The following is a 72,089-nucleotide window of genomic DNA, read 5'->3' as shown; positions in this document are numbered from 1 at the left end:
CCTGCAGCTCAGGTCATGATCCCAGGGTCCTGGGATCGAGCCCCGCATCAGCCTCCCTGCTCAGCGGGAAGCCTGCTTCTCCCTCTCCCTTTGCCTGCCACTCTGCCTACTTGTGCTCGCTCTCTATCAAATAAATAAATAAATAAAATCTTAAAAAAAGCAGAGTTTGTTGAACCCATAAAGCATTGTCTGAGAAAAATGAAATTGTTAAATTGCATCTCTCACAAAATACATGAGCAAATAAAATGTGCTCTCAGATTTTAATTATTCGTTCTACATATGACCTTAATGTAGGGTTCACTTTAAAAAAAAATGGTTGGACCTAAGTTTGAATGCTTTGGATAATATATCAAACTCAAGTCAATTATATAAAAAAGAAATCTACTGGTTGTAAAACCATTCAATTCTAAGTACTATGAATGCAACGTTTAAGGGTATAGCTTGAGGAGTCAGATTGATTGCATGGCCCTTTAAATCCTAAGTGTCCCAATTTGGCTAGTAATATTAGTTGTCTTGTTACTGTTTCCTTGTGTATAAATACCTGTTAGGTTTATTGTGAGGAATACAAGAGGTGGCATATATAAAGCACTCTGAACAGGGTCTAACACTTAGCCGTTATTATGAATTACAATAAAAACTCCATAGAGGCAGGGATTTTTTGTCTTATTTGTTCACTGATGTATTCCAAACACCTAGGAGAGTAAATATGTATGATAGAAGTTCAAGAAATATTTTGGAATAAATAAATGAATCTCCCAATTTAAAGAATAATTTTGTGTTAATCAGTTACATTTTTATGATAAAATATGGCTATTAATTAACATTATTAAATAATATCAGTGGACGGGGCGCCGGGGTGGCTCAGTCGTTAAGCGTCTGCCTTCGGCTCAGGTCATGATCCCAGGGTCCTGGGTTCGAGCCCCATATTGGGCTCCCTGCTCGGCAGGAGGCCTGCTTCTCCCTTTCTCCCTCTCCGAGCTTGTGTTCCCTCTCTCGCTGTGTCTCTCTCTGTCAAATAAATAAAATCTTTAAAAAATAAATAAATAAATAAATAAATAAATAAATAAATAAATAATATCAGTAGAGGCAGAAGAAATACAATCCATTTAAATACACAGAAATATGCAGAGGAAATGGAATTTGGATTCACTTATTTTTGTTTTTTAAGGATTTTATTTATTTATTTGAGAAAGAAGAGAGTGAGCGAGAGAGAAAGCACAAGCCAGGGGGAGAGGCAGAGGGAGAAGCAGACTCTCTGCTGGGCAGGGAGGCCAATGTGGAGCTTGATCCCAGGACCCTGGAATCATGACCTGAGCCAAAGGCAGACACTTAACCAACTGAGCCACCCAGGAGCCCCGGATTCACTTATTTTTTATTATTTTTTATTATTTTTATTTTTTAAAGATTTTATTTATTTGACAGAGAGAGAGACAGCGAGAGAGGGAACACAAGCAGGGGGAGGGGGAGAGGGAGAAGCAGGCTTCCTGTAGAGCAGGGAGCCCGACACAGGGCTTGATCCCAGGACCCTGGGATCATGACCTAAGCCGAAGGCAGATGCTTAACAACTAAGCCACCCAGGTGTCCCTCACTTATTTTTAAAAAGGACTCATAGATCTAGTTCAAAAATTAAGTATGTTTCCAAGAGTCACCTAAAGGGGAAATGTCACATGGAATAGTACAAGAAGAATTGGTGGGAAAATGTATAACAAGCAAGTCAAATGAAAATTAAAGTGATACAGTAATATTTATTAGACAAGATAAAATTTGAAGGGAAAACTATTAGTAGTGGCAAAAACTATTCCATACTGATAAAGAAAAATATTCATAAGAAAGTGTAACTAGTCATGAACTTTTAAGTATCTAATAACTTAGGTTTAAATATGTAAAGCAAAGTCTACAGATTAAGATGAGACTGTATCAAATACAGCCTTCCTGGCAAATTTTAACATACTCTTTGCAGAAACTGAGAATCATGAGAAACAAATTAGAAGTTTAACAGGATTTGGACAACATAGGTGAGTTTGATATAATATATCTCTTATGACTATTCCACAAATAGATAACACACATTCTTATCAAATACACATGAAATATTTCAGAAAACTGAACACCTTTTAGGCCATATAAGGAATATCAAAAATATCTTAAAAATAACTATATGTAGGCTACATTGATTGACTACAATGCAATAAAATAAGAAATCAAAAGTGCAATTATAGATAGATATTTCCTTCCCTTATGCTTAAAAACCTGACTCTTAAACTACTTGAAAATAGATGTATTCACATCTAGAAGCCAGAAAAGAAAAAGGAAAACAAAAAAAGGCAAAATAGAAGAAAATCTAAGAAAATATAAGTGGAAAAAGGGAAAAAAGCAGAAGTTAATAAAAAGCACAACAACAAATGCTCAAAAAAGAAAAATAATCTCCTTGAAAAGAATAATGCAATATTAAAGTACAGGCAAGATCAATCAAGAAAATAACATCAAAGGCACATGTAAATAATATTAGGAAAAAAATGGGGCAATAACTAAAAACAGAGTAGAGATTTTTAAAAAGCTGCAAGAGATTATGGTAAATAACTATAAATTGGAAACTTAGATGGAGAGGACCGTTTCACAAGTGTTAAGTTTCTAAGATTGAATCAAGAAGAAATAGAAACCAGAGTATATTAATAACAATCAAACAATCTATTAGGTATCATAATTGAAGTTTTAAGAACGTGTTTTGCCAGATTTTCAGAAAAGAGATAATCTCTCTCTAATTAAATTTTGTCTGATAGAAAATATAAACAAAGGTGAACAAAATACAAGGAGGTCATTGGTTCAGTGCTCTAAAGATAATTTTCGTTGTTCCTTTTTTTCTCTGATGTTCAGTGCTTCAAAGCTGTAGGAAAAAAGTAGCAACTAGAATATGTTAATAAAGTGACTCACCACCTGCGCTATGAATTCCGGAAGTAAGTCCCCATTATAAACCCTTGCTATGTGATCCAGATCTAAAGACGCAATCCTTCCATTCCATAATCTCCATCTTTCAGAATGAAGGAACTTGCCCTTTCCACAGGATTCTCTCTAAAAAAAGAAGGGTGCCTCACTCTGTAGAATCAGAAACCTGATACCAAAGGTCATTTCTCAAGCATGAATTCCTAATCTTAACCATAAGCTCCCTTCCCATATTTGATAAAGAAAATAGATGCCACCATCACTAATTAGTTGTGACCACCCACCGTTCAACTTCCAGTAGCATACATGAAAATATCCAAAAACATTCTCTATCCCTACTTCCTCAAAGGCTGATGCACGTCCAGGTTAATTGCATTACAATGCCCATTATGTTTATTCAACATCTCTAACGTCTTTCCTTCTTGTGAGCCTTTTCCTCACCCTCCACCAAGATTAAAAATAAAACAAACATCAAAACACTTGTATTAGTTTTCTATTGCTACATAACAAATTACTACAAATTCAGCAGCTTAAAATGAACACAAAAGACTAAAATCAAGCTGTTGGCCAGGACTGCTATCCCATCTGAGGCTCAGAGTTCTCTTCCAAGCATATTCAGGTTGTTGGCAACATCTAGTTCTTTAGGGTTGTAGGACTCAGGTTCATGTTTTCTTGCTGGCTGATGACTAGGGGCTGTTCCTAAAGTCTGACTCCAGTTCCTTGCTATGTGACCTCCCATAAATAGCTAACAAAATGGGTGTTGGGTTTCTTCCAGGCTATTTGGAGCATACCTCTCTGAGTTCCCCCTCTGAGATCAGCTACAGAAATTCTGCTTTCAAAAAGCTTACCTGGTTAGGTCAGACTCATCCAAAATAATCTCCCTTTTGCTGTATAAGATATCATAAACAAAAGAGTGACATATTGTATTGACAGATTCTCTTCATATTTAAATAAGAGAGAATTACACAGAGGGTGAGGCTCGCTGGGAGCTGTCTTGGAGTTTTACCTTCCATAACACCCAAATCAAATCCAAATAAACAAAAAAGTCTTTCTATCTCCCTCTCTTATTTCCCTTTACAACGAAATGTGAGCTAATACTTAGATTTACTGCTTTCTCTACTTTCTCACCTCTCATTCCAAAATTTATTTATTTATTTATTTTAAATATTTTATTTATTTACTTGAGAGGGTGAGGGCTAGCACAAGAGAGAACATGAAGGGGGGAGGGAAAGAAACAGAAGGAGAAGCAGACTCCCTGCTGAGCAGGGAGGGAGCCCGATGCAGGGCTCCTTCCCAGGACCCCAGGTTTATGACCTGAGCTGAAGGCAGACCCTTAACCAACTGAGCCACGCAGGTGCCCCAGAATAGATTTTCTTTTAAAACTATGCCAAACCCATATACACTGTTGTCCACTAGCCATCTTCATTCAGAACATCTCCCAAATGGCATGTCCCAATATGAACTCATTATATCTTCTCTCTTTCACTTCTTTTATTGTCCTAATATAACTAGTCGCCCAGTCAACTATCTGAGCTGAAGGCAGACACTTAACGACTGAGCCACCCAGGCGCCCCAGAGTAAACATGCTTATTAACACAACTTCTAAACCCCATTCTACTCCCCACCCAGATAAGTAATTTGAGAAAAAAAAATATTGATTTCAATTGTTCTTTTGTATTTTTCAGGTAAACCTTTATCATGGTAATATTCCTCCCCCCCCCCCCCCCCCCCCCGCCGGCCCTTGATGTTTTTCCCAAAACTCTATCCTCCCACCCCTAAGCCATATTTTGTTTCAAAATACTCTTTTACATGATCTTGTTCGATTTAGCAACGCTGCCCCTCCCGTGTTACTGCTCCACAGCCTTCCCCATGCCCAACCCCAATCCCTTTCCTTGATCTTGTAGCAATCATTATCATCCTGCTCACTATAATTAGATTGTTCTGTGAGAGGCAGTGATTAATCCTCAGGGAACCAGGTGTCTTCCTAAAGGTAGGATGGTGGCTCACTTGGGCAAATTTCCTCGAACTAAGAAGCAACATTAAAGGCTATCAGATATTTTGGATCTCAGTTCTGCCAGGTGTCTCCCAGACTCTAACACAGTGCTTTTTCAAGACTTAACCCTCATTAACTTTCAGACTTCCGGATATGGATATCTGTATCTTAAAATCATATATTGGCTAGAGTTTGGGAATTTTAAAGTTATTAAAAAGTTAACCCAACCTTGTTTGTGTACAACTGCAGCCCTCTCTTGGGAATGTCATTTACACAGTAGAAATAGTTTTTTGATAAGACAACTCTGGTTTGACAAACTACTAAACATTGCTGGATAATGTTTTAAAAACCCTTAGGCCACCAGCCGGCTTAAAATGGGTTTGTGTCTCATATCTTTGCTTTCAAAGTCCTGCAGTGACTTTATATATATTTTTCTGCTAATTTAGATATCATTGAGCTGGAGACTCCATAGTGAAAACCTTTAATAATCTTGAAGAAAAATACAGTTTGGTACACTAGAAAAGCCTTTTTCTCTTACTTTCTCTGCACATTAAATCTAAAAAATTAATCTCAACTGTTTACTAAAATCTCTAAATAGAAGATTGTTTTTGGCGTTTGCTTCTGGAATAAAAATGCAAAATGATCTGAAATACTTTAAAAGTATTCGATGTTTCAAACTGTTTCTAACACGACACAATTTAAACTTCAAAGAAATGGTGATTTATTCAATAAAACAAGTTGTATGGTTCTGAATGATGGCTCAAAGGACCTTTGCGGGCCCATGCTTTCCCTTAAATCATGGATGGTCTTATCTCAATTTGAGAGCTTGAATAATTTTTTTTTCCTTTTTGTAGCCTTAGTCGCTTCAGTTTGTGTATTGTATTTCTTAAGAGGTGACTAAAAGATTGTCTTTAAAAATTGTCAATATATCAACACTGATATGTGATATGTAGAATTGTCTATTGAAATGGAGATAATAACCATAGTTTTTCTGACAATCAGCACAGGTTTGAAAGAAATATTTGAAACAATTTTCTAAATGGAAACTTTAATCAGAAAGAAAAATAGTCTGTGAGAACACATACTTTTTCAAATATTAAAAAAATATTGTTTTACTATATATTGTAATGTGGCTCGAATGAATTTCTTAGATTACTAGATTTAAATGATAATTTTCTTCAAAAGCATCATCAAAATGATTTACCAAGCCTTTGCTTATGAAAGACACTGAAACTAGACAAAGTTAGTTAGAAAGATAATCCCTGAACACTAAAATTAAATCAATGATCCATATTGGGGTGCCTGGGTGACTCAGTCAGTTAAGTGTCCGACTCGATTTCAGCTCAGGTCATGATCTCAGGGTTGCGAGATTGAGCCCTGCATTGGGTTCGGCACTGAGCTTAGAGCCTGCTTAAGATTCTCTCTCCTTCTCTCTGCCCCTCCTCACTCAAGACCTCTCACTCTCTAAAAAAAAAAAAAAAAAAAAAAAAGAATTAATGATCCACAAAAAGTTCTCAGGCTGATATAAATAATCATTAAGATATATTGAGCACATACTATATGACAGGCACTGTTCTTTGTATTTATTTATTACTGTATACTATTATATATAAAAATCTCATTTTTCAGATGAGGAAATGAGGCACAGAGATGTGTGCCTTGTCTAAATCTATTGTCTAAAGTCATATCATTAGTAAATGAAACAGTTAGGATTCAGACTCAGAGTCCATGATCTTAACCATTATGGTATACAAACTTCATAGAAGCAAGTGACTTGATTGAACTCTGTTAATATTTTTAAGTTATTAGCTTTAAAGAGAACACCTAATATGGGTATATAAGGAGAAATAGAAACTGGCAGCAGAAAGCCAGAAAAGAGAAAGGGTAACTGTATTTTTTCTTGTTGAGGATTCACAAGAGTCTGGGAAAAAGTTATATTAGTATTTTAAAACCAAAAACTTATAAAACCATACGAAAACGTGCATTTATTTTAATTTGACAGTGATGTTTTGCCACCTATTTTAAATATAACCTTTATATTTCATTTATACCAAATTTATTATAGATGTATAATAAACTTGTAGATATATAAATATCTATATATATCTATTTCTATCAGGAAAACTTTTGATCTTTCTAAAATGAGTTATTTCATCCCTCTAAGGACACTTTTTAGGGGTGCCTGGGTGGCTCATTCGGTTAAGTGTCTGACTCTTGGTTTTGGCTCAGTTCATCATCTCATGGGTTGTGATTCGGAGCTGCACGGGGGCTCTGCACTCAGAGGGGAGTCTGCTTGAAGATCCTCTCCCTCTGCCCTTGACCCCATTTCCATGTTCTCTCTCTCTCTCTCTCTCTCTCTCTCTCTCTAAAATAAATAAATAAATCTTTAAAAAAAAGAACATTTAAAAAAATTATGTTAGCTACAAATGTATTGATCCAAAAGGGCACCTGCCTCCCAATATTTATAGCAGTAATGTCCACAATAGCTAAACTGTGGAAATAGCCAAGATGTCTATCAACAAATGAATGCATAAAGAAGATGTGGTTCATATATACAATGAAATATTACTCAGCCATCAGAAAGGATGAATGCTTACCATTTACATCGATGTGGTTGGAACTGGAGGGGATATTATGCTGAGTGAGATAAGTCAATCAGAGAAAGACAATTATCATACAGTTTCACTCATATGTGGAATATAAGAAACAGTGCAGAGGCTCATAGGGGAAGGGAGGGAAAACTGAATGAATGGGAAGTCATCAGAGAGGGAGGAAAATCCATGAGGGACTCGTAACTCTAGGAAACAAACTGAGGGTTGCTGGAGGGGAGATGGGTGGGGGGATGAGGTAATTGGGCGATGGGCATTAAGGAGGGCACGTGATGTGAGGAGCACTGGGTGTCATACGCAACTAATGAATTATCGAACACTACATCTGAAACTAATGATGTACTATATGTTGGCTAATTGAATTTAAATTTAAAAAAAATTGTTATTTTTCTATTATTTTGTGAACAACAACATCAAAGTCTTACAGGGCTTTAATGGAATAAAAATAAAATTAAGCTACTAGCCAGACAAAGGGCTTGCATAAATTAGGTCACTATCATGCAAAGAAGACCAGAAAGCAGTTTTTCCAAGAACAAAAACTTTCCTCTTTCCTATGGTATGACTCAGACTCTGAGCTATAAATAGAGACACATAGAGAGAGGTTGAGATTGCTGATAGTAACTGACAACTCTGCTGGCTATGAATATTGAACTAAACTAATAACCAATCGATTGGTAGCTTATAAGGCTTGCAAAATTCTTTTTAAATGACCTTCACGGGTTTTAGTTAAGTTTATTACTCAATTTGTGACAAGTCATTATAGTATTTCTGTGCATGTGTGTATACATATATGCAGGCAATTATTTTACAGCTATAGTATATGTATGTTCAATTTTAGTTGACCACAAATCACCTTTGGAGGTAGGAGGAACAGAAATAAGTGTGTGTTATATATATATTTATATATTATTTCTGTCATATGTATGTATATTATATATTATATAATATACATATATATAAAATAAGAGTTTTTAGGATACCAAGAATTATTCTTGGCTGGTAACAGATAACCCAGAGATATTTTATTGGTTCTCTCTATAATGGAATTACCCACTTACATGCTTTACTAATATTCATTTACCCCAATCCCATACATTTTTCTAGGACAGAAAAATTAGATTTATTAAGCACATTTTAATATATTTAATAATTCAAAAAGCATAATAAAATAACTTAAATATTTTACCATATGATAATTCTGGAATATTTTCCACAAAATCCATCTTCAAATATAAGTTAGACCTAAGGAACAATTAAATATGTGTTTTTTAATATGTACAATAGTAGAACCAATTGTTCATTTGCTCTAGAAATAAAAGCAACTCGAACATGGACAATTACAGCTGAAGAATCTTAGAAAATCTTTTATTTCCAGTCTTCTGGTTTTTTCACCTTTTACTTTTTGAGTTGGTAACAGAAGTGAATTGGTTGTCATGTCATTTCTGCCTTTTTTTTTTTTACTGAGAAATATTAAGAGGCAATGATATTTTTTTGTCAAAATGCTTTCTTGTCACTGTTTATGTATATGCAAATCATTCTACCAATTCTAGAATGACCCAGGATTCGATTTTGCCAAGTGATGAAGGACTGAAACAAACCCCAAATTTAACTTGTTCTCATTACCCTGGAATGGCCCTTCACCATTTACTCTTTTCTGAAATTTCCCTAGCCCCTTCCCCCAACAAAATACTAACAACTACTTTGTTGCAATTTTTTTTAAATCTAAAGCAAGTAATTTCAAAATGGTCTTTAAAAAATAGTGTTATTGTTATGGCGTTTTATTCTAGAGTAACTTTATTTATGTCTGCAAATTCAACTAATGATTCCTGCCCTAATGAGCCATTGACTGCAAAGATCCGTTTTCACCAGATGGGGATGTTGCATCAGGAAAGAGCATGCCTGTAGCATAAAACAAAGATTCTACTACAACTAAGAAGGTACAGAGGGCAAAACCATCTGTTTTCAAGGTTTGAACATGAAATTAATGCTTAAAAATATTTTGAAAATATTTAATTGTGGTGCTAATGTAGATGATTCACATTTCTTAGATAATCGCACGTTGCACTTGATTTATTATTTGTTTCTTTGTATCTTGTTAGCAAAAATGATTTTGTTATCAACTACCCTTTCTGCATCCAGGTAAAGATTTACAAAAATCTAAATAAACGATATTTTAAAGAGAAAGATGAAATGTGTTGGATTCTTTTTAAATCTCTTGAGATAGAACTGTAGGTCAGTCTTATGTTACCATTTCACATTTTGCTTGCATTCCAATTTATATTTCCTTGTTCTTAAAGAAAATACTGTATCCTTCGGGTCTTTATGTGGATAACTCTTCACAAATAGATTTAGTAAATATCGGTACATTTTTGTTTATATTACATTTTAACTACTATTTTTTATCACATTTTTAAAGAAAAATAAGTGTGGTTGACAAATATCAATGAAGTTGTATAACATGCGTTATTGTATGTGTCTGAGGTGAACGGTGAATATTTAGGGCTGTAGAAAAACAAGTTTTTCAGGAGAACTTCAGTTTGAGGAATTCTTTGAGGTGATTAGCTTAAAAATACCTGAGGATGAGAACATATGAATATATACATAAAAGGGCTTTTTTCCCCTACTAATTTTCTCCCTATATTGTTTCAAGTGAGCAGAAAATAAATGTATAGGATACAGAGTTCACTCAGAAATTATTTATTGGGCATAAATAAGCTATAAATATTATAACTTTATTATTTTGTGTTTCAAATCAGGGAATAAAGAAATCCTTCAAATCTAATGCCTTACTTTTCAGGTTGCTTTGTCACATTTCTACACCTATTGGGTCTAAGAAATAAAATAATAGCAATAAGATAATAATAAGAAGGAGGAGGAGGGAGGTTGGAGGAGAAGGAGAAGAAGAATTCTAAATCCTCCAATTCCACCTCCCATGTATCTGGGGCTGTTACTTCTAGGAATTTCAAAGAAACAGCTCCATGAACTTCCACAAGTCTGTCCACTATGGTTATCATACATTTTTCATCTTGTTGTGGTTCCTATTTATCCAATTCCATGGTCTGAAAACTGTCATCAACTTTTCCTGATGAAACTAGAAATGACCATGCAGAAGGATACATATTTTGTTCAGTCCCCCCCGATTTAAAATATTAATTAAATATTCTTTGAAAAATTACAAATCGGAAAATTCCACATTAAAAATATGTATGTTTAGGGGCGCCTGGGTGGTTCAGTCGTTAAGTGTCTGCCTTCGGCTCAGGTCATGATCCCGGGGTCCTGAGATCGAGCCCCGCGTGGGGCTCCGTGCTCCGCGGGAAGCCTGCTTCTCCCTCTCCCACTCCCCCTGCTTGTGTTCCCTCTCTCACTGTGTCTCTCTCTGTCAAATAAATAAAATCTTTAAAAAAAATATGTATATTTAGCATAATAGGTCCCAGCTCGCAGGAATAGCACCTACTTATGGTTGGTCTAAGGACACAATGAAATAATTATTAACAATAACAATAGCTAGTATGTATTGAGTGCCTACTGTGTGTCCAGCACTGACCATATATTACTGAATCTAATCAACATAAAGTATTTAGCACAGTGTGTAGCACAAAATCAGCATTGAAGAAATATTAGCCATTATTGTCATTCCTAATTTCCACAAATTCTATGTAAGGTATATATTATTATCCTTATTTCCTAGATGAGAAAATTGAAGCTAAGAACAAATAGCTGGCTCAACAAATATTGCCAATTTTTACTTTACAATGGCTAATCTTTGTAATTACCTCACAAGGTAGCTCTCATTCCCATTTTGCAAATAAAAACTCTGTGGTTCAAAGAAAGTAACTTGTAAGTTAAGACCCTGGATTTGAACCTGATTTTGGGTCTAAAGCTCCTACTGGCCCACCCCACTTCACCTCCTGGTTAAATTCCACCTGCTCTGTGTGCAGTCATTCACTCTGCCCTTTCTTGTTCATGAGTTATAGAGAAGTTCCTTTAGACAATGAGTAGTAGGGAGTATGCATGTGTTTTGGGTGGGAAGGGTTAGAGCAAGCTTACTATTAACACGGGTAGCACCCGATTTACGGCAATGTTCACAACGTCTTATTATGTGCCAACTACTGTCTAAGTTCTTCACATAAACTACCAACTTAATTTTTAAAATCGCCCTATGAAGTAAATATTGCTATTGCCCCATTTACAGAAAGAGGACACTGGCATTTCTCTGACTTAACTGGTCGGGTCGCCCAACTAGTAAGAGACGGAATCAGGACCCGAACCAAAGAGCATGCATTCAGTTACTCGGCGTTTATTGAACACCTCATTGGTGCACATTCCTCCATCCTAGAGTTTGAGGGGATTATAAAAATAGTTTATAGCCTAGAGTGGTTGGAATTCCAAGAGTACATATTATGGTTTTGTTTTGTTTTAAAATATATTAAAAGGGGGGACGACTGGGTGGTTGAGTCGGTTAAGCGTCTGCCTTGGGCTCAGGTCATGATCCCGGGGTCTTGGGATCGAGCCCCGCATCCGGCTTCCTGCTCAGCAGGGGAGCCTGCCTCTCCCTCTCCCTCTCCCTCTCCCTCTCCCCCTGCCTCTGCCCCTGCTCCTGTGCTCTCTTTCTTGCTCACTCTCTCAAATAAATAAATAAAATCTTAAAAAAAAATATTGGAAGGTATTATATGAAGGATCTTAGGGAGATTAACCTGGCGGTAAGTGGAAGAATGAGCGGAGCAAGGAGAGACTGGGGTGGGCGGTACCAAGCAGGAAGATGTTGCAGGGGTTCAGGAATATGCTAAGAAGGGTCTTGGGAGTAAAACCAAGGAGTGTTGGCACTACAGTTGTTTATACACGAAAAATTGATTCTCTTCAAAGCAGAAGGATATGTATATGTAGTGTCGACAGAAATTACTGCTTTGGAATACCTCTAAAGGTAAAAGCAGTCATTTTACAATCACATATAAGCAAAGGTACTTCTCATTTAATATACCACAAAACCACTTCCAAATGAGGAAATGATTTTCAAGTAACAACACAACAACATTTAGCTTATAAACATTTCTGACACACATGAACATTTAGTTCAAATCTCTTCATTCTACTTTCAACTTAATATTTGTGTATTGAGCATTTTCTCCGTGCCATGTACTAGGGTTTTCAATCATACAAAATTAAGTGTACCTGAAACAATCCCAGCCAATGAAAAAGATGGTTAAGAAGGAGAATATAGTTTCTTGAAATCCTTATCACACTTCCATTTTTTTCCCAGTTCAGAATGGGTACATTCTTACATTGCTCCTATCCTCTTGGAAATTATGTGTAATCATATTTCTGTGAAACAAACAGAGTATACATAAATGTTTCTTAAAGAAATCCTGTGGTGAATCCTTTGTTGTTAATTAATCACCTTTATTGTATCTGGCTGTCAATCTAGAATTTCATGCTCTATCAGGCTTCCTTAGAGTATCACCTATATTATTATTTGCTCCAACAATTTATTAATGAGCCCTCCTTTATTTGAAGGCAGAGACCAATACCAAAATTACAAAATTTTGTAAATTACAAAACTAGAAAAATTTGCAGGAAATAAGGTTTTTATTTTTCCTAATCCAGATGAAAAAATTTGAGCTATGTAGCATTTCAGTGTCAGTAATCATTAAGGTATTTTTAAAATATATTTTATCCCACAGGGAAGGTGCCAAATCTCATTTCTCAGTTGTTTTTCAATCAGTTTTACTTGGTGTGATACAGGAAACATAAAGCAATCTGAAAAAAAATACTTTGAGTTAAATTTGATTCACAGAATCTGATGCTTGTTTGAAAAATGCCTATTTTCTTTTATGTCTGTTTTGCTCCCAGTTGAAATGCTGAGGTAGAGATGAGCACAGATAGCTATAGATTTTTCTAACACAAAAACTGAAGAAGAGACTCAAATCAGGATCTTGTTATGAGGAGTTAAGAAAATCAGATTGTGCCAAGGCCCCAGATGTGTGTGTGTTTGTACACAATGAGGAAGCCACGTTCTTTGGTTACTCCCATGAGCTACCTGCTGTAGGGCGCGATCTAGTGATGAGTGCTTACTTAATTGTAATAAACCAGTCAGCTCTTTCTTGGATAGCAAATGAAAACCCAGAAAATTTTGCTATGTCACAGCTATTTAAAAATTTTAAAAAGGCTCTGATATTCATATTTTGCATATCAAACACTAGCCTTATGTAAAGCTCTGATCTCTAATGTTTGGGGATTTTAGTAGAATGGGCAAAATATGGACCAGCTAGAGAAAATTTTAATGATGTATAAATAAGATCAAAATATTGCATAACAGATTCTGATTGCCTGTCTCTTATTCCTTATTTTTATTTTTTTCATCCTGTTTTATAACACGTTAGAATATTAATAATAAATATATGTGAACATAAACTATTTATGCCATTGCTATGGCCAGAGGACTGGTTGATATTTAAATAAAGAAAAAAGAATCAGCAAATAAGATAACTGGTTTCCTGTTTACACAGATAATATAAAATTGAGTTATTCATTAATTAAAAGGCTTATAATTAATTGCAGTCATTATTAATTGGAATTAACTATAGTCTTTACATTCTCTGAAAGAATGACTTTCCACAAGCGTATCTGAACTTGAGATATTTTGCATTTTATATCAGGAATCTGAAGTATGATAATAAAAGTCTATTCATGTCTTCAATAAATATATGCCATCTCTCTTAAGCTAAAACATTTTTAGCCCTAACCATTTACAGATGTGATGAACATGCATTATTTGTACTGTTTTATTGATGTCATTTTTATTAAGACATCAATTATTATTAGAATCTTTAATTGATTTCTAGCCCAAATGTTACCACAATCACTATAGTGTTAGTGTAAGTGTGAAGTTACTTTTAGAACTTCAGAACTTTTAGGTTTGATGGGAGGTTGACTACTGAGATGAATTTCAGAGGGAGTAAGCTAGAGGACGAAGAGAGACTTTGCAGGGACTTTAAGGAAAATGACTTGGAATTAGCAACAGCAACCATGTCTTTGGGGAAATATTTCTTGTGGACAACATAGTGGACCCATTTGAAAACAACAAAGTTTGGTTGTTGATGAAAGGAGATGGGAAGGATTGTTAACATGACCTACTTCAAATAACTGAATGGGAGAGTGACAGAAAGAAAAGTGTGGGGGCCCCTGGGTGGCTCAGTCATTAAGCATCCCTTTTTGGCTCAGGTCATGATCTCTCTGTCCTGGGATCGAGCCCTGCATCGGGCTCCCTGCTCAGTGGGGAGCCTGCTTCTCCCTCTCCCACTCCCCCTGCTTGTGTTCCCTCTCTCACTGTCTCTCTCTCTGTCAAAAAATAAATAAAATTAAAAAAAGAAAAAAAAGAAAAGTATAATCCAGTGAAAGCTGGAAGACAGAAGGAAAATTTGGAGAAAAATTCTTTAAAAAAAGTTTTCTGAGTTCAACTTGCCATAGTTTTGTCTTCACAGCCTCTAATATAAATCTACTTACTGTACAAGAGTGCAACATCTACGGGAAAAGGATGTTAGTATTGCCAACAGAGTTAAGGTCAGTTCTATGGAGTGTGATAGCACCACAGTAGGAGTCAGGAGTGGGTCCCCAGCCTGAGTCTATGACCATGTGACTGCATGACTTGACAAAGGTCACTTAAACTCTAGAATTCAGTGTCTACCTTTGTTCAATGAATGTGGCGCATTAAACATTTCTAAGATTGGATGATATTCCAGGTTACAGACTTGATCACCAAATCGGGATTTAGTGGAAATTTTTAGAAACGTGGCAGAGAAGGTACTTTTACTTTTCTTAACTAGAATGAGACTTACCTCTACTCTTATCTTGCTGAGAACACCTAAGTGCTAGCTGAACTGACATGCAAGATAAGATTGTGTCACCATTCTGACTGGGACATCTTCAGGAGTGTCACTGACAATGCACCGATGATGCTCAACTTAGGAACAAGTACAGAGTTTTGACTTTTTACAGCAAGTCATGCAGTGCAGTTTGTCTCCCATATGGAGAGTGTATTATTAAAAGTATAGCTTTATTAGGGGAAGTGAGTTAAAGGACACTAACTTGGCAGAAAATATTGAGTGTTTGGGACACACTGTAAGTCTGAAAAAGGGGGTGGGTTAAGTTGTAGTCTTTTTTCATTTTTATTTCTTCTGCCAAATATATAAATATAAATGAGCAAGTGAGCAAGCACATAGTGAGAGCTACAAAAGATACTGTTACATTTTTTAATGAAGAATAAAGCAGAGTAACAGGAGTAGGTGTTAAGTCTGCTGTGTGAGCTACATTGAAATGGTATCAATGCAGAGAAATACAGAGGGTATCAGGATTGAGGTAATCATGGTCTGATTGCAATTGCCCCTTGAACAACGCAGGAGTTAGGGACGCCAACCCCCTTGTGCCCTTGAAAATCCACGTATGACTTTTGAATCCCTACAAGCTCAACTACTAATAATCTACTCTTGACCGGAAGCATTAGTGATAACATAAACAGTCAATTAACACATATTTTGTATGTTATATGTATTATACACTGTATTCTAACAATAAAGTAAGCTGAGGAAAGGAAATGTTATTAAGAAAATCATAAGAGAAAAGACATTTACGGTACTGTCCTGTATTGGTTGAAAAAAATCCATGTATAAGTGGACGCATCCAGTCTAAACCTATGTTGTTGAAGGGTCAACTGTACCAATCTTTAAATTAATAAGTGCTCATAGAAAGGCTGAGTTAACTCAAGGGAAGACAGTAAATGAGGGTCTTTGAATCAACAATAGTTTACATTTTGCTGTGATAGAACCATATCTCCCACCCACAATCTGAATTTCCCTCAGAATAAATCAAATCAAGCCCAGGTCATTGTATTATGCTGATAAGTCACAACATGATTACTGCTTATGAGTTCTGTAGCCCATTCACCTTATTGTTTACAAATATTGCAATATAGTCTTTCATGACACTCACTGGCCTTTGGGAACATAAGCTAACCACAATTTGATTTGATAAAGAGCAGGAAGTACAAGGGATTGTTACAACATGCCTGGAGCAGTGTTACTCACAGTATGCTGGCAGCATTACCATCTCCTGGGCACTTATTAGAAATGCAGATTCTTGGGCCTATCCAGACCTACTGAATTAGTAGTACTAGGGGTAAGAGCCAGCAGTCTGTGTATCTGTGTCTCAGCAAGTTCTTCAGGTGATTCTGATGGGTGTTAAAGTTTAAGAACCATGACTCAGTGGTTCTTCAATTTTGGCATTCATAAAAATTATCTGAGGAGCTTTTTAAAATTCACAGGGCAATGTAATCCCAATCAAGGTCCCAACAGAATTTTCTTTGTAAATTGATCAATTAATTTTAAAATTTATGTGGAAATTCAGAGAGCCAATAACAACTATGGCAAGCTTGAAAAAAAACTCCACAAACAAAGCTGTTTTTTTTTTTTTTTTTTTTTTTTTTTTTTACACTATAAGACATGGTAAAAGCTATAGTAATGAAGCCAGTGTGGTCAAGAGGCAAGAATAGACAAATCCAACAATAGAGAGAATCCAGAAATGGACCCACACAATGTGGTCATCTAATCTATGACAAAGTTGACACAAATAAAGCAGCAAAAAGTGTGTCCTTTCCAATAAATTGTGCTGGGTTAATGAATGTACATGTGGGAAAAAGGATTAATCTTTACTCTTACTTCATTCTAGGCACAAAAACCAATTTTAGCTGAATCACAAATACAAACATAAAAGAACAATAAGCTTTGAGATAAAAACAAGAAAATATTTCTATGAACTTGGTATGGGCAAAAATCTCAAAGAAATAACAATTCTGACTATAAGAGACTATAAAAAATTACTGCATTAAAATTAACTTCTTTCATCAAAACACTACTAAGAGAATAGAAAAGCAAGCTACATAGTAGAAGAGATTTGTAACACATAAAGCCAGCAAAAGACTTGTATCCAGACAGTTTAAGAACTCCCTCAAATTTGGGCACCTGAGCGGCTCAGTTGGTTGAGTGTCTGACTCTTGGTTTTGGCTCCAATCATGACCTCCCAGTCATGGGATCCAGCTCTGCGTTGGGCTCTGCACTCAGCACAGAGCTCAGAATCTGCTTCGGATTCTCTCTCCCTCTCCCTCCTACTCGTGTTCTCGCTCTCTCTCAAACAAATAAATAAAATCTCAAAAAAGAACTCCCTCAAATTAATATGCAAAAAGTAGACAACCTTTCAGAAAAATGGAAAAGAGACTTTTACAGGCACTTCACAAAAGTTCATGTCCAGTTGTATAGTAAATATATGAAAGAAAAGGTACTCAACTTTCTTAGACATCGGTGAAGTACAAATAAAACCACAGTGTGACACCACAATACACCTATTTCAAAATGGCCAAAATAAAAAAGACAGAAAATACCAAGAGTTGACAGATAAGAAACAGCTGGAACTCTCTTAAAATGCTATCAACTCTACTTCTTGGTATATGTCCAATAGAAATGAAAACATTTGGTCACCAGACATAGTCCAAAATTGTCATACAGCAATGTTTGTAATATCACCAAAGTAGAAATGAACCATCAGTAATATAATATAAATAAATTTTGGTATATTCACTCACTGTGATACCATACTGCATTGAGAAGGGGAAAAACCTCAGAGTGCCTTGGCAGCTCAGTCAGTTAGGTGTCTGCCTTTGGCTTACGTCATGATCCCGGGGTCCTGGGATCGAGCCCTGAGTCGGGATCCCTGCTCAGGGGGGGAGCTTCCTTCTCCCTCTCCCTCTGCCTGCTACGCCACCTCTTGTGTTCTCTCTCTCTCGTCCTCTCTTCCTCATGTGCGCTCACTCTCCCTCTCTCTCTCAAATAAACAAATAAATAAATCTTAAAAAAAAGAAGGGGAAAAGCCTACAATTGCACACAAAACATGAATGAATTTCACAAATACAGTGCCAAAAACTAATCCATGGGAATAGAAGTTGGTGGTGGGGATATGGGATAGTGGGAGGGTACAGAAGGAGGTCTTCTAGGGGAATCTACTAATATTCTGTTTTTGACTTGGATACTTGTTACATGAGGATGTTGAATTTGTAAGATTTAATGAGGAATACAATAATGATAGGTGCACTTTCCTGTTTGTGGGAGATACTTCAATTTTTAAAAGTTTCCAAACAACAACGACAAAAAAGATCAGAGCATAGTGAAAGCTGCATTTTAAAAACACTGGTCAGAAAAAAAGATAAATAACAAACAAATAAATAAAAACACCTGTCAGGATTCTGTCTCCAACTGTAGACTTACATCATGTACTTGATGTCTGTACTTGGGCATCTAATGGACATCTTAAATTCAGTAGGTCGATAAATGAGCATCTGGCCTTTCTTCCCAAAACCTCTTCCTGCAGCTTTCCCCATTTCGTAGTAAAGGCAAAAACCTTGGAGTCATTGTTACGTCCTCCCTTTCTATCACATCCCATTTTTCAGCTCTTCAGGTTTTAAAAATAAACCCTGAAATCCCACTGTTTCTCATCACCTTGACTGTTACATCCCCATTTGAACTATCTTAATCTCTCACTGATGTTATTACAGGAGTCTCCTAACTGGTTTTCTCACTGTCTCTACCCAGGTCCCTCTCCCCATATTCCCTATTCAACACGGCAACCAGAATAATCCTTTTAAAATGTGAGTCAGATAATTTTTCTGATCAAAACCCCATGATTCTTCATCTATTCTGAGTAAAGCCCAAAGCCCTTGCAATGTCCTACAAAGACCCACACAGTTTGCTTCTTACTTACCGTCTTCACCATATTTCCTACTACTCTATCCTTGTTCACTTTCTTCTGGTCACACTGGACAAGTTGATATTTCTCAAACACATCAAGAGTGCTCTTCAGAGAGTGTTGGGCAGAGCATGAACTTCTGGATAGAACACTCTTCCTCCAGATGCCCCCCTGGCCAGCTCCCTAAACTTCTTCAAGTCTTGGTTCAAATATCACCTCAATAATCATATATGAAGCTACAGTACACATCTGACAACTTCTACCACTTACCATGCTATTTTTGTCTTGTAGTACACATAATCTTCTAATATATAATTACTTATTATGCTTTTGCTTAATGTCTGTCTCACTCTCTAAAAAGTAAGTTTCATGAAGGCAAGAATTTGTGGCAGTTTTGTCTATTTATATCATTGATATCCCCCAAGTGTCTAGAAGTGAATGACTCATAGTAGATGCTCAATACAAATATAAAATTTATATTTTATGTCTACTTTTTAAATGTTTCTACTTTCCCCTGTTCCCACTAGAGTGTAAACTTCAGAATCTTTCCTTTGTTCACTCATGAATCACAGATTTCCAAAAAAGTGTCTGCCACATTATAGTTACTTGTTAAGTATTTATTGAATTAATGAGTATTAAACCACTAAGCATGGGGCAGCTCAGGTACACATGAAAACTCATAAAAGTATTCTAGCATATGCTATGTTCTGGCCGTGCAAATAGTTGAATATTGCTGGAGAGTCACACTGAGAAAAGAGTAATAGAAAGAGATGAGATTGGGAACAGAGTCAGGGGAGAAATCATGATAAAAATATAAGCCAGGGAACATGGAGAGGGGCAAAAGTTCTAGATTTTATCCTTGGACAGAAAATGAGAAAACATGGGAGAATTTTGTGCAAGAAAGTGACATGATCAGATTCAAATGTTAGAAATATATCTCTGACAAAAGAGAAGAGAATGAACTGGAAAAGTCTAGACTAAAAGAAGGCAACTGACAAGTGGAGAACTGTGGTCACTTTGTGATAATTAACAGCTGATAGCAATATTTGACATTTTCCACTTTACCTTCAATGGAAAATTTAATTGGGTAGGTAAAATTCTAGATAATATGAAAATATATTTATAAAAGTTGATGACATAAAAATGCTAATATATTTTTCTCTTCATCTCAGAGGACTAAAACATAGATTGAAATATCATGTTTTATCATTTTTTTAAAGATTTTTTTTATTTATTCATTTGAGACAGAGAGATACAGAGGGAGAGAGAGCATGAGCAGGAGAGAGGCAGAAGGAGAGGGAGGAGCAGGCTCCCCGCCAAGCCTGGAGCCAGACGTGGGACTCGATCCCAAGACCTTGAGATCATGACCTGAGCCGAAGGCAGATGCTTAACCATCTGAGCCACCCAGGCTCCCCAACGTTTACTTTTTAAAATATGAAGCCAATGGGAGTCCTGAAAGGAAAACCATTACAATTTATCCAAGGAAAGTACTGATTTGGGGCTCCTGGGTGTCTCAGCCTGTTAAGCGTCTGATTCTTGATTTCTGTTCAGGTCATGATCTCAGGGCCCTGTCGGACTCCCTGCTCAGCAGGGAGTCTGCTTGTCTCCCCTCTTTTCTGCCCCTCTCCCTGCTCATGCGCATTCTCTCTCTCTTTCTAAAATAAATAAGTCTTAAAAAAAAAAAAAAACTACTGAGTCTTTAATGTTGGAGTTCTTCCTTAATGATCTTTTATAATCATCTTCACATTTCCATCACTTCTTCCTAAGCAGTTGCATTTAACCTTAATTGTTATCAGAAATGAGCAATTGAAACGTTTTTGCCTCCATGCAAGATCTCGCCTCCAGATTCATATACAGAAATACATATACAAATACTTGACATACCCACTTGTATGACTCAAAAGTACCTGTGTGTCAAATTCAACATAACCAAATTGAACTAATTATTCTATCTCCAAATCTAATCCCCTTTCATGAGTTCCTTTCTTGGTGAATGGCTCCACCAAACCTGCAGAAATAGGAACATCATCCTTGACCTTCCCACTTTCTTACCTATTTTTTCCAACAGCAAATATTATCAAATTATCACCTAAAATGTTTCTCAAATCTTCATACTTGCCTCCATCACCATCACTATCACCACTCTATAGTTCAAAGTTATCATCACCCTTTGCTTCAATCAGTCCACTGGCTTCCTAACTAGTTTTCTCTCAGACAGTCTTGCCCCTTCCCCCATCTCAATTTATTCTTCCCACTCAAGCAAAAATAATGTATTCAATATGCAAATCTGATTCTATCAAACACATGCTTAAAATTCTTCAAAGGCTTCTGATTGATTTTAGGATTAAGACCAAAGTCCTTTATGAGGTCGGCATTATCTGGCTCCTCCTACTGGCCCATTTCTTGTGCATAAAAGTGTCATTCATCTCATCCTCCTGTCACATGGCTTTTGTACTTTCTTCTCCTTCCACCTGACATCCTTCCATTCACCCCCATTTTCTCCTGGATAATGACTACTCATCTTTGGATCTCAGCCCAACTCTCAGTTCCTCCGGGAAGCCTACCTGATTCTTCAGAACATGCCAGATCTTTTACATGCCTTTTCCTTAAGGCCCTGAGCACAGTATAATGTACATTTTGCCCGTTTGATTATGTTGGTCAACGTCTGTGCCCCTAGATTGCAGTCTCCACAAAGACAGGGAGTATCTGTACACAGCACTGTATCCCAAGTACCTAGAACAGAGCCTAGAAAATTTTCCCCTCCATATATATTTGATGATGAAAGAACCGTTTGGGGAAAGCTGACTTTATAATGAATGGCAGTGAAAAGCAAGAGAATGTCATCAGCTCACTTGGCCTCATGGATGTCCGACAAAATAAGGCAAAAAAGAAATCTAGTTTAGAGCATAGAACATCAAAATTGACCTCCTGGGAGTTTGCCTGGGCTGCCTTTGATTCTCAGTTTAGTGTCGGTCCTACCTAGGACAGCATTCAAAAGAGTCTTCAGTTGAATTCTGAAAATTAGATACCGAATCACTGGCTTAGAAGAATTTGGGCTTAAATTAAACAATAGCTGAGTTATAAGTTTTAATCATTTTTCTTACTTTAGAATATCATCTGACATATATAATAACTACATTAAAAAAGATCTCACTATCATAAGGTAAAGGACCAAGGAACCTAGAGAAGCTGATTCTGAGACTTTTTCACACTTCTGGAACACTTGTTTGCAGAAAGCTGAATGTTGATAACAGCTTAATAGATCAGGCAGCTACACAAGAACCTAGCACAGGCGGTATGTATTAAGATCTGCTTTGGGGGTGCTGAAGGGTTTTCTCTTTTTTGAAATGTGAGATCTAATATAATTTGGTTTTTTGCCTCTTGCCACTGTTCTCACTCCACACTTGCCGTTTTACATATGATTATTGAGTTGACCTGAAAGGCTTTTAGGTTGGGAGGTGCAAGGTCAGTGTCCCGGCCACCTCCCAATCTCCGTCTGCACCTACCTCAGACATGTCTTTGTACTATCCCTGCTGGACACTGCACCTTTCCGTAATTATAAATGTCTGTTTTCAGTCACTTCAAAGCTTTCCCAGCACTGGGAGTCCTCCTTCAAAGCCTCTGCATTGCTGAGGAACTTCTGTCATTGACAGGAGGTCCTGCTTTGAAGTTTTTCATGCCATTTATTGATTTCCCCCCTTTAAAGATGTTCAGATTAGAAAATGCTTCACCCCCTTTGAAAATGTGCATATTTTCATGATGCGGAAGGGTTAATCCTTTGAAGATATTTACATTTTATAGCAGTGTCCTTATATGAAGAAATTTGACATCAAATATGCCACATGCTTTGTGGCGCTTTCCTTTTCTCTGCTGGATCCTTCAAGATCAAGATCTTCCCAATTTAGTGTGTTGTTGGTTTTTATATTATGCATTTGTTCCTTTTTAATGCAATGCTGAAGGAACTCAATAAATGTGCTAAAATGAAAGAGCTTGCATAATTTAGAAAAGGCTTTTATGTCAGTTGTTTATAGACATCTTCTCAAAGTTGGGGCACTTTTAATGTTTGGGAGTGTGTACAAAGTTTCCTTGATCTCCTGACCATCTGCAGTGTCCTAATACTATACATAACCACCAACAAAGGTTAGCTTTGAAAATTAGCTCTATGTTACCTACGAAGTGCACATTTCATTCATATTTTCTTTTATGTGTACGCACTTAAGCCTCAGTTTCCTAATATTTTTAAAAAAAGAGCATAGGGATACCATGAGGATTAAACTAAATCTTCACACTATAAAGAGTACTTCACACAGTTTGTCAGCTACGTCTATGGCAATTAAATGGCCAAATTCAATTAAACCAATATTGGATAACAGCCTATGTAATGTTTCAGGCATTCGCTTCAGGACTGTCCCTGCTGATCAGAAGTATACTACCTTTCCCTCTAATTAGCTGATTTCAGCAATTCTGTCACTCGGAATTTCTGTCATTTGGCATAGACTTCGATTACTGTTAGAATAAAGTACTATTGGGAGAGTTAATACTTTAAGTCCTTGGTGTAAATGAAGATTCTGAATGTGTGTCATGGTGATGGGAAGAAACGAGAAAAAGAGGAAACTGTGCTCAAGAGGAGAAAAAGAAATGGGGAAATTGAGGGATGAAAGGGGTAAAGGAAGACTCCAAATGTGAACTTGCACACAATTCTTTCAGGTTAAAAATAAACTTAACATGCATACACACACACACACACACACACACACACACACAGCCCGTCCATAAACCGAATTTATAGCTAAATATAATAAGCAGTGGTACAATACATTGAAGGACAGGTGCTAAATCTAGAACGCCACACACAGAAAAGGAAAATAAATATAAGCAGGATGAGTTTTGATACCTAGTGGACTTGTAAACTCATATTAAATGTAGTCCAGTTGTTAACCAGGATTCATATGTGACCTCTCTGTGCATAATAAAAAATAAAGTGGAGCTATTTAATTTCTGTGTTTGGTGTAATAAGATTGTAATCATAATGCCAGGGAAACATTTTCATTTTCCTGGATGGCAGTGATTAATTTTCATTTCTCTAGCACTCTAAACGTATTGCTTCATTCAGTAATTTAATCATTCATTTATTTAATATTTATACAGTGTCAAGGAAGTACAAATAGCCAATAAACATATGAAAAGATACGCAGCTTTACTATTCATGAGGACGGAGTAAATGTAGAGAACATGAAGTATATATTTTATCCATTGGGGGCTTAATAACACTGAGTGTTGTTAGGGGTGGGGAGGAATTAGCATTCTTATACATCGCTGATGGAGCTGTAATTCAATGTTGATTTTTGGAGGGTAATTAGGAATATCTATGAAAACGTAAATGTGTATATCCTTCAATCTAGGAATTTTTTCTTTCAGCTCTATTATGGAGAGACGTGGTAATAGAACAATAAAAAAGAGGAGAAGAGGAAAAAAAAGAAAGAGAAAATTTACCTAAATATCTAAATAACCATCAACAGAGGAATGTTTAAGTGGCTTAACAGGTAATCATTGCACACAATACTACAAGGCAATTGAACGAAAAAGCATAACCTGTGTCTATATTCCCTGACGTGGAAAAATTTTTTCAACCATGTAGAAGGAGAAAAAAAGCAAGTTGAAGACTAATGTATACGGAGTGATGTCAGTCCTAAAAAATGCACAGAGGATATATTTTGTATGTATTCTTATGTGTGTGTAAAAAGTGATGACAATGCTCACTTCTGCTCCAGGGCTGCATTTAAAGTGTTAATCACAAGGAGCCCTTAATCTATATTGATTACACATTACATGAAGAACAAATTCTTGTTTTCTTTGTGTAATTCAAAATAAAATAAATTAAATTAAATTAAATAAATATGCATTTTATAGATCATCCTCTAAACAAGTTAATATACTAGATTCTATCCCAAATATGCAACCATTGAACTTGTCTGTTAGACATTAAATGTGTATTTAATTTTGTGAAAGTTCTCCATTTGTCAAAAAATCTAATGTACTCTTACTAATTTCTTGGAAGTGCAAAAGGGATATACCTTTATGCTTTGGGATTGGGTATATCCAAATTACCCAAATTACAGCACCAGAGGTACCTTGGATGCAAGGTGTCTGCCTTGGTCTACATAATCAGTGGACACAGTCAAAGAATGTGTTGAACAAGCAAAGTCTCACATATGTCTTTCTATCCAGCCAATCACCCAACAAATTCCCCTCACTCCAGAGTTGACCTAAGGGTCTATTGGTGCCAGGGCAATAAAGGAAAAGAACGGCTTGAAAGATGGGCTTCTTGAGTACATCATTGTAGATTATCTTCCAAATTCATCCCCATTTTCTCAAAAGGAAATATTGGAAAATAGAACAATATATGTCCTGAATTGTACATGTAACATCAAAATGTTCAGGTTTCAAAGACATTCCATGTCAACGAGTCCCCCTCCCCTTTTCTCAGTCTTTCTTATAAGAAAAAAAGGTATATTTTCTCCTCTCAAAAGAAACTCAATCCCAGACACTTACAGTTTCACTGCAAAATCAGAACCCCTGAAGTTCAAGTTGATTTTGAACATAGTACATTGCATTCCAATATACTGATTCTCTTCTGCAGTCTTATAACTAGAAAGAAAAAAAGTTACCTTGTTCATGAAAGAACAGAGTAGCTATTGATGTAAATTGTTGCAACATATTTGACCTTAATATTTGGTATACAATATGTATACGTTTTTTCGTTAAGGTATAGTTTCTTTCAAAATTGTTCTATTTTTCACATTTGCGGGATTTCTCTTTGGATTTTAATTTTTTCCCAACACCTGAGTCTTGACCTAAATTGCTAGCCAAGCTAGCTGTTTTCTGGGCTTTTTATTTTGAAAATTAAACATAATTTTCATATGGCCTGTCCTAGATTGTGATCGTTATAGCCAAATTTTATCTTATTATTTTCTCATTAGTGAATATTGTCAAAGAAATCAATAGCAGTTCTTTCTCCAAGTCATTGACCCACATTATTTTTCAGTGAATACATAGTGGACTTGGCCTTTCTGTACAATCCTCCATTGTCTCACAAGATTATTTGATTCCAAGAAAAACATCAGAATGTAAAATTCTAAGGGAAAACCTGGATTGGTTATGGCTATTTATCTTCACCGTTGGGTGTAAGAGCAACACCAGTAAATTAAATTGTCCAAAATAAAATGCCCCATTAACATTTGAGGAAAAAAAAAAAAACAACTAAAAATGTGGTAGAACATGTGCCTCTAGATTTTTATCTACTAATGATGTTTCTAAGATTTTAGTGTTTATAAAAACTGCACACACGTGAGTTTTTCTTTCTCTCCAAACTGAAAGTGACTCTATATCGTTAAACAACATGTGCTGCCCGTGTGAATGGTTAGTTGTTGACCTTTATTTTTTCCTGTGGAATAATGGAAAGATTTTCCTTCACATGCTGCGGGCACTTTCCAAAACTTGTTGAGCTCTCTAGACTCCAAAATATAAAATAAAACAAAATTAAGAAAACCAAAAAAATTAACAGTATCAGTTCTCAGCCCATTAATGCATATTGAGCACATAGACTGTCAGCATCTGTGATGACAGATAGATGGGTATTATAGGGACTCTGTTCACCCTAACCCCCAAAGATAGTCACGTGGGGAGCCCCCATGTAGCCAGACACCTTACAGTACAAGGAAATAAGCACAAAATCACACGAGCACCAGCGACAGAGGCAGCTTCTACAGACTTGGGACAGTAAACGCAGAGGAATGGTTTGAGGAAATTTTCTAGAGGTTGTTATTTTCTTTCTTTGTTTCAGGTTTTTATTAAATTCCAATTAGTTAACATATAGTGTAATATTAGTTTCAGGTGTAGAACTTGGTGATTCATCACTTCCATACACCACCTGGTGCCCATCCCAAGTGCCCTCCTTAATTCCCTGTCCCCCACTTAGCCCATCCCCCACCCACTTCCCCTCTAGCAACCCTCAGTTTGTTCTCTATGGTTAAGAGTTTGTTTTATGGTTTGTAGAGGATGTAATATTTGAACTGAATTTTTAAGTATCAGCAGGAATAAGCCATTTGAAAGGAATGGAAGAAAAGGGATTCTGAGTAAAAGAAACGATGGTATAAGTATGCTGAGACCTGAGACAGCGTGGCATTTCAGGAGAATCTCAAACATTTCAGCATGCACGGTACAAAAGTCTCAAGGAAGAATAGGCTTGGGGCTAGAGCATTACCCAGACAACAAATGTTAAGGCCTGGTGGGCGAGACAGTGCCTGAGGGCCATGCTGAAGAATCTGGCCTGAACACCATGGAGAGGTGGCCAAAGACTTTAATCATAGGTGAGATTTGGTCAGATGTATCATTTAGAAAGCTATCTTGTCATCAGAGTAAATCAATTCTTTCAGTTGCTGAAGGAAAATGTTTACGGAGTCCTGCCTTACTCTAAGTTTTCCGTCACGTCCAAGTCCAGTCCGGCAAATCTTATTGGCCTTAATCTGATGTCCAGAATCTGAGCAGTTCTCACTATGACAACCACTTCCTCGTGGTCTAAATCATAACCCCACGTATCGATCACGGCAGTTATACCCCAGCTGGTCTCTTCCCTTCTCACTTGCTCTCTTCTAATCTAATCTCTGCAGGAGCAGAATGATATTTTTAAAACCCATCAGACCATGCCATCACTTGGTTAAAAACCTTCCAAAGATTCCATTTTTCATAGAGTATAAGCCAAAATCTTTACAATTGCTTAAAGGACCTCTACTCTTCTCATTGTCTTTCCAGGTCAATCTTATATCATGTCCCGGTGTTGCCCATTCACTCTGCTCTGACCACACCGGACTCCTTGCCTCACAGTCTTTGCATATGCCATTGTTTCTCTCCTGAACATTTATTCCCACATCTGCACTTGACTTTCACTGTCACTCTATTTAGAGTCTTCACTCAGAAACATTACCGTCTTGGTAGGAACAGTTTTTACTACCCTGTTTAAAATTGCAAATCAATGTCTTAAAGTTTAAAAAGTCAGGGAAAGGACTTCTTGTTTCAGCTCCAACATGGAAAGAGCTTGGAAGTCTTCCTTTCTGTTTTATTCTAAGAAAAAGCTGAACATGTTGGGTAAAACTGGACCTGTCATAGAACCAAGGTTGCAGGTGAAGGGAAGGAAAATTTCTTTTCTACACTTGAGGTCTCCTAGCTGCACTAAAATTAAATTTACATGAAACAGATTAATAGGAGAGAACAAAACAAAGTTTGCTTACATATGCACAGAGGTCCAATATTGAAATTGAGACCCAAAGACATGACCAAGGCAGGCAGATTTTACGTGTTTCAGACAAAGAGACAATAAATCTCTAAGGAATTGATGGAACAAAATTTTTTGACCTTGGGAGCTTCATTTAGTATAGAATTCTAAACAAAATTTGAGCTGGGGTAGTAAATTAATAAAAAGTAACACAGGTTGTCTATATAGGCTTCTGGGATCTAAATTTGCAATCTCTGGTGATAAGGATGTCTCTTTACTTCCCACACAGGGAAGGTACCATTCACATGGGAGATTTATTTCCTGCTTTCAGGAGGACAGAGGAGAGTCTGAGTGTCCTCACATAAGCTGTCTCTCAAGTAACTTTTATTTCAAATAACCATTATGCCAAAGTGGCCCATCTTGGAGCTGCCTGTCTTTGGCCCCTACACAGGGCAAACCACCACTTTGAATTTTCGAAAGAAATTCATCCAGAAAGACACAACAGCTGCATTCTGCTTACCTGAAGCAAAAGCTGTAGGAGCCACAGACAGATAGGGATACTTATGTTGTAATTTTGACAAATTGTTAGAAGCAAAGTATGAACTAGCATGAGAGGGAGAAATTCTCGGAAGCCACAGTCTTACAACGTAATTGTAATTTCTTGGACTTTAACTCCATGAACCCCACTAGGTTCTCACTGTGATCTAAGAAAGATCCTCTTGTGGCACTGGCAGGAGGAGGGGAAGTGTCATCATTGTGAAATATGCCCAAGTGGAGATATCTCCTAGATACTGGGATCCCTAATCCGCAACTTCTTCAGTGGAGAGGTTACGACTAAAGACACTTTTTAGCAGTTAGCAGACATAGCATGACTTAATCAACCGTGTGTGAAAGGTCTTAGGGAAAATCCCTCAGAACAGATGAAGATTCATAAGCAAGTGATTTATTGAGAAAGTGCTCCTAGGACAAATCAGTATGGGAGAGGGAGAAGCAGGCCAGGGAAGGGGAAGGATCTAAGTGAGGGTACAGTTTTAGGCAAAGTCCTGACTTGTGTCCCATGGGGGAGATTTGAAGCTTAAATGATACCTCAGCATTTGTCTCACCCAAAGTCAAGAAAGCCAGATGATCTTACTTCTTTGTCAGTCAGTCTTGGCTATGGGCTACCTGAGGATACACACACTGTCAGGTACTTTTGGATCTCTGTACAATAGACCGAAGTGCTTTCAATAGTCTTAGGAAAGTCTTCTGAAGAAAGATGTAAATGACAATCATAAGGAACAGAGGCCAAGGAATGAGTGCACAGAACCCATAAGAAGAAACTAAAAGAGGGTAGGGACAATGCACCCACATACTTGCCACATGGTGAGGTTTAGGATCACCCAAGGTAGTAGAATGAGCAGTGGGTCAAGGACGGAACACTGAGCCGAAGAATGAAACTAAGAACGTAGAAAGAGACCAGGAAGGGCCAAAAGGAGAAGAGATGACTCGAGCTTAACTTCTGATTAACTCCAATAAATGAGGGACATGAGAGTGTTTATTATGTGTGGAATGATCTTTGGCTAGGACCGTTTCAGAGTGATGGTTGGAACCAATACCAGATTTGCAGTGAGCTTCAGAGAAAGTGAAAAGTAAGACATTGGTGGCACCAATTGTCGAATCGTCTCTCTAAGGGGCTGCTCATGATCGGAAGAGAAATACACGGTCATAAGCGAGGTGTTGAGGGGAGAAAGAGGTGGAGGCTTCAAGATTGGGAGTGACTCCAGCATGTTTGCAAGCTGCATGAAATTGCATAGTAAAGAATTTCCTAAATATTCAATAAAACGGATTGAAACAATATTTATATATTGTCACTGCTTCCTCACTCCTGACATGCTCTTCAGCTACCTCTGATCTGACTTCCGGCATCCTTCCTGTCCTTACCTCCTCCTTTCTTACTGTAACACCTAACAGCCATCATGCTAAACCCTTTCTCAGTGAATGGGCTTCTAACCTATAAATTCTCAGCACCTTATTTAAATACAAATTTCATGTGTCATTTCCTATTTTGCATGGATTTTGTAGCTATCCCTTCTGAACTGAAAGCTGCCTTAAGGCAGAAAAACGTACTCTTCCATGGTTTTAACCTCTTTGGAGATTCAAGAGACTATGCATTGTTCAAAAAAGTCCTTTATTAAGTCCTTTATATATTTTTGTTGATTGAATTAAATTAATGCTAACCATACGGGGGAAAAAAAAGACGTGTTTAATACAGTTTAGCTATTTCCCTAATAACAAAGACGTGGACTCTTTAAAATGATACAAAATCTTCTAGGTCTGATATTGTTTTATTATTTGGGGGATGATATCATTCACTACACATTAATACAGTCACATATTTGGGGACTATTGCTGCTACATGAAATTACCACTAACTATGGTGGTTTAAATCAACACAAATTTCTTATCATATACTTCTATAGATCAGAAGCCAAAATCAGTCTCACTGGGCTAAAATTTAGGGTGTTTGCAGGGCTGCATTCCTTCTGGACACTCGGGAACAATCAATTCCTTGCCATTTCCAGTTTCTAGAGGCTGTCCACATTCCTTGGATCTTTGTCCTACATCACATCACCCTTTTTACCTCTGTTTCCATCATTGCATGGCCTTGTCTCTGACTCCAACCCTCCTGGCTCGTTCTTATAACAACTCTTGTGGTTACATTGGGCCACCAGAATGCTCCATTTTGAGAACCTTAACTTAATCACATCTGCAAAGTTCCTTTTGCCATACAAGACAGGTTCCAGGATTAGGACGTGGACATTTTTGAAGGGCCATTATTCATCCTGCCACAGTCTTCAGTTTTGTTTTGTTTTTGTCTTTGTTAGATCGTGGGTCTTCCTATCAAGAATTATCTGTAAAAATCATAAAATAATTTAATAAATTTACTAAAACCTGCATTGCCAAATAAGAATAATACCAACTTTATCAATGAAATAAAGTTAGGCAAATCAGCATTAATTTATTATAATACAGGTTACAAAAATGGAAGTGACAACCATTTGAGTGATATGTGAAATTTAAACATTGTTGATTCCTGGGATTGTTTAACAAAGTGTACACGATTTTTGTTTGTCCTCACATACCTCACATTTGTTTTATGTGCTTACCTATCTTTTCTTTTTGTACATTATTATTTCATAATTTTAAATATGCTTGTCCATACTCTGCAAGGATGAGATTTAAGAAATCTTAGGCTGTTAGACTGGAAAGGGAATAAGGGTTACAATCTTCTCTCTATGACCTTTTGTAATTTATAAGTCCAAATGGACTGAACAACACTGAATAATTAATTCATGCTGTGTTTAAGCCCCTATGCTTGCATGTTTTACACCCTAATTATTATGAATTCCTTCCTTGTGCAAATCTTTGATTCCCCAACCTAAATCAGGTTAATACAGACTCATATGCTCCAATTATGGTGATATCTTTCTCTTAACCTTGGCAGAAGGAGCATTATAGTAGGTCAAAAAGTATCTTTGAGTTTCATTGAGAAATTAACCCATAAGGGAATTGTGTTCATGGTTGTAGTGTTAATTAGTTTCACCATGAACATATTTTGTGGCTTATTTAACATTCAGATGCTCTCTGCATTTAAATAAAAATATATGCCCTAATATGCTAAAACCAGTCAAATGTGATTTTTATTTAATGATTTTTTTCCTGTGAATCAAGTAATTAGCACATTGAACATTTTGACTAATTAAGAAAATATAACTGTCACCACACCCCAGTGAGGCGTGCTGGTGGTGTCTCCCCAGTTATAAAGGTAGAGAACCTGAGGAGTAACAAGCGGTTTTTCACTGGATACTGAAAAGAGAAGGAAGTCAAGAAACTCCTAGAATTGAAACCTGAGATAAATAACCTTTGAAAAGATTCTGTCCCAAATCCATGGGCTACAATGAAAAGGAAAGAGCAGATGGTTTGAAGAAAGACAGACCAAGGCCACTAGTCTGGTAAATACATGCTCTGCACACATTGCACACTCCTGTGTCAATATAATTACCAAGATGGTTGTGTCCTCTAGAAAGTTAAATGTTAGGTATGTGATCATCACACCACCCACTAGCCTGATCTCCCTTTAGAGGAAAATTAGATATGCCTTATAATTGTATCATGAAAACACAAATTTTCTACATGTTTGGAGTAGGTATGTACAGACTCTTTTCCACCTCCACAGAAGGAAGAAAATGAATCTTCAGATAAGTATCAAAACCTTTACTGAAGGTTTTAAAACTCTCTTTTCAGAGCTTTGTATGAACGGCTCATAATTTAAAAGAATGTCTTCTTGAAAGTTTAGAACAATTTCTATTCTTGAATCTGGTACACAAAAATGAGATTTGAATAAAAAAATGTACCACTCAGCTTCTAGTAAAGTCTCATGGAATTTGGGCATGAGGAATAGTACATCCTATATTGTTTTACTCTGTGTTTCTCCTTAAAAGGAAACACTGTTGAAATTATCCATTTTCAATAGGTTTAGATGACTAGTTTTAAGTTATACTGTCACTAGCTCTGGATATAGCATTCAAATTACTCCATTTTATTTTTAATGATAACTAAAAAATCTTTCTTTTATTATTCCACTAAGATATCAATGAGATAGAAAACTTCTGTAGTATTTGATTATAATGATTTTAGTGAGTGACAGTAGTTATTGAACAAAATTATGCATCATATTCTAAATTAAAGCCAGTAATGAACTTTTGGATAAAGTATTGGACTAAGATTTTACTTCCATAGTGCTGCCAATTCAAAGGTTTTCATCAACATGTGCTAATTAAAAAATGCTTTAAAAAAATTTCTTGGACACCTAAATATAGACAGAAAATATTTTAGTGTATTTAAGCTACTATGATATTAGCACCTTTCAAGTGCAGAATCATATAAAACAAAAACAAAGCTAAACCAAATTTTAAAATATAAAATTATAAATAAAGAAGGAAATAATCACCTTGAATCATGACACTCATATTAATGACAATATTTTGACAGACTTCTTCAATACATTTTATACTAGGTAATCTGGATATTTATGAACAAATTCACAAAAATAACTGCATATTTATGATATATGGTATATATATATATGTGTTATTTCCAGTTTCTAGGATATAGACAATGCTCTGTTGAATATCCTTGTGAACGTAAGGGTTGATGCTCATGTGATTAACTCTGGGGTGCATTTCCAGAAGTAAGATTTCTGAGTCAAAGCAAATGCACAATTTACCTCGTGATACACATTAACACACTGCCTTCCACAGATTATACAAATTAACAAATCCATCAGCAGGTATGAGAATGCCTATTACTCTCATTTAGGTTTTAAGAAACATTTTGCTCTTTTTCTATATAAGAGAAAGTAAATGACATTTCAATGTTGTTTGTATTTTCACGTATTTTGCTACTAGTAAGCTTGAAAATCTTTCCATATGCTTTTATTTTTCTTTTTCTTTATGTACATTGATTATATTTAAGCCTTGACAATTGTTCTATTTGTTCTTAGAAAGGGCTTCATGTTTTTTTGTTATACTTATGAAATTTTGCCTGTATTATTTAAAAATAATTTTCCTATTTTTCTGTTTGTCAACTACCTTTAAATATTAAATCTTTGTTTTTATTCAGATGTTTTGAATTTTATGTGGTCACACTTGACAGCTCTTTATATTTCCTGATTTGAGGAACGTGATTAGAAATGGAATTTGTATTCCAAAGGTATCAGAATACTCAACCATGCTTTCTTTTTCTACTTGAAATTATCTCTTTTACTATAAAGATTTGATACAGCCATCATAAATTTTGGTGAAAGGAGCTGAGTAAAGTGTTTTCTTTGCTTTCTTCCAAAATTCAGCCAACTGTTTCAGTAGCATAATAAATATTCCACGTTCACAGGGAAATAAATTGTTTTACATTTGGAAACACTGAAAAAGACCATTCAGTGAAAATGGTTGATTAATTCTTGAACTTTTTGCCTTCAGGTAGCACAGATGTGATACCTAATCTTATCAGCAAGAAAATGTTAATGGTCAGTTGCTCATATTGAAAGATAGGACGTAGAGTTTGAGGTGAAATTCCCTCTTTCTCAAACTAAGAATTTTTTAAAAAGCCAGAGCCAATATTACATCCAATGCCAGATGCTCTCTGTAACAACAACTTTTTCATGAGAATCCTTGATTCCATGTTTAGTTTCCCATAGTTTCCATTAATCGATTAACCAGGAATGTCAAACTATGCAGCTATTTCCTTCTTGTTTCTGTTAAAGTTCTTTGCAACGAAGGACCTCAATGTTTTCTGTTTCTTTCTTCCTCTTGTCCCCCTCCTACGCGTGGATTCCTATTATCCTGAGTTTGCCCATCAATAGCCTAATGTGCCATCATATGTAAAGCAGGAAAACAAACAGTAAAATACTTGAAAGCTTGGGTGTCCCCTTTTTTTGTTGGCTCTACTTCTTTTCCATTGACTGTTAAAAAATAGAGCATGTTCCTTGGCCGGCTGGCCAACTGTTCTACTAAAGATCATATATATCCCAAATATTTCATTTTCTTTCAGAAGGCACTCAGTATCAAATGAAGCCCCAAAAGAATGATATGACCTAACAACTTTGGACAAAAATATCACAGAATTTAAACTAACCTGCCTCTAAAACATTGCTGAAGGATTGTTTGGTTGTCAATTTTCCATTTTAGCTGAGATTTGGAAAGATTTGAAGTGATTTTTTTTTTTTACAAGCTGAATTAGTTAAGATTTAAAACAGATAATAACGAGAACATGACACACTTAGGAAGGAGGTACACTTAAAAATTCTTATGATGAACAATGAATCATGGAACACTACATCAAGAACTAATGATGTAATGTATGGTGATTAACATAACAATAAAAAATAAAAAAATTCTTGTGATGATTCTAAAACAGCTGATGCCAAACTATTTGGGAAATTATAGCGATAGAGATGTCTGAATAGTGGTAACAGCTGAACATGCTGTAATATAGCACTCTTTGCTAAAAACAAAGAGAAATTATTAATGAAAAGTTAATCTTATTATTCTTCCTTTATTTTGTGTAAGAAATTGTTATTTGTCAACCAACATACAAAATGTGTTGTATTAGTCAACGGAGATAAAAAGCTGATTGGAAAATGGACTCTGACCCCAAGACCCCTCCCTTCTAATGCTTAAGATAATCAAGAGATAAAATACAAACCTCAGTGATAAACTCCCGTTAAGAGATTGTTTAAAAAAATCATGTTAATGAGAATCTATAGAAACAGGATCCACAAGGAGAAGGCAAACTGGACTTAACTAGTTTAGCTGAGTACAGCCAAACAATGTATAGGAAAGGGGAAAATGATAATATACAGCTTACTGAAACTCAGCAGTATGCCTTCAAATTTCAACCACCTTAAATTATTTTCTAGATCTTTTTTATATGAATTTTTGATTATGCTTCTTTCTGCCAAACAATTTGCTTCTGTATTCTTACCAGGTAACCATCTGATCAAGATTTCATGACCATAATACAAAATTTCTGTTGCATCAAAAGTTAGAAAACTGTGACTATAAGGATTCTTCATGATGATAGAGGTCAGAGGACTTTGCATTTGGTGATTATTTTAAACTATTATCAGGGTGTTTCATAAATCTAGTAGCATATTCATTTGTGATTAGTATTTCTAAAAGTATGTGGTTATTTTGATCTATCAGAGAAAAAGGAAAGACGATCTTGTGTTTTATGTGTAATAAGAGCCCTGGTAGTGAAAAACTCCATCTGAAAAATGGTAAAGTAGCATTCTCATGGCTCCTTGATTGCTTATTGCTTATTGATCACGTGATATTGAAGTGAATGTCATTACATCGAAGAGCTCTTGTAGCTAAGAACCAGCAAATACAAAACCAGTCTGTCAATCTTGCCATTGGTTAACACATAACTATAAGTTGAATATTTTTAAAATCTGTGGCATTTCCTTGCTTCTGCCACTCAGTGCTAAGAGATTAAATATCCAAATAAAACAAAAATAGACTGACCAACTTTCATAGTCTTCTATTTCTCCAAACTTGAATTTCACATCCCTGAGCTTAAATCACAAGTGTAGCACTGAAAGAAATAATAGAGAGAAATTAATTAAATGACTGTATTTCAATCACAAGATTTTTTTTTTCTGACCTTATGAACTAAAAGAGTGCGGATCGAGCAGTTTATAACTGACAGCCATGCCATGAAATTGCAATGCAGCCTTGATAATTATCCTCTTCATTATTTTTTAATATATATCAAGATAAATATAGCATTTCTTTTCACTTTTAATGGCGTGCAGTATAATAGGAAGATGAGAAGAGGCGTGTTTGTCTTACAGTGTTATAGTTAAATGCAGTGACAAAGGAAAGGGTATGACATTAATGATGCACAAGCATCAATGCTGTAATCGACATTGGTTGTATAATCATTCTGTACAAACTAAACAAATCTACAGAGTTAAAATAAAACAAGATGCATTTTCTTCACAAAGCTGCAACGGCTGACAACTATCATTAAGAACAAAAATACAATGTAATTAGGGGTGCACAAAATGGCTTGCTTCTTGTCACAGCTATATCAATTGTCAAATAGTTGGGGTTCAGGCAAATGCAAAATGTAATTAATATATTATTGTTTGAAAATAGACTTAGCAATTACAGAGTCGTTGGAGTTTGGTATTAGTCCAGCTCCTTAATGTATTAGCTTCATTAGATTTCCAATTCCCCTAAGTTGATTTAAGTTAAATTTAACATATGGTATGAATTTCCTCTTACTATTAATTTCCTCTTACTATTAAGTTTCCTCTTACCATTAAAGGATGAATTTCTCACTGCCTTTTGTTTCTCTTAAAGAGTAAATACTGAAAATTTGGGGACAAGATTACCAAAGGCCTATCTGAAATCTCAACATAGCTCCTGCTTGAATTCTCCTCACTTGTCTTTTACCTCAAGGCAAACTGTGGGAGCTAAAATAGCCACAGGATGTGTGATTGACGCCATTTCTTTTGAACTTGAATCAGATTTAATGATTCAGAGGCTGACTGGATTGAATGTAAATGTTGAGTTATAACTCATTTCCCAATGACAAGATAGCAGTTTTTCATCCATATCACAAGTTTGTGTTTGGTAATTTTCTAGATGCCTGGGACATAATAAATGAAAAGGACAAATGTCTTTTCTGCACATGACTCAATTGTTTGGGAAAAGGCAAAAATTCAAGGAAGCCTTCTGTACTGTTCCTCTGACAGGAGATTTTTGAACCCCGTGGGGTGAGAAAAGCAGGTGGAGAACTTCCTCCTCATCTGCTTTGTATGTACACATTTGGAAGCAAAGCCTCTTTTCTAACTTCACTTAATCATTACAGGGTAAGGGGTCTACTGTGTAAGACCAGATGAATAGAGAACTTCAAAGATTAACAGCAATGTCCCCTTCTGAGAAAGCAGCAAGGTGCACTCTGAGAAAACAGCCCAAATTTGGAGGGCTGATGTCAACAGAGAGCCCATAGGTAACACTTCTCTGGTGGGGCTTTCGACCTTTTCGGGTCCACCACTGGGGGAGGGGAGCCACGTGCTACCAGTCACACGGGTGAGAAATTCAGGGAGCACTCAACAAATCCTGAAGGAGCTTTTTCCAGATAGAGTGAGTAGAATGTATCAGGGAATAAAGTACAATGCTTTGTCCCTGGAGCAGAAGCTAGACCAAAAAGAAAACCGTAGGAGATAAACGATTGGTGGTACCACAATCTGGATTTTATCAAATCCAGAGCAGGAACTGCAGATGTGAAGTCTCACTGTTGGGCTGAGTTTCCTCCCCCATTCCATTGCAGATCACTGACCTGGTGATGGATGCTCAAGTTTGCCAACCCTGGCAGTTATGATAGAAGAGCTATCTAACAACATTTATTTTTTCATTAAAGAGTTACAAGGGAAATCCATTCAAGTGGAGTTTTGTTAACTATCCAGCATGGGTAGAATGTTCTTTATTCAAGGACATACAAAAAGAAACAAATGTATGCATGGAAATGATTATGTAACATAAAATTAAAAGACTATCATTTTAGAAGCCAAATGGGAATGTTTATTAAGAAAATATTATGGGCAACAGAAATAGTTTTAGAAAGGTATGTTGCTTTCTTAATCAAAATATGCCTTTTGAGTGGGGAGGACAAGAGATGAAAGGCGTTTTTAATATAGCCAATTGATATGAAAAGACTTCTGGCTGTGGTAAAGAAAGAATGAAAGGTGAGTAATACTGTATTATCACAATATGAGATTTCTATTCAAAGCTGGAAAAAGCAGAACTGGTATTTCACAAAACTAAATCTTGATTTGGTAGGTAAATTTAAGAACTCTTCTAGAACGCAAAGGAAGAAGGAGAAAAGACACATTGACAGGAATACAATGGTTTAAAATAGAGTTTGAACATCAAGATACAGATAGTTGGAATTCCTAATAAATAAATACATCTGGACTAATAAAGCAGAAACAGAAATTCAGTTCTAAATTAAAGAGATTTTTCATGAAATTAAAACAAACAACTCTGGATGTATAGATTAATAGTCTTACTGACTACCAGACAGAGTTAATGAAAGGAGTCTAGAAACATGCTGGTTGGGCGCCTGGGTGGCTCAGTTGGTTAAGCGACTGCCTGCGGCTCAGGTCATGATCCTGGAGTTCCCGGATCGAGTCCCGCATCGGGATCCCTACTCGGCAGGGAGTCTGCTTCTCCCTCTGACCCTACCCCCTCTCATGTGCTCTCTCTCATTCTCTCTCTCTTTCAAATAAAAATAAAATCTTTAAAAAAAAAAAAAAGAAACATGCTGGTCAAACTGTTAGATTTTATCAATAAATAGACTTGCATAACAAACAAGGTAAAATACAAAGGAATAAAAAAGCATCTTGTCTTTAAAATGACCTACTGTTCCCCCTTGATTATTTCTCCCTACCCCTCTTCCTTCTCTGGCTTTGCCTCTTCCTGGTCTCTGTTTTCCTCAGCTACCCGGCAGTTTGTGGACGATCAAGAATGACCCCACACCACAGTCCCTCTGTCCAGAACAGTCTTCTCCCAAATAGCATATGATAAATTTCTCACTGCCGTCAAGAATTGGCTCAAGTCTCACCCTACCCGAGGGGCCACCCTGATACCATATTTCATACTGCAACTCTCCTGTCCCTGACCTCCAACCAACTCCATACCCTGTTCTTCTTACTCTTCCCCCTTTTTTTTAAACCATGGCACTTGCCACCTTTAATGTAATATATAATGTATGTATTTATTGTGTCTTTTGTTTACTGTTCATCAAAACTAGAATGTAGACTCTACAAGGGCTCAGAACATGACTGTCCTCTTCACTGATATCAGTCCTTAGAATGTTGCCTGCCACATAGTAGGTACTCAAAAGTATTTGTGTGTGACACAAATGAATGAATAACATAACATATAACATAACCAACATAACATAACATACAATAATTATACTGTATAAAAGGACTAAATGGGAGAGAATTTTCCCTGAGGCAGCACATCTGTCCTGTTCTTCCCCTTCTGTCCCTTGGAGCCTACAAGGGCAGATCCTCACACCTGATTGCTACTTCTCCTTTGGGGAATGTGGGTGCAACCCAGGGTTCCCCCCACCCACTCACCTTCTCCCCCCCGGGATCTTAGCCCCTGTTCTTTGGCTTAACTTTTTCCTGCAGAAAAACAAACCTTCAATCATCTCTACCTGAGCAGCCATGTTCCTTGTGCTCTCCTCTGTCACACCTCCGTCCTGCCCTCCAGCTTGTATTTAAATCCCTGGGCTACTACTTCAAGTGACCTCACTCCCATGTTCTCCTTGGTGTTACATTAGGCATTTTGCAAGGAAAAGCCACCTGGGGAAGGATAGACAAAGAAAAATAAATAAATTTTCACTGGCCTCAGGTGACCTGAAGGTTTCTGCAAGGAAAAAAAAAAAAATAGAGGTGATCAGGAAGTCCTTTTCTATGATAAAGAATGAGAGAACAAGACACGCAGAGGGCTGGAGGAAGGCATTGGGAATTGTGCATGCAGGGGCTTGGAGGCACCAGGGGCTGGCTCTGCTTGAGGAGCAGAGAGGAGGCGGCTGTGACTGGGATGCAGTGAAGGCAGAAAAAGATTTTTCCATGATGAAGTGAGAGAAGACTGGGTAGGGCCTGGGTGAATAAGAGCATCAGACCAAAAGAGATCCCTTGGGCAGAGTCTGGAAAAAAAAAGATCCCAAGACAGATATTGGGGTATTCCAGATCTTAGAGTGAGAGGGAGACAAACAGGCAAAAATCACTGATAAGGACCACCTGGTTTCGGAGGAAGAAACCCAAGACCGTATGGGAACAAACAGCAACAGAGGAGATGATTCAGGAGGGAGTGACCAACTCTGCTAAAGGCTGCTGGGACAACAACAGTAGAATAAGAAAGGTTTCCTTGCATAGGACGGCATAATAATAATGACAGCACGAATGTATAGAATGATCTCCACGATTCCAGTGCAATTTTAATGCTTGTATGTATCTTAATTCCATTCATCTAAACCTCCCAACAAGCCTAGGAAACAGATATACTCTTATTATCCCTATTTTAAAGATGCAAAAATTGAGGCAAAGAGAAGTAGCTTATTCAAGGTGACACAGCTAGTTAGTGGAAGGGCCAGCATTCGAACCCAGGCAGTCCGCCTTCACATTTTATGTTCTTACTCTTTTACTATGAACATACCTGCTGGCTTTTTAAAACTCCAATGCTTAGCAAAAGTCTTCAAAGAGCTACACTGAAATGTGAGTAATTATTATCTGGCACACTTCCATTTTAAGTGTTTCTTATTCATATCTGGTTTATTTGAATTACCTATTTTTGTATGGAAAATTCAAAACATTTTTTTAAAGAAAGCATGCTAATTAATTTTAAGAAGGCTGATATAAAATTTGACATGATAAAGGCAGCATACCCAGCTGCATTACTTATCTACTGTTAAATAAAAAATTATCTCTAACTTGGAGGCTTCAGGGGACAACTGTTTATCATCTTACTGTTTCTGCAGGTCAGGCTATCACAAGCAGCTTATTCGGGTGGCTCTGGCTCAGAATTTGCCATGAAGTCGCAGTCAGGAGGGCATCTGGGGTCGCGCTCATCCGATGGTCTGACTGAGAGCCACCGTATCCATTTCCAGACAGCTCACTCACATGGCTGTTGGCAGGTGGCCTCAGTGCCTCACCACATGGGCTCCACAGAGGGCTGCTTCAGTATCCTCCTACTATGGCCACTGGCTTCTTCCAAAGCAAATGATCCAAAAAATTAGAGCAAGGGGGAGATTGCAATGCCTTTTATGACCTGGTGTCAGAAGTTATAAATGGTTACCTCCCCCCACATTTTATTCTTTGGAAGAGAGTAATCCAGTCTAGCCCACTGAGAAATTAGACCCCATCCTAAAAGGGAAGAGTATCAAAGAATTGATGGTTATTTACAAGCCACCATAATACCAAAACAAGAACAAGAATAAGAACAAGAAGGTGGGGAGAAGGAGGAAAGGAGGCAAAGGAAAAGAAGAAAGGAACAAAGAGGGAAGGGGAGAAAGGAAGGAAGGAAAAAGAAAAAGAAACAGAGACCCTGTGATTTTTCTGTTCAGAATTTGAGACTGCTATATTTCATTCATTCGCCATTGTATAATTTTATAAGTTCAAATCTTCAAAATGAATTCATTGAGAAAAGTATATGTGTGTTTTAACCATTTTTATTACTAGCACTTTAAGTGACTATTTCAACTTTAATAAAATGATTAAAGTGGCTACTTTAGACCAATATTCTGTTCCTGTGAAAAGTCTTTCCCATGCATCACTGGATAACACAGAGATCTGAGTGCAATCCATTTCCCTGTACGCTAAATACCTATGGCTACTGGGTAACCCTTCGCATTTCTCTTAGCCACAATTTTCTTTTCTGTAATGTCTTTGGACTAAATAGATTTTGAGTTTCTATTCGGTTCTGAGATTTTTGATTCTGTACTAAATTTCAAGCCAGATTAGCCAGCTTTCAGTAGTGATGAATGCGATTTTAACACTACTCTTATGCAAGCGAAAATGACATTTTATTTCAACTAAAATGCAAATAAATAGAATCTCAAGAATTCTGCTGCGGACTTTATAATGCCTTACTGATATGATCATAACGTGTGACCGCATGTACAGGGCTTCAGGCCCCAAAAGGGGAAAATAAGAGACAATACTGTCTCAAGAAGACACAATTTGCTGGTAACCCAGGAAATACTTTCATAGCACCTGCACAAAAGTTTTACAGAAAAGCCATATGTTGTGGCAGAATAATGGATGATTGTAATAGGTTATTTTAAATTTGCAGTCTGATTGAGTCTTCATTTTAAAACATTTTTCTTTACCCTGCGTCTTTAGTGGTTGACATTAATTTGATTGACTTGATTAATTTGATTTACCGCTGGTTTGCTTGATCTATACAAATGCTTCCACTATTTCAATTTGTCGCTGACATATGTAAACTGTTAAAGCATCAGGTTCTGTCACTTTGTATTATTTTGCTGTCTTACAGGAATGGCCTCTTTCCCTTTTCCTCTGACACAATCTGTTGCTAGAGGTCATTTCAATCTGTTCCGTTTCTGAACAAAGTCTCTAAGATTGGTTTTTTGAGATTTTGAATTTCTATGTTTGCTCCCCACATGAGTGACATCAAGCATTTTCCCATGTATGCTATGTCATATCTTATAGACAAAGAAGAAAGAAGAGAAAGGAGGGGGGAGAGAGAGAGAGAGAATGAGAGAGGAAGACCTTCCCTTGAGCACTGTCGTTCTGAGTTGAAATTGTGCCAATTTATTAACAGTCAGAAACAAACTTCTTAATTAAGCCACCAATAATGTCACTAATAATCTTCGCTTCAAAGTAAGCGAAGTTTACTTTCTCCACAAGTTTTGCATTTTCTTTAGTGAGGCATTGCGGCCATGCTGCTTCTATGAGCTTACAAAGCCAAAGTTCACCAAATATACTTTACAGTTTTGTGCTACAGAATCAACTATTAGCAACTATTTTATAGAAAATGTCATCCCTACAGTGACTCCTTTTTTCTGTAGTTATAAGGTTTCAGTTAAGTATAAGCCAACGTTCCTGACATTTGCAATCATTATTCTTCCCCCTGATCTTGTTTGGAGTGACACATTGCTTTGGTTTGTCATCACCTTTTCTTAGCGGAATCGTACTTCCCAATCCCTCTTTACGCTGACACTGATTCGAGGCGGACTGAAGTGGCGCGCGGGTTTTCACTTAAAGCATTGATCTAATTATGTTTCTGGCGCTGTCTCCTCACGCCTGGCCTCGCGCAGGACATCTCTCCAAGCTCTTCCCAAGAGAGACCTTTAGAAACATAGAATGGGAAAGAAATCTAAAGTCTGTTGATTAAATGATAGACCAAAGTTCCACCATTCTGTCTTCAATGCCTACTTTGGTGCAATCTAATATATACATATTTTTATCACCAGGCTCTAACGCTGACTTGCCATCTCTTACTCTAATCTTGTGTTAGAAATTCAGTACAAGACATGAAATGTGTGTCTTTTCGCACCAACCCCAGCCTGGTTGTTGGCTCTGCCAGCCCTTATTGAACGACAGTTTTATCCTTACTCAGAACACAACTCTGGACTCAATATCTGATTAGTTTCTCTTTATATTTTCAGCTGTTAACTTTGAGTCGGGACAGCTTGCACGATTCTCAGAAGATCATTACTATAGCTCCATTAACAAATGGAGTATTTGGGGCATGTTGTAGTTTCTTTCAGGCCAAGAGAGATACAAATTTTGAGCTATGGATCTGGAGAAGCAGAAAAGCTGAGGTATCCATCCATGTTTGGAGTATGACCAAGGACAGGAGAGATGTTCTTCGAGCAAACAGGCTACCCAGAACATGTCCGTGGTTTCTCAGTGAACCTGAACACTGATGCAACTGTCACTGTCTTCATACTGGCAAAGAGGGGGCACAGGGATTATGCAAAAAGCCGTTTTTTTCTTCATGTGTTTTTTGGTTTCCCTGAAGACGTCCCTTGGGAAACTTGGATATAACAAGGCAGCCCATATTCAAATGGAGGACACAGAAGTTTGGTGTTGTTTATTGGCCACAGTGTGAGCCATGGATAATTTATTTATTCTGCTTTTCGTTGTGTTTTGTGAAATGATTCAGACTTAGTATCTGAATTGATAATTGCCTGGGTGTTAATGATGTTGCACAGGAAAGGTTATGCTGCTACCCAAGCTAAAGAGCTATTTTAAGTTTGGGCCCCAATTAAGAAAGGCTCTTCTTGTTAATGTGGCTGATAACCTCCCTCACATTGTCAAAGGGCATTAATATTCACTGAATATGTTTTGTGTGTGTTCATACAGTAAATGTGTATCTACAGAGAGAGAGAGAATATAAGAATGGTATATTATAGTTCATTCTTTTTGCAGAAAGGACTTGTTTTTTCTTGACCAATTCTTTTGTCCTCCTGAGGTTTGAGTAAAGATAACCATTCAAGTATATTAGATATGCATACCTAGACCTGCTGAGTCACCAAAAGTCATCAAACTTTTCAAATTATCTTCTCTTGTCTCAAATTTTCTACACCATTTCTCCTGTCATGCAACAAATATGTCTCATATGCTTGAGAAAATAGAAGCAATGAAAGATGAACTTGCTGGTCTTCCTACTAAAGGAATTCCAGCTGACATATTAGCATCTGAGCCTTCCCTTGAACGTCCCTCCTATCACTCTGGATGGGCAGTATTTGTCTGCTCAGATCAAAACCCAAGTTCTCCACATAGTTTCTAGACCATTGGTCTTGCCCACTCGGGGACTTTGTTCTGACTATTCCCACTTCTTTCCACATCATCGTTGTCTCCCTTCACAGATCATTCTATCAGTATACAAGATGTTCTAGTATTTCCTTTAAAACAAAAAACAAAAACCTTATCTGACCTCATATCACCCTGCAGTTACTATCTGATTTCTCTGTCCATTTTATAGCAAAATGTATTGAAAAAACTGTCCATAGCTGATGTCTCCACCTCTTCGCTTTAACGTCTCCCCTCTGTCCACTCTGATAAGATCTTCTAACAGCTTCCTGTTGCCAATTTCAATAGTTCCCTTTCTCTTATCTTTCTGGAATTCTCAGGACTATACAACACAATTGATACCGCTCCCCTTTTTTCTCTTGGCTTTTGGAACACTAGCGTAAGGCCTTTTCACTAGCTGTTTCCTGTTTCTGTAATGATTTCACCCAGATTTTCTCACCCTTGGTTCCTTGTCATTTAGATATCAGCTTGAATGTCACTTTTCAGAGGTCTTTCTTAGCTACCCATTCCATGCTGCAATCACGTCATATTTTAACACTCATCATCATCAATAATTTTCTTGTTTACTCAGTTATTGGATTGCTACCTTTCTTCCCTCATTAGGATGTATGGTCCATGAAATCAAGGAACTCACCTTTCTTATTCAATACTTTCTTCTCAAATCCCAGAATAGCGCCTGGCATAGACTGAGTGCTCAGTCAATATTTGTTGAATTAGTGAAGGATATAAGTCAAAATCCTTGCACCTGGGAAAGCCAAAGCAAAGTAAATGGAAATGTTGACTTTTATATGGATATATCATACAGTAAACTTATACTTTGTTTTAAATGTGCAAACTCTGAAAACCCACCACATCCAGATAATAAAAACAATTATGCCCAAAGACTTCCATTTAGAGTTAGAAAATAGTAGATAAGAATTTCTATTGGATAATGAAGAAATGTGGTCCTTTTTCTAAAGGTCATCTCCTAAGGTCAGTATTGTGTCTAAGAGACACTAAATTTTTAAAGTATATTTAAATCTCTATTAGTTTCCTTTTGTGGCTGTAACAAATTATCACAAACTTCATGGATTAAAACAACACTAATGTATTGTTTTATAGTTCTGGAGGTCAGAAACCCCACCTGGTCTCACTGAAGTCATCAAATCATAATTTGCAGGCCTGTGCTTTTTCCTAAAGGCTGTAGGGGAGAATCTCTTCCTTGCTTCTTCCAGTTTCTCAAGATCACCCATATTCTTTGGCTTCTGGCTTTCTTCTTCCATCATCAAAGCCAGCAACATTGAGCCAAGTCTATTCATAGTTCCCTATTACCAGTTCTCTCTCTCTTCTACTTCCCTATTCCACCTATAAGGAGCTTGTAATTATATCAAGCCATTTTTCAAGGTCAGCTGATTATAGAAACTTAATTCCATTTGCAATATCAATTCCCTTTTGCCATATAATCTAACATACTACAGGTTCTGGGGGTTAGGGCATGGATATCTTTGGAGGGATATTATTATGCATCTGGCATTCTACCCTCTAACTTCAAGGATTAGTGTGGATAAGGCTTTGGGTATGTATAATCCATCTTGAGAAACAGTGCTTCTCTATCTGTGAACATGTGAAACTCAAGGAACAAGTTCTCTGCTCCCAAAATATAATGATGGGACAGGCATAGGATACCAATTATCAACATTCTGAATAAAGGGGGAGAAAATGGAAGGAAAAAAAGTCATCAGTTCCAAACAATTTCAAAATTCAGCTCATCAAACTTCATTTATATTATGGAAAATTATTTATTGTTATATATATTATTATGTTATATAATGATGTGATGATAGTATATTCTATGTATGTGTGTATAAATGACTGGATATATACACACACATATATATGCATTTATGTGTACATACGTATATAAGTATACACACACACACAATTGAACTTGAAGTAATCTTACAATAAACTTAATTAGGTAATCCCTACCAGCCACCGTGTTAACCTGACAAGTACTTTAACTGGTTTTTCACAAGTATTTTAGACAGTAAGTTGCCAATTTTCAGATAGTTGGTTTGGGTTTAACTGTATGTTCATGGGACCAATCTAGCATCAGCTTTCTTGATTGGTAAATGGGAGTAAGTATTCTCAGAATTGGATACCTTTAATATCCTTGTGGAAACTTAATTTTTGACCTTTTTGTCAATATGTCAAGGTTAGGGTTTTGTTTTGTTTTTTTTCCTTCATACAAAGCACTGAATAGTTAAAGAGACTGAGCTGTTAAGTGAATGGATTTTATGTAAGTTATACAGTCCTAATTTGGTACTTATAAATAGTGATAGGTAAGTCTTTTACCTATAATATCCCATGAATTAATTGGAAGCAGAGGGATTTAGAGAGAATTTTTTACGATCATTTAATTTACCATGTAAAATTGCTGTAAATGATAATGTATGTGGATTTCCTGTTCAAATATTCAATTGTAAACCTCTTGCTAAGTGTTATTTTCTATTGTTTTGTATGAAATGGCAAGGCTAAAATAAAAGGAACCTTCAAAAAGTAACATAGTAACATATATGTGTGTGTATATATAATGTCTATATAAACAGGAAAAATATATTCATATACCATGCTTTATTAATAGTTTGTATTTCAAAGGTCTATTTAAAAGTCAGTCACTTGGAAAATAAAATGTATTCTCCTACAGATCCATATGTTTAGCACAGTGGTTAGGTTTGCAGATCACTTTAAGAACTCAATTCTGCTTATAATGCAGCTGAATGAAGGTACTGAGTCTAAATTCTAAATACTGGTATGAGTGGAACACATGCATAGAAGAAATAATATTATGATACTGATGATTATTTAAAATAATAATCATTGTAATTATTATACTAGCTGTTATTTTATATTGCCTTTACATTCCTTAAGCACAACAAATTAAGAAATATTTTCACTGGAAAATTACTACTCCCTTTTCTGAACATTTCTCCCACCTTCTTACTGTTTTTCTCTCAAGTTCTCAAGTACCGAGTGCTCTTTTCCTTTTTCCTAATTTGTCTGCTTCCAGGGTTTAAGAACACCCATGTTGAAACTCATAAGGGAGACCTCAGCTGGGGAGATAGCAGTATACTGGTGAAAAGGAGTCAAATCTATTAAATTTTGCTTTTATAGTTCTATTTTTGGTGGCGTACTTAGAAAGTCATCCCCAATCCAAGTTTATGTCTTGACCTATATTTTATCATAGTACTTTTATGAACTCATTTGTAACTTTATATTTTTAATTCATCAGGAATTAATTTTATTATAAACTCTAATAAGCTAAAACAATAGCATTTATTAAAAATTTTATTACTTTTCTAACTGACCTGAGATACTTCCTTTATCATATATTTAATACATGTCCTAGGGCATGTTTCTGACTTTTACATCTCTTGACATTGATGTTTATGTCAGTATCATACTGTTTTAAGTAGTTTATCTTTAGAATGTAAGTTAATATTTTATACAGCCTGCTCTCTCATTATTCTTTCAGTAATGTTTTTGCAATCTCATATTTTCTGCTATTGTGCTCCAAATTAACTTAAGAACCATTTTTCAAAATTCTGAAGAAAAATCCCTTTGGCATATTGAATAAATTATACAAACTTATAGATTAACTCTGGGAAAATGCATCTCTTCATGTTATTAAAACCTTTAATCCAGGACCATAATATGACTTTACATATGTTAGAGTCTTCATTTACTATCTTAGTAAAGCTTTCAATTTTCTATATTTAGGTTAGTACTACAGTTAATTATTTTTCTCTCTATGTATCATACTTTTCTTTGTTATTTTTTTTCTCTCCCTGACAGGTTCTAAATCTAAATTGTCATTGAGCTGTTGATTCTTGACTACTTCTGTGACTCTTTTACTTATTATATTATTGCTCATAATATTTCAGTTGATTCAGGTGATTAACTTGAGCTTTCCAAGTACAAAGCATATGATGTATAGGTAGTTCTGTCTTATTATCTTTCTTTGAAATAATTAAACCTATAATGTGGTCATATTTTATAGCAATTAAGGAAATGTTTGTAAGTGTTCAATAATAGAAGTGATTCAAGAATTTCACAATTAAAAAATTATGTTGTCTGTTGTCTTAAGATAATCTTTATTATGTGAAAGAAATATTTTTGGTTTTTGGTTTTTCAATAATTCTGAAAAGAAATGAAGATTAAATTTTATCACCTTCATCTACAAAGACCACATCACTTTTTCCTTTCAATTCTTGGAATTCTTTTTCCAATTTCTTGGAATAAAACTTTCTTGGTTATGTTATGTATATATTGCTCAATTTGATTTGCTAACGGTTTATGGAAGGATTTTGTAACCTCAAACATAAATGTGATTGATTTATGTTTTTTGTGTTTGTGTGATATCCTGTTTAGTTTTTGGCAAAAACAATTTGAAGCTACACTAAATTTCAGGAAGATTTCCATCTTTTCCTGTGATCTGGAACAATTTAAATAGCCTTAAAAATAATCAGAATATTAAGATTTGACATGACTACTCATATATGCATACTGATCTCAAGATGTTTCTAATTTAATTGGCATTCAGATTATGTTTAAAGACATAATGTTATTTTACAAAACTTGTAAAATATTTCCAAAATAACTAACTTGCAGTATAACATAAAGGCCTTTAGACTGAAAGCCATGCAACTTTGTGCAAGTTCTGCCACTATCCATGGGATCTGGGCCAAGTTTCTTTGCTGCCTCTGGACTTGAACATGTTATTTGGAATTTATGATAGATATTGATGACATCCAAAATGATTCTTATCTCATTTTACAAAAAAGTTGATATTTTTAATGTCCTACTGCATTTTATTATTTGTAGTCCACTTCCAGTTTCACAAAATTATATTGTGAAACTTGAAAAAATATTCTGGGTTATTGAGGAATTAATGTATAGTGGCCTGAGACACGTGTAGTATGCTGGATACTACTGAAATTTCTCTCAGTACAGATGGTCAAATGAAGACGCGTGGTATTCACTGCAAGAAGGTGAATGTGCCCTCAGGTCTACCCTGCAAAAAGAAAACACTGAGCAGTCTCGTGCCCCCCCAGCTGACCTTTCTTAATCTAGCCCTTATTTCATTCTTTTATGGTTGCATCTTAATTCACCATAGTTGATGGTGAAGTAAAAAAGATGCTTTGTGAGTCTCATTTTATCTTTATACATTTATAATAGTATCTACAGAATGTGAGCTCTTAATTCACATTTTATCCATCACTTATTTTATATCCGCAGATGTATGCGCAATTGTTCTTTTAGGACTCTGTTCAGCCCACAGATGTCTCCACAGCTGCTCTTGATTCCAAAGGGGAATTTTTTTCCTTAGAAGCAGTCATGTAAGGTTTTTTGTTGTTTCGTTTTGTGTTTGTTTTATTGTTATTTAAAGCATCGTAAAGATTTTTACCTCTGTTAGGAGAAAAAAAATTATCTTACCTGAAAGATGGCCTTAAAAATTGCATCAAGGAAGATCTGAAAATAAAGCACGGTCTGTATTTCTGTTTATTCTTTGAATCCTGCTAAATGTTTTCCATACTGGAGAAGCCCAAGAACTATAATCATCCAAGAGTTGAATCTCCTGTTTCCTATTTCTATGACGGAGGTGATATGGTGAGAAAAGCTAACGATTGTCACAATTCATTCAGGGCAGAAAGAAAAAAAAATCAATTAAATAAATGTCTGGTTTAGGCAAAATTGCCAACTTGAGACTAGCCTGAGGCTTACGGGAAGCAAATGATTCTGATCACTGTCTATATTATCTGCATCCACTAGGTTTATGAACTTCTTGATTTTCTTTGTGTGTTAGAGATGACCACACAATTCATTAGAGTGAAACTGAGGTTAAGCCAATCATGTTTTTGTCTGCATTACTCTAGAAACCTCTAAATAATTATATTTGTATAAAGGGGAAGGCTTTTCCTTCAAATATCACACCACAGCATCACTGACTATTCAAACTATGAGTGGCCTTACAGAGAGCTAAGGTCATCTTCCTTGTTCTATGGATTGCACAGTGACGATCAGGACTCTAACATGACTTACACAAACTACGGAGCTGGTCTGATGCTCTAGAAGAACTAGATGCCCAATATCCCAATGAACAGGTCCCCAGCACCACATCTGTTTCCCCTCGCTGGCTTCAGCACATCAGAGGTTAAAACTGCTAAAGATCTCTGATGTTAGCTTTTTAAAAGAATGAAGATTAATCTCAGGAAACAAACTGAGGGTTGCTGGAGTGGAGGGGGGTGGCAGGGATGGGGTGGCTGGGTGATGGACATTGGGGAGGGTATGTGCTATGGTAAGCGCTGTGAATTGCATAAGACTGATGAATCACAGACCTGTACCCCTGAAACAAATAATACATTATATGTTAATTTAAAAACATTAGACTGATAATACCATATATTCAACGGTGATTTAAAAAATAAATAAAAGAATGAGGATTTATTGTTACCTTCTTTACTTTTTTTGGTGTGTGCATGTGTTTTTTGTTTGTTTGGGGAGATGATCAAAACACTTGGATAGAACAGGAGCTGATAAAATGAAATAGTCTACTTCTTTGTGGGAATTAATGTGGTGATGAAGGTCTCTATAATTCAAAATCATAGGTAAAAGGCATTTAAAAAAATCTAAAATAAAATTTATAAACCAGTGTTTTAAGAGTGGCTATTTTAAATATTTCAGTCTGTTGTTAAAAAAGTAAAACAAACCATGCAAATTCCATTTCCACAAAGAGCTTATGTCTCCACATAAGTGGTATTTTATTTCATGCCGAGAGGCACTGTTGAAATATTAGGGATAGGTTAGAGATATACTTTTATTATCATTATAATACATAATAGATACAAATATTTATAAGTGCAGAAATTCTCAATTTGGACATTCTAGTATTGTCAGTTATCCATGTAGACTGCTGAGAGATTGTGCATCAGACTTACCAACGGTTCATTGGGGAACTATTATTTTTTGTTGGGAGACTTCGATCTTGTGTAATACAATTTAAAGTATTCAATAATGTAAATAGTGCTGTAGTCTCAACACATATTAAGAAAGTTGTTTATGTTGCTTTTGTTTCTTGTTTGGTGGTGTTGCTGCTAACATACTGTCATTTCATTTGGTTGAGTTTCCTCATCTGAAATGACTTGGTTATAAAGACTTGTGCATTTTGATTAGCAATTCTGTATAGTTGATTTTAAGACGTAGAGTTCCACAGATGTGAATATATAATCTGATAAATTGATCTTTCCTGAGGATGATATATGTTGTGCTGAGAGAAATAAACCAATGTAATGTTTTTATACTCCCAATTAGACATCGGAATTAGATGGTATCCTTCACAAGGTAGCATGAAACCCTTTTCGATAGCTATTACTCGGCATGCTCTTTCACCAAGATTATTATAGGAGCAGTTTTGTTAGGAAGCATTTGTGTAACCGACCATATGCTGAAAACTATTGGCTGATTTAAAGTATAAGGGCTGAGTTTTCAAAGAGGAGATTTTGGTGTGCATAAAGTTACACATGCAATTGCATTTTTCCACAATTACCTAGTCATGCTACAGACTGTCAACCACAGAATTCATTTGCTTCTTTTTTGAAAGATTTGCTTTGCTTGCAAAGATTTAGTTCAGTGACATATTTTCCTTCCTTCTTTTTTTTTCCTTCAACAAACAAAAGAAGTTTGTGACTGTATTTCCTTACATCACATTTTATAAAATGCTGGACCTAAAAAGATCTTCCCTGTTCACTTTACCCTTTAAAAGTGTCCCATTTCCATCAAATATTCTTCTCTTTAATTGAACAATCAACTTTAGAATGCTTTGCAAAATGACTTAGAAAAAAATCATCAGTTGGTAGTCTTTGTACATATTATATAAATTACACTTATAATAGCGTGTATATGTAGTATGTGGTTCCGAGATGCAGAGAGTACTAATATATTAAAAGAAGACTACTGCTCAAAGTAAGACAAAAGCTATAGTAGCAACCACAACCTTTATCCAACACTGCCTTCTCATATTTAAATGTGGAGAAAATGAGATAATACATGTGCTGATTTTGTGAAGTTGTAATTTTACGAGTTAGGGTATCACATTGTTCTTTGGTTTTGTCTGCTATAGGTTCATTAAAAGTTACAGACATTTGAGCATTTCCATGTCATTCTTTTTTTTTTTTTTTAATGACAAATGCCCCTTCTGCCAACAACAACAACAAAAATGTGTAACTTGGATACCAGGTCCTTTTAATGAAGCTTTTGAGTCTTACAAAATATGATTAATCTGATTAGTGATTCAGCCTCCTTTTATGCTTACATTATCTAACACAAAGAGCCCCCCTACAGGTTAAAGTTTAAATGTGGATTACCAGATAAAGCTAGTCCTGACGAGGTTTCTATGGTGCAAGGAAAAATTGGATTTGCTTTTCACCTCATCTCAGGCTCTGTCATCCTGGTTTTTGCCCTGTTCCCTTGTTCACAGCAAGGATATTAATTTTGTAGTAAAATCTTTAAGCAATTATGCAGATAGCTGTGAAAAAGCAACATACACACACAATAAGAGAAGCTTAACTGAAAAATGGACCCCAGATATTCATTAAAAACAGATGGCTACATTGCCAACAGCATAACTTTGGATGTTTGGGCTAAGCTGGTATTAATCTGCCCCAAAATGAAGAGAAGATGAAACTGCTGGTGTACAAACTGTGTATTGCTTCTACTTTTTGCTTACAAAGGAATACAATGATGATTTATGGCTGTCTTTTTGATAAATGTCCAAAAATGAATTCCTTACTCAAAAGTGAAATAACATTGTAATCCTCCTGGCTATCACTGAATGTTGATGCTCATTTTCAATTCACGAATAAAAGATAAAGAATCATATAGATGAAGTAGATCAAAGTTGATATTAAGTAATTTTGTTTTTAAACCTATTTAAAGTGGGAAATCTTTTCATTAGTAACATTTCAAAGCCAGTATAAAGCACAATTTTGCATTTGTATAATGAAGTAGTTACATTTCTGGCCATTTATTTGGGCTATTTGTTAAGTGGAAATTGTAAAATTTTTCAGCCTAGACAAAGGTAAAGTAAACAAATCAGGTAAAGTACAGCAGAAAAATATTTGCCCAGCTCTTCCAAGTAAAAGCATAGATGATAGAAGTGCACTCTATGCAACTGAAACAATTGTCATAACGATAAATGCATAAAGCATATATTTATTCATTTATATATTTTTAAAGCAAATTTTGGGGGAGAGTGTTACACCTAAAACTATATACATGTTGTAAGTGGTAGAACGGTTACAATGAATTTCAATCAACTTTTGTTTTGTAGGAGAAATTCATCCAACTAGAGAAACACTTTCAGGACACAATGGCTCAGATATTCTATGGGCTAAGGCACACTGATTATTGGATCTACTGACTACTTGAAGCATCTTGGTGTTATTCTACCACTTCATCTATATATGGAGGCTGACCTGGGAATGAGTGTTGGAAAAGGGTGCTTGTTACAACTAAAGAGTTTGGGCTTTCCCCTCATTGAGTGTTAACCATTATTCTTTCTTATATAAACAGTACATATTTATTGTAGAAAAAACTTAAACAGGTTTGCCAAAGAGAAGGAAGTTCAGATTATCCCTAATCCTACCACCTTGAAACGACCACCGCTATTGTTTTTATACATATTTCATAATACGTTTCTATATATAGATAGATAGATAGATGTGTATTTTTAAAGAATTAGGAACTTACTGTGTATTTTGAAACCTGTTTTTATTCTCCTAACAATCTATATAATAACTATTGATTACATATAACCCAATATTCTACAACCTCATTTTACTGAATCCATAGTATTCTATTATATGGATAATCTGGAATTCATTTTACCAACTCCCTATTGATAATGAAGGTTTTAAAATGTTTGTTATTATTAAAAAAAACACCTCAAAGTTTATTTATTCAACTAAAATTCGTATAGAACATGTGTTACCAATGAGTTAATCTTCTGGCATTGTCCCTCCTTCACATGTCAATAAAATTTTGCTTGGGTGAAAGTATATTCAAGGAAAGAAGCAAATTCAACAGTCCTTTTTGATTAATTCATTTTATTTTTCCTAAAGTGCATTTACAGTCTGGATAAAATATCTTGTTGCTAATGGAAGCAATCGCATTGTGTTAATAACCCTAAACTATCTTTTGAATCTAATCTAATTTCCATCATCCCTGCCTTGTTTTTCAAAATCAGGCTCTGTGTTTCAACCATGCAGACGGCTTGCTATTCGTCCAGCATACTATCCTTAAATACCAGCAGACTTTGGAAAATACAGCTCCTTCCATAGCCCTGGAACTGTACTCACGTTGCTCTACTAAATCTTCAACTAGCCTGTGAACCCTTTTTTCATGTAACCCACCTCTCATAGCTATGTGCTGCTATAGACAGCCCAATATGCTGGTGTCTCTTTGGGGCTCTTTTAATTGAAAAGATTTGTCCTCCTGTCTGTCTTTTTCAATAGACTATGAGCAACTTCAAGGCAGGGTTTATGTCATATTCATCTTTACATTTCTTGTACGTACTGAAATGGCTGACATCTAATAGACATTCTAGAAATGTTCATTAAAATAAATAATGACCTGAGGACATCCTGACAAGCCAAAGAAAAAAAAAAAACACACACACCAAACAGGAGCGTGGCCACTTTAGGAAGTCCTGAGCAGGGCTGCCCAGGGCTCAGACAACTCCTGTGGCCTCGGTGTCACTTTAAGGGATGAAAAGACAGAATGGCACATGCTTTCTTTCTCCTTTCATCACTGTGAGTGGAACAAACCTAGGTCTGAGCTCACCCAAAAGAAAACTATGTTGGGCCTGACTATGTGGGGTAATGAGGGAGTGGGGCTAGATGTTGAAGTGGTTGAATGTGGACTTGACATTCTCTGTGATGGCTGCCTTCTCTCTCTTCTTTGAGCGGGAGTGGGGGAGGGGCAGGTGACACAATTATCATTACCTTAAGACAAATAAGTCCCAGATATAGAAGAATCTAATTCATGTATCAATGGTCACTTGTAACTATTGAGCATATATTGTGTGTGAGACACCATATTAGCTACTTATAATCATGGCTATGATCAGTGGCTCTGAAAACCTTTTTGCTCCACTTGCCTTGTGAGGCAGTTTTGAGGAGAGAACTAGGAAGTCAGAGAAAGGGAACTTTGGCTTACCCTAAAATAGAACTGGAACAGTCCAAATGAAACAAGATTCCTCAAAAAGAAAGGAGCTTCTCATTACTGGAAGGTGCCAGAAAGCAACACACTGGGGTAGGGGAATGATGCAGAGAGCTATCTCTTCATTGTGAAATTGTACTATATGATTTCCAAACTCCTTCCAAATCGAGAGTCTGGGAATCCATATAACTCTTTATTTGTGCACAAAAGCCTCCACCTGGAAGAATAATCCCATTTACAAATACTTTTCATGTGTTTCATTGTTTTTCTTTCTAATTGAGAAATTAGCCAGACCCATAATGTTTCATTGAAAGAACTGTCTATATTAAATTTGGGAATAGAAATTAGATACCTAGAACTACATATAAGTTTAAAGATCCAAACTCTCAGGGCGCCTGGGTGGCTCAGTCGTTAAGCGTCAGGCTTTGGCTCGGGTCATGATCCCAGGATCCTGGGATTGAGCCCCGCATCAGGCTCCCTGCTCCGTGGGAAGCCGGCTTCTCCCTCTCCCGCTCCCCCTGCTTGTGTTCGCTCTTTCACTGTGTCTCTCTCTGTCAAATAAATAAATAACATCTTAAAAAAAATAAAGATCCAAACTCTGGACTGGATATTAAAACTTTTTCTTAAATCTTTTTCTCATATCAAGATTATTTTTCTGGGTTGCTATCTGTCACGTCACATACTAGCAGTGGGATTTAACTGGCACGTGTATCAAAAAACAATTTCTGTGGTTTGAAAATAATATTAAAAAATGGTTTATTTCAGTGATACCAAATGTTTCTTTGAGGTTAACATCTTGTGACAGGAAATGAACAGAGCATTAAAAAAACATGCAGCTAGACATCATATGAAAATTGAGTGTATTTTCCCATGAGGAAATTTCCTCATGCAGATACTTATTTTAAACTTCTTGGTAAATAAAAGTGTTATATAGAGTTAAATAACAATACCTATAAATAAGGCATAGCAAACAAATGATGGTTGAAACACTATTTTTCACTGAAATTGTTTTTCTTAACTGCTTGTGGGTGTTTTAAAATTTTGATAATTCAAGTTTGCATATGATCAAATGTCTACATTTAAAGAGGTAATGAGCTATGATCAAATGTCTACATTTAAAGAGGTAATGAGCTATTTAACATATTTTGTAGTATGGGCCAGAAAATTTGCTTTGATGGCTGGAGACCTTCGCAAATAAGGAAGAGACCACAATCCCAAGTACAAAACAATGAAAAAGTCTATTCCATCCAAAGCCATTAGCAACACTCCAAATTCCACTTAACTACACCAAACACACTTGCATGTCCTCAGCAACTTATTCCTACATTTGGACAAAACAACCAAAAGTATATTCTTTACTCATGGCAATAAAAGATTCAGATTTAACCACAGTAAGAAGCTCAGAAATTTCTACTTTCCTATTGTTCCTTTATTTATGTAGTTAGTTGGTTAGTTAGTTAGTTAGCTAATGAATAGATTAGTTAAGCCCACCATGTTGCAAATGAGATTTGATGATGTTGACATGAAGAAATAACTGGAACTTGAAAGTACTTAGTTTCTCATCGTCTGTATTTCCTCCTTTTAAAAGTCAGGATAAATAATATCACCAAATAAATGCAAATCTAGATATTTAGAAATGGATGTGGAAAAGTTTAAAAGTATTATTTAAATGTTACATTACTTACCTTATCACTATAATTATAACTCAGCCTAAAATAATGTTTTAAAACTATAAAGGAAATTCATGTGATTTTCGAAATACGTGCTTATTCTTGGCAAGATTTCATGTGCCCAGCCTTATCACTACCAGAGAAGCTATCAGTTAGATTTTCTAAGAGTTACTGGTCAGAAATCACATGGTGTCACCTCAAATATTTGGCATAAAGTTTCTGGTGCGGTGGGGTAGGAAAAACAGGAAAACCATCACTTTGTTGCGGCCACAGGTGCTCTCCTGGGCAGGCTGTCATGATTCCACAAGACGGACCTCAGAGCTCTGTGCTGTTCACAGCCTGCGCTCAATTCCTAACTGGGGACTTAATTTCTTCTCCATCCAGCCAGGAGAAAAACTGCATGCAGTGGAAAAGTATTTTATTTTCAAGTCTGTAAAGAAGTCGTCTCTAACACTTTTCAAGAATAATTAAGCCGAATGTATTACGAAGATACTGGAGGAAAAGTAATGAAATTACAAATTGCAGTGGGCCCAGAGTGCTATAGGAAATGTTGGATTCCACTAGTGAATTTTGCATGATTTCTAATTTGAGTTCTTAAGCTAAGAAATCTAAAATGCCTTGCGGACCAGGCACCTAGCTTAAAATAGGTGAATCTGAATGAATGTACTTTGAGAGGGAGGAAGGGTAGACAGGGTGAAGCGGAGAGTTGAGATCTCATCCATGGCCACTCAGCCATCACTCAGCTCCAGTAAAACCAGCCCACCCTCACAGTCCTGCTTGTTTGCGAGAACCTAGAAATCTGGATTTTAATGCAAAATCTAAGCTTGGGATGTGGTGAAGCAATTTGATAATAAGCAGATTCTTTGTAGGACAAACAAAATGTGCCCACATGTTGCATTCGGTCCATAAATATGGCCCCCTGATGGAAATTCTGAGAGAACCAGGTCTGGGCTTCAAAATATCAGATTTTGTGCCGACATTGTTTCCTGCTATTACTGGTACCACATGGTGATTGGCTGCATGAAATAATTAAACTTAGTTGGCAAAGCACCCTTGATTTGGAACGAGAATACTCTGAGGTTTGCCAAGACATACTGCAGTAATGCTCAATTATATCTCATGAAGGTATTTGATTAAAAATGCTGATAGAACGATCAATATCTAAAAAGCTTACTTTTGTCTTTCTGTTACAGAATGGACTTTGTTAGTTTAAGTAGTCTATTTATGAATCTGTAAACAAAGTCTTTAATTTTAATTTGTCACAAAAACATGTGAGGAGCCAAATTAGTAGTATTATTTTAATATCTCAGGAAAGAGACCATTAACACAGACATAATTTCATACGGACACCTAACATTTGTTTACTGAGCATCATTATGGCCAAGTTTGAAGCTCTCAATATACAATATTTTATTTAATGCCCGTATTACCTTAAGATACAGGTACTATTACTAACTGCATTTTGTAGATGAGGTTATTGAGAATCAGAAAATATAAGCCATTTGCTCAAGGTCATACAGCTAGTAGGTGGAATTTAAACCACTGCAGACTAATTTGGGCTTTTAAGCGACACATTCTATTGCTGCTATTACTACTACTTATTTTGAGCCCCTCAATGAACCAGATGCTCTCTCATCACCCTGATAGCCCTGAGAAAAATACGGTATCATCCTTATTCATAGATGGAGGAACTAAGGCGCCAGAAGGGTAGGTAATGCCCACTGAAGAGTGAAAATATGGGACACAATCTCCTATCAGATGCTTAAGGCCAAGCATATTAGAGCACATGACAGTGGTACCATAATGTAATAATTTCATATATTCTTCTTAGATGGAATTTAACCACTTCTGTTTCAATGAAAGCTAATGTTCTTTGAGTTCATATTCAATGTCAATACAGGTCTATCGGACAAAATATTGCTAATGAATTAAGCCTTTAAAAGTTCATAAAAGCTCTTTAAGATTTTCCTTTCATTTCAAGATAAGCTTTTTTTCTTTAATCTCAAATTTTATTCTTTATATGCAATATGTTTTTATCTCAAAACATACTTCTATAATGATTTTAAAATTTTTAAACTGTATATTTTTGTCCTACTTAATAACTAGATTCCACTTCCAAATATGAGTAAGGTTTTATGGAAAAGGTAGTGATTTGAGAATTGAAAAGGAAGAGAACTTTCTAGCCTTTCCATGATGCTGACACCTCATTTTATTGTGTGTGATTCTGATCTCTCTAAGCTATAGTTTTTCAATAAACATTTTGTTTAATGATTAACACTATTGTATTACTGCTTAGAGTATTAAAATATCACAAGAAAATTGTAATTAATGCTTGAAATTTCTCTTTTACACTCAGATCTTATTTTGAGGAAGAATGATACCTTTTTCTAGATTATATATATTCAAATCACACAAACTGGCATATTTTAAAGTGTCTAATAGATGACGTTCAGCTATTTATTTACATTAAATAGTAGAAATACCAATGATTAGAGGCAGTGTTTAAAAGTAATAGCAATACCTTTCTATTTTATTAATTGACTTCTGGGCAGTTGCGGCAGAGTTACTTTTAAGCACAGCTACAAATTCTCAATTCAAATAACCGTCTAATAGGAATTTAGTGAATTTAAATATGCCATGCTTTTATTATAGACTTCTCAACATATATGCCTGGAAAGATTTACAATTAAAATCACACCGGCAGCAACCTGTAGCTTTTCATACCAAAAAGCCAAGAACACAGGGCTGTGGGAAAATTTGATACTTCAAACTCTAAGACTTGCAACTTAAAAGCTTCACTTTTCTTTCCCCCCACCCCAGACTGTTGACCTTGGTCTAGTCTGTTCCTCTCTGATTGTTTGACTTGCATTCCCCTTCATGGATGACGGTTTCTTATTATATTATTTATGGATGTGGCTGACACTAGTTGAATAGATTCATTAAATTTCACAAGTTGTTGGAGTCTAGTTCACTGGAAAAAAAAACCCTCTTTAGACTCTTTAAAGGACAAAAAGCGTCATTTTTTTTTAGCTCTTTTAAAGCATTTAATAAAGCATGAAAAGATATGACATCAATCCTGCTAAAACACAAGGGAAAATGAATGATGTTACTGTAAATCTTTACATCAATCACACCCCATACTTTGGAAAACAATACAGTTTTGTTTGCATTTCAGAAGTGACAAACAACTCCTGTGACTGGCTTAACATAGTCACTTTCTATTAGGCAAGACCAGAAGCAAGTCAGAATTAAAACGTGGCTGCGCGTTGCTAGGCAGCGGAGTTGTCTGGATATGGTGGTTAGTTTCCTTTTCACTGAATGAAAGAAGTTTTGAAAAACGTGATAATGGTTTTCAAAGGAGAAGGATAATTGGTGGTGCTCGCTTGTGCAGCACTGTGTGGAAACTTTCAGGCGGCCGTGAGAGAAGACTGTCACTAAAAATTTAAACTCTTGTACACAAACTTGACCTAGAGTCTTCTCCAGGTTTTGGCGGTTCATTTTCAGAACACCCCTCTGAGACCAAGGGGTGTAGGATGAAAGCGTTAAGACAGATGGGTAAAGCCCCAAAGGAAGAAAGGAATCAATAGTTGTGATTTAATCCATTGGTGAAAGGGAGGAATTAAGTAAAATCTTAAAAATGAGGAATGTGTAAAAGACCTTTAGCTAGCACCTACGAAAAAAATGTTTTAATTGCATGGTGAGTTGCCACTGAGCAAACATTCAAATCAAGTGCAGGAAATAGAGAAAGATTAAAAAAAAAAATCTTTGATTGTCTATGCCAGGGATAAAACAATTACCCTGATGTTATTATTTTTTTTAAATATACTCTGGTTTAATTCAGAAAAAACGTCCCCAACATGGTAACTCCCAAAGCATCTGAAAATAATTACAACTTAAGCTTTTATTGTCTGTGGTAATAATCGAAGAGCACATATTTAACAAAATACAAACAGAAGACCCCAGGCAAACAAAAAACACACAGAAAATACACGTTGCTCACTATTTCATCCCAAACCACCTAATGCAGGAACATTTTGTTTAACCATTTAATTTACCCAGAATTTTAAAAAACTGAGCAAAATGGACTCATATTGAAAGAAGGGACCAATTAGTGTTGGATTAACATTCATGGTTATTTACAGTTGTTTTTGTACTTGTTCTTGTGCTCTGACTTCCTAAAATTTCACAACCCAAAGATTTAGAAAAATGGGGTTGTTTAGACGCAAAGTGCAATGAAGTGGCTGTGACCATTGTGTAGACACCACCTCTCTCATTATACCCTCTCAATCAACACTCAGTACACAGGAAACCGCAATAAAGCCCATCTGCCACGGTTAATCTGCAGGCAAACCCACACCCATGTCTATGCCCGTTACTCTCCAGCCTTATTATTCTCAGATCCAAAGCTTCATAAGGGATCAGCCAAAGTCCATTAAAGTAAATAATAGCTAGAAATGACAGGCTTAGCAAGGATTGGGAGGAAGTTGAAGACCAATCTGAGCTCTGAGCTCTGATTAATAGAGAAAAGCATTAGGAGAAAAGGGGAGAAAAATGACCTCAGCCTGCTCCAAAGAATTCCTGAACCTTCGTTGTTAGGGCAAGTGCTACCATCTGAGACGTTAGTGATCCTTGAATTTCCTTCACTTTGATGCAGCTCAAATGGGAAAATTTTGAAGGTTCAGCAAGGCCCCAGACCTCAGCTGGAAAGCTGTCTGGAGTCAACCCTGTCAAAATTCTCTTGTGTAAGAAAAAGCCTTTATTAGCTAGATTGCAACAACGGCAATAACAACACCCACAGACGCCCGCCAACGTCTCATGAGGAGGGGCCTCTGCTAGAGATTGCAGATGCATTTATTATTTCCTTGCACATAGTCATTTTTAAAACGTCTCCAAACAGATGTAGTAAAATAAAACAATAGTGACTCTTAAAATGAATGCCTTTCAGGAACTAGCTGAATTTAGTCTGCTGATAGGAAAGTGTGTGAGTGTATGTGTGTGTGTGTGTGTGAGAGAGAGAGAGAGAGAGAGAGAGAGTGTGTGTGTGTGTGTGTGTACATGTGTGTGGTGTTGTGTGTGTAGGGGGCAGTACTCAAATATTTATTCAGTTTCACCTTGAAATGTGATATTTATATTTTCGTTGTACAACACAAAGAATCCTTCTCAAGTAGTTCAAGGTTTGTTGCGTCAAGACAGAATCAAAGTGCTTCAGTTATTTCAACTGTGTGTTTTATATAAATTGACCAGGAAAAAAATCCCAAATTAGTTGTAAAAAGCTTTCCTCTCTCCGCTGTTTAAAAATTATTTTTACAGCCTCTGTTTGATAAATTTCCTAATGAGAGGATCCAAGGCAGTGATATCCCCCCACCTTTTCCCACATAAGTGTATTTGGTCTTCATATGAGACATTTTTGAATTTTGGAACAGCTCTTAACAGTTTTTTTTTTTTTTTTTTTGAAGAAATCTATCCTGGTAGGCCTATTTGTGATTAGGAAGAACTCATTTCAAGTCTGCTCTGTTATTAAAAAAAATGTCTTTCCTTGTAGAAAATACCATATTCTTTATGCAATGTGAATTGAAATGAGACTAGTAGAGAGAGCTCAAAACTGTGAGGGCTCTTTACAGTTAAGAGTTGAAAAATAACAAAGCAGCCACTGCTTGTCAGAAATCCCAGTCTGAGGGGGAGAAAGCATTTGGCAGAGGCAGGCAGGTATTGGGAAAGCCCTAGTGATTTCTCAGGAAGAGAGTAATGGTCCAGATGAGGACTGGATGTCAGGGAGGCTCACCTTCGAATGCATTCCTTGTTCAAGTTGATACTGTAGCATGCAATTTTCATAAATAAAATGAAGAGGCAAGGTAAAGAGCCATGGTGAAAATGATGGTTCTTCACAGATATTGCTGATAACTTGGCTAATGCACTGTTGATGTGCACGTGGTACAATTTTCATATTTTAATCTTAAGTAGAACAAGAAATGACAATTATGAAAAGACAAAATAGATACCACCAACAGCTGTAATTGCCATCCTGGCTGCTCAAAGATGGGCAAAAGACACAGTAAATCAATATTAAGTTCTCCACAAACGCAGGTATCACAACAAGGACATCATATAACATCATTATAAGCAAATTCTAATACAATTTGGACAGTTGTAAAGAATATAGGATGAACACGGGGGAACGTGAGGCTAACTTGTCCTCTGCAGCTTCAGACAGTGTATTCCAGGGGAAAAAAAAAATCCCTGGGAAGCATGGCAATGTATTTAGTTAAGTGTGCAAACTGCTCTGGCTTTAGTAAATGACTGTGATCTTCCTTTTCACAATTTAAAACGTTAAGATCATCAAGGGTTAAATGATCCTGCCACATGCAATTATAACAAGTTGAAATTTGCTAGTTTTAATACACTACTAGGATTTGGAGAAATGCTTTTGTATGTAATACCACATCCTAGGAAATATTATGTGATATTAAAGAATACCTAATTAAACTGGTGGGTTGAAAAACCACCTAAACTTAAGAGGAAAAAACTATTAAATATTAAAGGCATTATACAAAAATAATTAAAAGAATGAAAATTGGAACTGCTCCATGCAAACCTTAGCAATGAGAAATAAAATGAAAAAAAAAAAAGACAAATGGAAAGAAACAAAAATTCTGAGGAAAAGATATAACAAAAGTGACAAATATGTACAAATATTTAAAAGTAAAATCAAAATTAAAGACTCACTTTTAATATTATAGTTATAAAGCATAAGGATTTAAATGACCTAGAGAAAGTAGGTCTGATTTCATGTATATCTTTCTGGTGACATTTATTTCTTTTATGGAAAATGTAACAACACACAGCACAAAAAAAGTTTTCATAAATTCTTATCAGTCTTTTGCATCTGTTCGTAAGTTATTTTATGTACTGAAGAAGATTGGAGTATTTCACGTTTCCTTTGAAAATTTAAAATTTTTAAGTGAAGTAAAATGATTAGGACCTACTCCTTCATCTTCCTCTTTCCATAACTGAACATGGTTTTGAATTCACAGGCTGTTCCCCAACTACACAGATATGCAACATAGAAGAAATTGTTCTCACCATACCATTCTAATTTGTATAGAAATGCTATAAGTATGAAACTAAATTAGAACGATTTTGAGAATTTCTGGTACAAGAAAAGAAATAAACTATTAATCAAAAGACTATCAGTCAGAAGAATCAATTTTCTTTTGTGTGTATGTGATAATGAAAAACAACAAAAATAAAAGCACATCAATTGCACTTTTGTTCATGGATTTGCACTTCCACAAAATTTCATCTCCCTTGAACATTGTCATGTTTTCATTAGATAGTAGACATTCTTAAATTACTTCACTATTTATACAAATAAACAACTAAGTATCCATATAATAAAGTTTATGCACATGTGGAATATGTTTTTAAGTAGTTATATGTATGTCATTATGTATATTGTAGCATAAACAGGCCCATATGCATTATCTCATGTAACATGCATAAATAAGCAACTGGATTTTATGGCCTTGAGATGCATATTTTTTTAAGTCAACCAAACACAATTGAAATTTTAATTTCATTCATGGAAAATCAAAAAGTTTTAATAATAAATCTGCTGTGTAAATAAGTGAGATTGTCATTGCAAATGCTCTCCATTAGCCTGGGTAATAGAATTGACTTGTAATGAATTTAAATATGAAAAAATTTATCTTTGGGCATATCGTATTGCCATTGACACTTAAAACAGCACTCTGTTCTTGATATCAGAGCAAAATCTTTCAAATGAAAAATACTTTTCTTATCTTTTTACTGAATACCCAAAAGAAGGCCATTACTTACTTCCTACCATAATAATGATCTTCAAACAATGGTTATATTGCTAAAAAGTAAAGGCCTTTGTGCCAACCACAAGGTGTCTCCAACCTTTAAATTCTCTAGACCACTCCCTCCCCTGTTCCATATTTCAATACCAAGTGAATCTATATGATCACATTGTCACATTTGGAAACCTTAAAAACACTCATTCAGATGTAAATTGAAAGTGTAGACTTGCGAAGACGTTTTCCCAAGCTTAAACGTATATGTAAAACCATATATTATATTATATATGAATTATAGTTATATATTATACGATTATTATATAGTATATATTAAATACGAATTTACCAATTATTTTATGACTCTATGTTTGGAACCTGGCCTCTTAAAAATAAATAGTGATACAATACCAAAAACAGGGGGGAAAAATAGTTTAACATCAAACTTCATTTTAGTTTATTGTTATCAAGATTCAATTTTTAAAAAATCCTATCAGCCAGCTACAACCAGCGACTCCAAGGGAATAACAGTTTCATAGTAGACTATACACATCTGCAAATAGTCACAAATGCAACTAATTCCTGGCTTTTACAAGCCAAAGCTATTGGTGAAAAGCACTTACTAAAGCTCACCTCATTATGAAGTATGAATATATAGCTAAGAATAAATCTTGTTGAAAAGAATTCCAACTACAGAAAGTCTTTCTAATTCAAGACCATGCATGGCTTATCTCCCTCTGTACACAGAGAGGGAATGTTGCGCGTGTGTGTGTTTGTGTGTGTGTGTGTGTGTGTGTGTGTGTGTGTTTAATGGGATGCTGTTTATCCCACTGTATCTTACCACTCGGTCTCTTTGGATAACAATCCCAGGACCCAGATGCTAAGGGTAAGTGATATTTTCCCACAAGCGGCTTCTGGCTCCTTGGCAGACTTGGTAGGCAGTTGTCTTGGCAGCCGCTGCGCCGCCTCTGGCCCTCTTGTGTGGCTTTGCTGTGGAAGGGATGCTTGGCCTGCCCTGTCCTCCTGGATACCATTTCCCTCTGACAGCCCTTGGGTTTTGTGAAGCTTTTTCTGTGCAAATCCCTTGTGCAATCTCTGGATGAACTCTCCAAAGGCAAAATAGGGCCTTTCTTTATAGTTGTGTCTAATGATCAGCGGAATTGCTGTTTCAGGTACTCAGGAAAACCCAAACCCAAGCTCAAACTTTTCCAATCTTTGTGGGTATTTGGTTTTCATTTCTGTTCTTGCTTTCACTCCGAGCACATTGTATCCCAACTTAATTGCCAGGGGGTTGGCCAAATTATTTTGTATAAATGTTGCACTTTGTGATTTTTATGTTGTAATTTAGATGATTTTAAAAGTCCTTTGTTTCCCCATACCCATCATCACAAATAATTTTCAAAGATTTTTTTCTCAGATCACAAAGCACATTGGAAATTAAGTCTTGCAAGAAATACAAAGAAGGAATTTTGCGAATTTACCAAGGGCAATCCGCTGATGAACTCTTTAATGAAATAAAGTAGCATGCTTCTGATATTGATATAGGAGTAATACTTCATTCCCTGCATGCTTGTAATCTGGATGACATTTTGAAGCATGTGCTCAAGTTGTACAAACAAAGGCACACAGCAGAGCCAAAGATGGTTTCAAAGACACCAATATAACTGTCTGCCGCATAATTTGTGAGACATTTTCATGTTTCCTCACAGTGATATCACAAAAGTAGTCATAAATGTGTATCATGGATTAAATGATTCGTTGGTTTACCATATGGGTGACCACAATCCCCAAGGAAAAACAATATCTGGGGTCGGGGGACTGATAGCCATATTTTCTTTGTGATCTGAAATATCAATAAAGATCTCAAGTTTTCTGAAAGAAGGATCAGGCACATTTTGCATGGAAATGCTCACTCCAATTAACCCTGGGTTGAAATTGATTTCTTTCTCTTCTGCCATTTTTATCTCATGTGACTGCAAAACTCTAGAATTATTGATACTATTAGTTTCACAGTTTAACAAGTAAATTGCTACCCAGTCCAAAAAAAAAAAAAAAAATGACTTACACAGGTGTTCCATGGGTCTTCAGATAATTATCAAAAGTAGTTTCTTATAAAAGTCTTCATGTACTGTATGGGGAACTGAAAATTCCCTGATGTGCTGTGTGAGAATATTATAAATTAAGAACAGATAAAATTTAGAGAGGAGCATCACCGAAGCCTCCCAGAAAAATGAAGATCTCTCCTCGGTAGCTATGGATCTGTTTTGGCAAAGTCTGTTTTTAACGTCAAATCATTTCTGATGCAGAGTACGTATTTATTGTATACAATGTTCTGCAAACCATGTGCTTCTCGCTCAGTCGAAAAATGATCACATTCCAACGTGATTCCAACGTTTTCCTCTGACTTGTGATAAATCCATATTCTGGAAGAGCATCTCTTGTTAAATCAGCGTAAAACCCCAAAGATTGTTGACCATTAGGCTGCTCTGAAGTATATGATCTGATCTTTTTGTTCATGGATCACTTTTGCTCTTTCTTAAATGTAAAACATTTACTAAATATTTAAGGAAACTTTAGAGAAATGTTAAATATTTCTGTTAAGGACTTCAACCATCCATCTTCCAGTTCTGTGAGATATGGCACTTTGCAGAAAGACAATTGTGAAATTTTGGTTTCTCACTTTCTATGTTACATAACAACCCAAAAGATTGTAATTATATATCTATATATTATTTGGGAGTAATTTAGACAGCATTCCTCTGCTAGTAACTTTTTTCAGTTTCACAACTAAATATTTACATTTCATCGTTTGGGCTTTTCCTCTCACTTATGAGGTTTTGGGAATGTATTGTTCTATGTTTAAAAGACCTGCAAAGATAATTGTAAATAAGCTATATTTATACCAACAGAGTCCCTGGTAGCGTTCTCTAAAACAATAAGCAAAAGGAAAACTAAACCTACTTTTGGTTCTCTTTCTACCAGAAGGTGTCACTATTGTGACTACAAGGTAGCCATCCCAAGACATCTAACAAAATTCACTTGAAAGAAGATCATGCATTACCTGTATAATCCAGAAGGTAATTTACTGACATGCTAACCAAACTATCCTATGAAAAATTGCTTGACTAAAATTTTATCTCAAATAAACATGAACTGATTTGAAATATGAAATAACCCTACCAAAAGTATGCTGGGAGAAATCCTAAGGTTCAAGAGATTAAGACATTGCAACAAAAAGTAACTCGTGGGATTTTTCAAAGGCAATTTGAGTAGAATCTTGGTATGCTCTTATTTCAAATAATACTGAATATAAAAATATAAATGTTGGAAAACAAGAAAAGAGTTAGAGTTTTGTCTTTTGAAAACTTTCAAAGTTAAATGACACTTGTGGAGTCATTTTTCCACAGAGAAAAAAACCCCGAGTTTCTCCATGCAGAAGCAGATCATACTTATCCTTACCCTAGGAAATATTAAATAATTTTAAACTTCTGGGGGAAAAATTAAATCTTCTCTCTTTTTTCCCCCAAAGTTTTTTTCCTCTATATTATAAAGAGCAGTGAGTCTATTCTTGGCTTAATTTGATAAAAACATGCTGTAGTGATATTTTCGTGTTTAATCTCACTTGGGGAGACGATGTTTGGCCCACATTTCTTCAGTATAAGTAGGAAATCTTGGCAGACAACTTCTGCTTTGCAATTAAGCCAAAAATAATTTTCAGATACTTTAGTTTTATCTTAAGATTTATTTCAGTTTTTTTGTTAACTGAGAGAAATATAAGGAGTATGGGTGTCAGCAATATGCCCCATCCACCACCCTTCCCACAAAGACAATGTCAAGAAATAGAATTGCCTGTTAGAATGGCTTTAAATCTCACACTTTCATGAGAGTCTGATGTACAAAGTAAAGAGAGAGAGAGAGAGAGAGAGAGAGATTACCTGTTATATCCTTGCTGAACAATCTTAAAATATCTCAAAGTGTCCGAGCAGCTCATTCATCAGAGCTTTGTGATCCTTTTATTACTTGAAAAAAGGCAGTTAGACATGACAACTTCAAAAGTGTGAATGCCATTATTCAATGTTTTGTATGGTACGTTCATCCGTGATCCATCTTGTGTGCAACTTCCCCGTAAAAGCTGGAAGTCATTCTCTTCCGTGCTTTTCTAAGACGGTGCCACACGGACAAGTGCACTGAGAGAGACTGGCCAGTAGAGGCCTCTCTAGATTTGCCTTCGGATTGAGAACTCAGAAGGAGCCTCGAATCCGCTGCAGTTAACACAACTACTTGAAAAGATTCTTGTTGCATAGGGAAAAAGATCACTCTTTAATGCCCTTTTAAGTTCCACGGTGTTGATTAATGTTGCCCTTTACATTAATGATGTTTCAAGTAAAAGAAAACAAATTTAAAATGGATCAATTCTATTGAGGATGCATTAATTAGACAGAGACGCTGCCATATGCTGGGGCTGGAGGGTCTGCTGGCCTTTCCCTTGTAGTTACCTGTGTAAAACCCACCCTATCCTCTACATGAATGCCCAAGCTGAATAGCTATTTGAATGAAGGCTTTAGTTTGATTCGCCATACAAGGGGTACTGTGTCACTGTGTTTTCTTTCTAGGAGTCACTAAGTGATTTCTATATCTGTTGTCATGGTGATATAGCAAAGCAGGGGAAAATGGGGGCAACTTCAGGCTTTCTCCTCACCCTCTGCACTAAGATGTTGTTAGCAAGCCTATAAAACATTGGGCTTTCTCTGGGCCTTCTTTTTGTTCCCTGATTGTCAATAAAACTCATTTTAAGGGTAACAAGGACATCTAAATGTCATCTGTCACAGTGTTAGAGAGATTAAGTTTGTTTAGGGACTTGTGCTGGACAAAGGCCACTATTTGTTCTGCAGATACAAAGCGGTGTTGGCTATCACCACTCTTGATTTAGAAGGAGGCCCAGAGACCATCGAGGAAACATCATCTCAGTTGCAGGTGATGCAGAGGCCTTCTTGACATGACAGCATTAAAATGACAAGAAAAAAAAAATAATTATGGTTCTGAATGAGAATCTGCATTCTATTTCCCACACCCCTCTATAGACACCCCAAGAAGAAAGTCTCCTCTTAGACCTGAGGTAAGAAAACAGCTGTTGAGGGCCACAGGCATATTTAAAAACATGGCATACACACCTGACAGTCCTTGAATGAATGATAAAAGAAGGGAGAAAGGTTTTGCAAGGGAAGTCAACAACAATAATATGTTCTGCATTAATTCAGCATTTGCCCAATAATGAGGCTAAATGGAATGTACAGATTAATGAAGACATTGGTGTTATTAAAATCAAATCCTGTGGTTCATATGCTTTTCTTAATAATGAACATTGTGGCTATTGGAGAGGAAGAACAAGTTTTTTTTCTATTAATTTGGCACACATCCCAGATCTCATTCAACCAGAACCTATCCCCAGCAAAATGCGTCCGTGGCCTTTATGCGCCTTAGTCATTCTATTTTATATCTGTGTTAATTTGAGGGAAAAAATATTTCCCCTTTATAGAAAGATTTTGAAAAGTGAACATGAAACCTAAGTAATAATTAAGTAATTTTAAAAATAGGATGCTTCTTTCAGTATAAAAGGTGATGGGGAAGTATATAAAATTACGCGCATGTAATGGGGTGCTCACAACACATCTGCCTGCACTCTGGAAATTGGTGCAGCTATCTGGGGGCTTTCAGAGTCTGGTCACGTTAATTCATCTCAAATACTATTTTATAGGAAATATGCATGGTAGAGAGGGCCACTATGTTAAAACTTAGCAGAGCTGTTATAAATGTTGGACAATGGGAGATTCCTTATTTGCAATTTGTTGGGT

At 36.1% G+C, this 72,089-nt stretch overlaps 1 long non-coding RNA gene across 2 annotated transcripts; it reads right to left on the bottom strand.

Annotated features, from left to right (window-relative positions):
- Positions 1 to 30,815: 30,815 nt before the first annotated feature.
- Positions 30,816 to 70,348, bottom strand: LOC113918216. Of its 2 annotated transcripts, none has more exons than XR_003518480.2 (6): positions 70,173 to 70,348; positions 46,132 to 46,242; positions 43,853 to 44,027; positions 41,685 to 41,924; positions 36,658 to 36,727; positions 30,816 to 31,488 (listed from the first exon to the last, which is right to left on the bottom strand). It is a non-coding gene; the product is annotated as an uncharacterized LOC113918216 (long non-coding RNA). The 2 variants fall into 2 exon arrangements; XR_003518481.2 differs by having other exon boundaries at positions 41,685 to 41,921.
- Between the last annotated feature and the right edge of the window lie 1,741 nt (positions 70,349 to 72,089).

The sequence above is a fragment of the Zalophus californianus genome, chromosome 1 (genome assembly GCF_009762305.2).
Source record: "Zalophus californianus isolate mZalCal1 chromosome 1, mZalCal1.pri.v2, whole genome shotgun sequence".
Taxonomy (NCBI): Eukaryota; Metazoa; Chordata; class Mammalia; order Carnivora; family Otariidae; genus Zalophus; species Zalophus californianus.
The sequence above is the reverse complement of the archived record's forward strand: the minus strand, read 5'-3'. Positions and strand labels throughout refer to the sequence as shown.